Below are 71,222 nucleotides of genomic sequence, written 5' to 3'. Positions count from 1 at the left end.
TTTTTGCCAAGCTGGTCCTCACGAACAAGGCTTGTTCCTCATTCCTCTTCCCGTCAGGTAATAACTGTCTTGTTTAAACTGTCTCTAGGATTAGTCAAACAATCAGAGATCACAGCCAACAGCCACCCTGTTCTCTCATTACCGGGTGCCCGTAATTAATATTTATAAACCGAGAGGGTGCTTGTCTTTCTTTGCTGAGAAGGAATTCAGTATTTCCAGTCAGTGCAAACATACGGCCTCTTGTTCCCCATCACGGAGAAGGAGCTGGGCTACTTTAGCAAATGGCCTTGTAATTGTAGCTGATGGGAAAACTGAACCCCCTGGGGGTGGAGGTGCAAGGGACGGAGAAAGGGGAGACAGGCCAGGAGAGAGGGACAGAGACACAGAGAGTGCTAGAGTCACAGAGACAAGGAGACGGAGAAGGAAGAAAATGGAAAACATGAGCAAGAGAGAGAAGGACCTAATGAGCCCGGAGAGAAAAGAGATTCAGCCGGAGACCCGGGGGGAGAGGGGGTGAGACCCACACAGGAGGCGGGGACAGAGGCACGGGGACACAGAAAGCTTCAGAAGCAGAGGAGAGAAGAAAGCCAGAGAAGGAGAACAAGTGGGCAGAAGCCCATTGAGAGCAACAGGAAGACAGAACATCCAGAGAGAGACAGAGGGACGGCAGAGTGGCTGGCGGGGGGCGGAGGCGGCAGAGTCCTTGGGCTATTTGCCACTGAGTAGGCAGCACCTGGCATAGAGCCTGCACATAGTAGGCGCTCAGCCAGCTCATGGCCGGACCCCAGTTGCTCACCTAGCACCAGATCCTGGCATAATCTCCCCAACACAGGACGCTGACATCTAAGAGATGCCCACTCCACCCCCACCCTCAACCCCCAGCACATGGCAGGAGTCCCTGGCCTGGGGGTGGACCAGACATGGTGCTGAATGAGTCAGCAGGGGAGTAAATGAATCCCAGCCTCCGGACCTTTACCTGTGCTCTGCCCTGCCTGTGACTGGCAGGGGGCAGGGGAAGGAGAGCACTGGGCCTGGAGTCAGGAAATCTGGTTCCTGACTCAGCTGCTGATCACTGACTTGGGCAAGTCTATTTACTTCCTCATGCCTCGCTTTCCCCGTTAGATGCATCGTGACTCAGTTTCCCCATCTGCTGGATGAAGGTTGGTTCCAGGCAGTCTCTCAGGTTTCCTCCGGGCCCAAGGTTCCCTGACTTAGTCTCTCCCATCTCACAACCAGCTCAGATGGGCCCCTCATAGTCCCGGGTCCAGCCCAGCCACCCTCCCCAGGCTCACCTGAGCCATGGGGAGGGCTGTCCTGGCAAGGACGGATTCTTCTTCCCGGGGCTGCCTGCGGCTCTCTGATTTGCACATCAGAACCCAGGGCCTTGGTGCAGCAGCTGGAGAAGAGGCAGCGGCAGTAAAGAGGGGCTCTCAGGAGCCATGAACTTGACCCTGGGAAAGTGGATGCCGCATGGTTATTCATGAGGACTGAGGCAAGGCAGTAGCGTGTGTGAGGAGTGGGGAGAGGGCAGAACTGAGAAGCTGGGAGCTGCCATAGTTAAAAAAAGGCCAGAGACCTCGGAGGGAGATGTTTAAACCAGCTCCTGGAAGCCTCTTTATTTTATAGGCAGGGAAAAGTGCTCGGTAGCAAACCACTCCTAGACCTCAGGGGCTTACACCCCCAGTCATTTGTGTTCCTAGATCTGTGGGTCAGCGGATCTGGGCTGAACTTGGCTGGGGGTGGCTCTGTCTCACATGTCTGTCCTCCCCCGTCTCGAGACCAGTCTGCGAGCCTGGCACATCGTTGCCGGCACGGTGGCCGGGCTGTAGGAAGGGAAGCGGAGGCACACGAGGTCTCTTGAGACCTAAGCTTGGAGCTGGCAGACGCCCCCTCGCACCTTGCTCTACTGGCTGAAGCAAGTCACGTTGCCAAACTCAAATTAAGAGGTGGGGAAATACATCCCACCCACAGAGAGAGGGCACCGCAAAGTTCACGGCAAAGGGCACAAGTGCAGGAAGAAGCGAGGCGCTGAGGCGGGCGACGTAATCTACCAGAGCACCTGCTCGGTGCCAGGCACTGTGCTCAGAGCTAGGGACTCGCCGTGAACAGGACAGCAGAGGTGACTGTCCTCGCAGGCTTCCATAGACACGCGAACAAATGAACGAAGTCACACAGCATGAGATTGCAACAGAGGAAATCACAGAGGGGGTGTGATGGGGAGAAACCGAGGCACCACCCACGCTGGTGTGATGGGCTGGGACAGCCTCTCTGAGGAAGTGGTGTTTGGATAGAACCAAAGGGTAGGGGTAAAGAGATGGGAGAAGGGTATCTTGGACCAAGGACACAGCAGGTGTAGCCTCCAAATTCAGTATTCTCTCCAAGTGACGCTCCTGCCTCTTGGGCGAGGGAGCCCTGGGGATCCTGCGGGCGACCCCTTTCCTCCATCACCGTGGCCGCCACCCTGATCACCTCTGTCTGGATGACCAATATAGCCCCTCAGCTGGGCTCCCACCATCCCCCTCTCTCCTTCTGTTTGGTACACCCCCCATTTCAAGCACCCTTTGTAAACCGTGAACCTATGTCTTGACTTGCTCAAAGCACCGTAGGGCTTCTGAGAGCCAGGTTGCCATCCAAACCCTTGAGCCTCAGGTTTGTGGCTCTGTACAAACCATCCCAGCTCCCTCTGCAACTTTATCTCCTGCCCCAACCCCCTTGCTCCCTTGTCTCCTGCCAGGTAGAACTTACTTCTGAGAGCTTTCTTGTGCTCTCTGGCCTCTGTGACTTCTGCCTGTGTTGCCTCTCTTGCCCGTCCAACTAACTCTTGGTCCCCTTTGAGACCGAACTCAAATGTCAACCCCTCTGTCAGGTCTTCCCTGGTCCCCTCTTCTGGGGTCCTGCAGTGCCCTGTTCAACACCTATTCTGGCTCTTGCCAGTCGGGGTTGACGTTGTCTGGGGGACGTGCCAGCGGCAGCTTTAGGGCCCGGGGCTCCTGCCTCTGAGTTCAGTGCTCTGTCTCCCAAGCCAGTTGCCTCTGGGGTAAGGGAAGCCAGTATGGCTTTGGATGACCCCTTTGCTCCATCCCCGATACCATGATCTATGGCTGCAACCGAGCTGTGAGCTTCTCGAGGGCTGGGGCCGCATCTTAACCATCTCTGTGTCCCCGATGCCAGGCCAGGGACTGGCTGTCCCAGAGGAGGGCTCAGCCGATGTTTGGTGTGACCGTATAAGGCACTGGCGTGTTTGAGGTAGCACCGTGGGCTGCCCGGAGGAAACTCTTCAACATTTCTCCAGTTGCAGGAAAATCCACACTCTGCCCTCTATGCTCTATGTTCAGGTGGCAGGCAAGGACTTGGGATGCATAGCGGGGACAGAGGCCTACCAGGCCCCCAAACAGGCACTGGCTGAGGGAGATCTCTATTTGCCTTCAAGTCTAAGGCAGCAGGACTTGGGGCCATGGTCATGAGTCTCTACCAGCTTTTAGGGACAAAATTTGCAGTGAGTAGCCGAGTGCCTGGCACAGAGTGGGGTCCGTGAGTTGTTAAATGAACTGTACGAAGACCTACGAATGCTTCTGAGCACCTAGAGCTTGGTTCTCAGCCCTGACGTTAGAGCCACCTGGGGAGCTTCAAAAACAAACCAGAGCCTGGCTCCACCCCAGGCAACTAAGTCAGAATCTGGGTCTAGGGCTTAGGCATGCCATTTCTCAAAAAGTCCTCTATCAAGGTAGCCTTAGTGGCTCTAACAAACGTTTAAAATCTTTTTTTTTTAACGTTTATTTATTATTGAGAGAGAGACACACATACACAGAGCATGAGCAGGGGAGGGGCAGACACAGAATCCGAAGCAGGCTCCAGGCTCCGAGTGGTCAGCACAGAGCCCGACGCGGGGCTCGAACTCACAAACTGTGAGATCATGACCTGAGCCAAAGTCGGTCGCTCAACCAACTGAGCCACCCAGGCGCCCCAACAAACCTTTAAAATCTTAACGGCCTAATGTGGGAGAAGGATTTCTTGCTTCTGTAAAGTTCATCCTGCCTGGTGGTTATTACGTTCCACGCAGTCACTCAGGTCCCCATTGGTGGAGGCTCTGTCATTGTCAACTCACGGCTTCTAGGGTCACGTGGACTTCAACATCTAGTCATGGCTTCCAGGGTCACATGGACTTCAACATCTAGTCAGCAGGTGGAGGGCTGCCCGGGAGGATTTTTGTGCGCCAGCTATAGACGCGATGTACATGACTTCCACCCACGTTCCGTTGGCAACAGCTCAGTCAGTGGTCCCAGCTCTACGCAAGGGAAATTGGAAATCTCGTCCTTGGCAGGGAGGCCACTTCCTAGCCACACTAGGAGGGAATCATAAACTTGGTGGCCAGCTGGCCTCTCTGTCACAGCTTCCCGGATGATTCTAATGCGTGGCAGGGTTGAGAACCACTGGCCCAGAGCTTCACTGCATGATGCGAATGCTGTTCCAACTCTTCCCCGCCCAATCTCTAGTGCAATGGAGCTACAGATGAACTTCCTCCTGGGCGGCCATGCCTTTCACCATCACGGTGTTTCTCGGAGCCCAGACAGGATGGGCGGGAACCACAGAGAGTCTCAGGATGTAGCCCTCTTCCCCTGGGGAAGTACACACCAGGGAGTCGTGGCAGACAAGCCTGGAACAGATGGAGTCAGAGCCTGGGGAACCGTAATAAAGACCTGAGAGGCTTGGCCTCTATTCTGAAGCCATCAAAGCTTTGGAAACTTGCAAGTGACAGGAGGGTTAATATGGCGAAAGGGGGTGTGCAGAAGCCTGGAGGAGATGATGATGCTGGTCCATTGTGTTTGGATTAAACTTCCTGCACGGTCTTGCCTGGTCTGGGGTGTCCTCAGTGCCCAAGAGAAAAAGATGGCCCTGAATCCTGCCTCACCTCCAACGCCCCCTTCCGGGAGGCCTTCCTTCTACTCTTCCTGATTTGCCACCCTGAGACTATTCAGAGGAATATATTATAGACTCTGGAAGCAATTCTATAAAAGAAATGTCTAATATTTTCTGCCATGGGAGTGCTATTGTAAGAACTATTTATAGCCTCCCAAGGGGAGGTCTTTGTGGGTGAAACACTCTTTTGGTACGCAGGTCTGGTTGGTTTGAAAGGGAAAATCAGTATTTTATAGTTAAATTCGTTCACTCGTTCATCCCACAAATATTTATGGAGCCCAAGTCCTATGCCGGGCACTGGGACACAAGAGTGAGGAGGACAGGCATAGAGTTCCCTGCCCTCATGAACCTTGTGGCTTTTCTCTCCTTTGCTTAGGATCCAGATTGCGTCCATTTGCAGATGGGCCTACCTGTTTCTAAATGCTCTATTACTGAGTCCCATTTAGGTCTTTTCAAATTGGAGCAATACACTGGCATCCTTTGATAGAGACCTAATCGGAACACAGCACAAAGGTACCTTTACAGCATGTGGAATAAACAAAACAATTTTCTCTTGAGAAAGTGTTTGTAAGGTATTCAGGCTTAGAAAATTGTGCCTAAAGATGGTGAAAGTCACAGGAATAGTTTCTGTGCAGGCAATGGTTTGTTCATAATACGCCATTTCAGCCAGACTTAATAGCCTTAGCAGTTTTTTTTTTTAAATGTTTATTGTGTTTCTGATTATCAAAGTAATATGTACTCATTGTAAAACATTGAGAAATAACCAGCAGTAACATTTTGGTGTTTTTCCTTCCAGTTTTTCTTTTAATGGTTACATTAGAAAAAAGTCACTATCAAAACATTACATTATAAGCATTCCCTCATTTTATTAGCATTTATCATACGCATCTTTTAAAATGACTACGTAGCATTGGACTACATGATTCTATCATGATTTACTTACCTAATTCTCTATGTGAAGCATTTAGGTTGTTTCTTGTTTTTTGATATCGTAAGCGATGCTGTGTTCTGTGTCTTCACGCGTGAAATTCTGTCTGCTTCTCGGATAATTCCTTCAATATCTATCCCTTTAGAAATTAAGGCACCCAGTTAAAAAATGAGCAATTTAAAGACACGCATCAGGAATGAGATATGTAGATAGTTGTAAACACACAAGAAGCTGTTCAACATTGTTACTCATTATAGAAATGTACATGAAAACCACAATGAGATTCCACTCTACACCAAGTGGATAGAAGTACAAAGACACTGTCAAGTGTTGGCCAAGAGAGGAAGCAACTGGACCTCTCAGACGTTGCTGGTGCAGTTGAACGTGTTACAGACATTTTGGAAAGTGGTTTTTACTCAAGTTAAAGACACACTTACACTTTGACCCAGAAATTTCACTTCTAGGTACACACTCAAGAGGAATGAGTGTGTGTCCATAAAAAGGCATATACAAGAATATGCATGGCGGCTCTATTCCTCATAGCCCCAGACTGGAAATAATCTAAATAACCACTGATAGTTAAATGGATAAACAAATCATCCTACGTTCATACAGTGGATGATTATTCAGCCAGAAAAAGGAGCAAACTACTGGCACAGGCAACCACATGGATGGATTTCACAGGTATTATGTTGAATGAAAGAAAGCCAGAAAAATTCTTTGTATGGCCTCATTTATATGAACTTCAAGAACAGGCAAAATGAGTTCATGTTTATTTATTTTTTGTTTTTTTATTCTTTATTTTTGAGAGAGATGGAGAGTGCACATGTACGCTCATGAGTCAGGGAGGAGCTGAGGGAGAGAATCTTGTTTTTTTACGTTTATTTATTTTGAGAGAGAGAGAGAACAAGTGGGAGAGGAGCAGAGAGAGAGAGAGAGAAAGAGCACTGTCAGCACAGAGTCCAATGTGGGGCTCGAACTCATGAACTGTGAGATCATGACCTGAGCCGAAGTCAGATGCTTAACTGAGTGAGCCACCCAGGCACCCCAAGGAAGAGAATCTTAAGCAGGTTCCACTCTCAGTGCAGAGCCTGACACAGAGCTTGATCCCATGATCTTGGGATCAGGGCCTGAGTCGAAATCATGAGGCAGACTCTCAACCCACTGAGCTACCCAGGTGCCCCAGAGTTAATGTTTATTGAAACCAGAATGGCGATTACTTCTGGGGGGAGATACAAACTCAAACAGCGTATGATAGAAGCTTCCAGGGTGCTAGAAATGTCCCTTATCTTGATCTTGGTGGAGATTACATGAATGTAGAGAACAGGAAAAACAATATCAAGCAACACAATGAAACCAAATACACTTTATATGCTTTACTGTTGTGTGGGTTACCCTTCAATAAAAAAAAGAAAGAAATTAGGATGAAATTTCGATGATATTACTGCCAGGAGTTCAGAAATTCTGGAATCTAGCCTTCTCCATCATGGCTCCTCTGCCTTTGAAGATGCAAAGCAGCAATACACCAGGAACGACGGCAGAACTGGGATCAAGAGCCACTTTGTTCATAACCATATGAGCACCCAAAGTCCCAAATTCTGAACTCTAATGCAAGGCTGAGTTGGGGTGTCTGTTAATGAGGGTTCTCTAGAGAAATAGAACCAATAGGGTATGTATGCATGTAAGAAGAGATTTATTATAAGGATTTGGCTCACATAATTATGGAGGCTGAGAAGGTGCACAGTTTGCTGTCTACAGGCTGGAGACCCAGGAAAGCTGGTAGTGTGATTCAGTCCCAGTCCAAAGGCTGGATGACCGGGAGCACCACTCACGGAGAAGATCAATGTCCCAGCTCAAGCAGTCAGGCAGGAAAGGCTGAATTCTTCCTTCCTCCACTTTTTGTTCTATTCAGTCCCTCAGTGGGTTGGATGATGCCTACCCACACTGGGAGGACAAACCATTTGAACCGAGTCCATGATTCAAATGCTAATTTCATCCAGAAGCACCCCTAAATAGCGTTTAGCCAAACCTCTGGGCCCCCCATGATCAACCAAGTTAACACCTAAAATTGACCTTCACGGGGTATGTGGTTTAACCTCGAGGCTTGAGTGGGGCCAAGACACCCCCTTCCCCTTGGGTCTGGGTGTTGGGGCAATAGCCTCAAGTGTGCTCCTACCTCCAACTCACCGGGTAGGAGGCACCACCAGGAGCATACCACAGGGATGCTGGCTTCAGTGCCCCGCTGCTAATGGACGTGGACTGACAGATGCCTCATGCTCTGACCAATCCGATGCAACCTCCCCTTCTTTCTTGGGCATAAAGGGATTGGGCACAAAGGGGTGTCTGGCATAGGGGGAGGGGCTGAAGCATCGCTTCCCACTCCTGGTTCCAAGGAGATAAAGGGAATGAATATTCTGAAGGTTTTTGTCAAGTTGTCCTCCAGAAAGCTCGTCTCAATTTCCACCGTTACCAATAACACCCAGGAATGTGCATCTCACCACATCTTGCCAAGACCAAGTATTATTATTTTGTGAGGCAGGCGATGAAACCTCGAGGCGCTTGCCTTAAACATCACCTCTAGAAACCTAAGTTGCTCTGACTCTGATACCGGCTGGGTGAAAAGACACTAGTCACTCCTGCCACAGTGGGTTAGTTCTGGGATGGAGGGACGATTCCAAACCAGACCAGAACATGGACCCAAAGACACTATGGTGGGCGCTCTTGTTGGGTGGACTGACCGTTAAGCCCTCTCTCTGGGTACCATTCAGGTACACACAAACAACCAGAGGCAGGTGGCTAGAACTCAGTTGCACTGAGAGCAGGTGGACTTATTTCTTTCTATTTCAATGGCGCTCTGTGCCCATAGCAGCCCAAAAGATTGTTCCCTTGTGAACAATCAAGTGTCCATCAAGTGTCTTGATGATAAACCCCGAACACCAAAGAAATCTACCAAGAGTCCCGTGTTTTCCTCTGTACAGACCCAAACCGCATGAGCACCCCCTCCCCCACCAGAGGTTTTCTAATTTCACCCACAAAAATGGCCCTGTGGTTGTTGTAATTGGCATTCCTTTACTTCCTTCCTAGGCTTGTTGGCTCTCCACTTCTGTGGACTCACTGTTTCTGTCCTGCACCAGTTCCTCCCCAGAGGGTTTCCTGGTGCCTTTAGCCTCAAGAGCGTCCCTTCCTTTCTCCGGGTGGGGTGTGGTCTCAGCCGGCACGGGCCTCTTGGGTCCTGAGCCATTACGAGTGTGCTGGGTGTATTTTTGTTGGTGGTGGTAGCACTCGGCATTTTTGTCTACAAGTACTTTCCCGGGAAGCTGTGTCAGCCCCGCAATTAGCTCCCTCAATCAGGAAAGCGGCTCATCGTGAGATTAGACACATCTCAGTGGCTGATTGCCGGGAATTTGGGAGAGAGCTGGCGGGGGATAATCTCCCGCTTTCTCTCTTTCTCTGTGTCTTTTTTCCTGTTTCCATTTTAAATAACTGCTTGATTGTAAAGAGGGATGATTCACTACTCGAGATTTCTTCTGTAACTTAGTGGGGAGGTTAAGAGAAAGGAACTACCCCCTCCCCCCTCCTCCCAACCCCACTCCCAAGTCCCAGATCCCTTCTGTTCTATTTGCTCCCTTGGGAAGGCAGGAAGAGGGCAGAAGAGAATACAGCTCTGCCTGACCTTCCCCACACTCTCCCGGAAAACCAGAGAGCCTCCTTCACTCTGACCCTGGCTCTGGGAACCCACTTCCTCATTGCAAATCTCCTCCTACCCCCCACCCCACCCTGCCCCATCCCGCTCCAAGAACTTCCGTCTCTCACTGTCAAAAATACTTTCTGACTGCAAATCCTCTTCCTGAATTTTATTTTGTTTGGTCGTCAAGAGCAATTTATTCCCTGTCCTCTCTGATGCCTTCTTCTGCGGACACTGGCCAGCCTTCTCCTCCCTCCTCTCGTTCCTTCCTCCTTTCCTCCCTCCCTTCCCTTCCCTTTCTCTCCTTCCTTTCCTCCAACAAATATTTCTGGAGAACCTAGCATGTGTCATGCATTGTTCTAGGCACTGAACGGACCAGACACAGTCCTTGCCCTCATGGAGTTTACATTCAACTTGGGGAACCAGACGATAAAATAAATACGTGAATCCACTTATATTGTGACGGCAGGTAGTGATCAACAGAAAAAGGCAGAGCAAGAAGGTAAATAGCAACGAGGGACCTCCCTGAGGAGGTAACTCTTAGCAGAGAGCTGAATGAGGTGAGGGAAAGGGTCACATAGATATCCCCAGCTGAGAGAGCAAGGGCCAAGGCCCCGAGGCGGAGCATCCTGGTGCATTATGGCAAGAGCACCGAAAATGAAGAACAGAGATTTGGCAGTGAGGCCAGAGATGAACAAGGACCAGACCCTGCAGGGTCTAGTAAGTCACAAACAAGACTCCGTTTTTTTATTCTACATAGAATGAGAAGCTACCGACAGTTTTTGAGCAGAGGAGCATCGTGATCTGAGTTGGGTTTTGAAAGCCACATCTGGCTGCTCTCTGCTGATTAGATGGTAGAGGGGCAAGAGTGGAAGCAGGGAAATAACCCAAATAGCCCTTTTTCCTCTCAGCAAAATAACCCCCTCCCTCCAGCTGACAACCGGGAACAGATTCAGCTAGAAGCGTCACACGCAGCACTGTTGGTGAGGCAGAACCCAGAAGCCACCAAGGTGTAATCTGTCTTTTACAAAGAGAGGAGTTAAAAGGACGGAGGATAAAATTCAGCCCAGTGTTTTTTTGTTCATTTGTTTGTTTTTAGAAGCATCTACTGATAATTTTTTTCTCTTTCAGATGTTTTGTTGATCAAATTATATTCTTGACATTTTGGGGACCTTCTATGTTTTCCCAAATGCCGCTTAATGATGCCAGAGTGCAATTAAGACTAATTTGTTGGCAGAAATAATGGGCAGTTGTTAGGTTCTACGAAGGAACAGACCTAGGCGCTCTGATTATTATTATCCTTATTATTGAGGCCATTATTATTGCTCGAAGCATGTGTCAGGCTGAAAGAAGCAGGAGGGAAGATGAAAAACATCTGGGCAGGGAAAAGAAGGTGCCTCCGAGGAAGTCATACGTCCTCAGACTTGGAGTCACAGAGTGTGGATCTCACCAGCCCCACCTGCTCCTTTTGTGACCTTGCACGAGGGCCTTGACCCCAGCCAGCCTCAGTCTTCTCATCTGGGAGCTGGGGTATTAACATTACCTCTATCGTTGGATTGTTGAGGAGGAACCGTGATGAAATATTCAAGTTCGTGTCAGAGAGTTGGAGTATTGGATCACTCAGGATTAAGTTGGGTTGTGACAAACTCAAAATCACAGTGGCTTAGATGAACAGATATTTCTTTCTTTCACCTGCAAGTCTGATACAGGCAATGCAAGGCTGTTGCCAAGTCTGCTCCATCAAGCCCTCAGGGACCCAGGCTCTTTCTAGCTCCCTGGTCTAAAACAGTGGCCAAAGTTCCACCTGTCATATCTACTGTGCGGGAAGCAGGGTAAAGAAGACAGACAAAAGCGGGAGTCAAGAACACATGCCAGCTGCCTTTAAGGAAGGCTCCCAGAGCCACCACAGGAGCCTTCCACTTCCGTTGCATTAGCTGGAACTCAGTCACATGGCCCTATCAAGCTGCAAGGGATGCTGGGAGATGTAGTCTTTGCTCTGGGAAGACTTTTGTCTTGCCCAAAACTGGGGATTCTAAGATAATGTGGAAAAGAGAGATCAGATGTTAGGAGATAAGTGGATGTCTCCCCCACAGGTGGGAGGAATAAGAAGGAGAAGGTAGGGAGACACCCCCCCCCAAATGTCAGGTTTTATTTCTCCTTCTCCCTCTCTTCTCTCTCTCTTTAATGCTTATTTATTTTTGACAGAGAGAGAGAGAGAGAGAGAACGCAAGCAGGAGAGGGGCAGAGAGAGGGAGACACAAAATCCCAAGCAGGCTCCAGGCTCTGAGCTGTCAGCACAGAGCCCAATGCAGGGCTCGAACTCACAAACTGTGAGATCATGACCTGAGCTGAAGTCAGACGCTTCACTGACTGAGCCATCCAGGTGCCCCGCCTCCCTCTCTTCTCCATAGCCAACCACCAAGCCTGTTGGCTCTACATCCTACACTTCTCTAAATCCACCCTTTGCCCTCAGTCTCCGTGGAAAGAGCCCTAGGCCAGACTTCAACGTCATTCTCTCGGACCATTACAAAGGCTCCTCACTGCCCTTCATCCCACCTGTGGTCCCTCTTTACTAATGAGCTGTCTGTGACTGAGATCCGATGGGGTTCCCACCGCTTACAGGACAGGATCCAATCCCCTGAGCTCAGCCTTCAAGGCCCTTCAGGGTGGTCGTCTGTTTCTCATTGCTTCTACTCATATAACTTTCCTGGTAGCCGAGCAGAATATTCTGCTGGTAGCTGAATAAGCCACCTTTTCTGTCTTTGAAGCTTGCTTTTTGTCCTTTACCCCTTTCTCTCTTTCCTGCTCGGAAAGCTCCTATTCATGCTTTAAAACCCACCTCCCCTGCTTTACCATTGGAGAGAAGGGTGGCTGATTCCTCCAGGCTGTGTTTTCCGGACTCCTGGCGAGCTGTCTTTCGGCTGGCTTTAGAGGATTAGAAGCACTGGCAGGAGACTGGAGGGTAGCCCGGAGAAGCTCGGACGGTTTCTCACCTCTTCTCTGCCTGGGCTAACATCTCCGGCAGCAGCTACATCTCCTGCCGGACAGTGCGCCCCTCTGTGGTTCCGGATTCTGCTGGGCAGCTTTCCTGGGCGTCTGGCTCCCTGCAGGGCAACTCTGTTTCCAGTCTCTCGTAAAACCATCTCCTCTCACAGTCCTCCCATTCCTGGGGTGCTGGGGGCTTCCTGCTGTTACTAATTTTTGGATGACACTAATTTGACTTCTCACCTGTTCCATCACCTGTGTAACCAGTCTCCTGCTCTAAGTTCCAACTGTGTGAAATGCCTAGAATAGTTTGTTTTCTTTTTCCTTAAAAATTTTTTTTTTAAATGTTTATTTATTTTTGAGAGAGAGAGATAGAGCGCGAGCAGGGGAGGGGCAGAGAGAGAGGGAGACACGGAATCTGATGCAGGCTCCAGGCTCTGAGCTGTCAGCACGGAGCCTGACGCGGGGCTCGAACTCATGAACCATGAGATCATGACCTGAGCTGAAGTTGGACGCTTACCCGACTGAGCCACCCAGGCGCCCCCTCCCCAGTTTCTGTTTTCTGAACCAGACCCTAAATGAGCCAAGGGCCTGGCACAGCATCTGGCCTACAGGGTGTGTTCAATCAATAGCTGTTGAATGAACAAATGAATGGAGCTTCCCTACCCCACCTAACCATGAGCTTCCCCAGCTCCCATGTCATTGCTTTATTACAGCATGCTTGAACCTGTTTGTTGACTCATCTGTCTCCCCCATAAGACGTAGCTGGTAGTTGGGGATGTGGACACAAATATACAGGCGTTCTGACTCCTGAGAATGTTTCTTCTACTTTCTGTACCTGAGAGCTGGGAAGGAAAGGAGAGGGGAACGGAATGGAGAGAGGTGGAGGGTTCTCTACGGGTCTCTCTGCCTCTCTTATTTTAAACACAGGGCTTTGCTTCTGGGTTCAGGCGAGGATTTATGAGTGTGTTTAGGCAGTAACACGAGGGGACCTTTGGCGAGAAATGTTCCCTGTCACGCTCTGACAGCCTACGGAGGGAGGCAGCTGAAAACATCAGGAAGGAGATTTTTCTTGCACTGGTAGAGGTCCCAGCCCAACCTTGCCACCCTTTAAATGCCACCTGGAAACGCCTGGGGGAAGAGTGGGGGGCTCCTGCCTTTTGGGTGGCATTGTCAGAGAGGGAGCACTCTGATGAGTTTTCTCAAAGTTTAGTTTGGGCTTCACTGAAGACAGAGCAAGGCAGTGAGGTTTTTAAACTCCATTTGGAAGGATTTGGATCAGACATTAGGAGGAGCTGTCGTCTGATCCTTCGTGATGATGTGAAGCTAGACTCAAGTGCAGACCTCATTATTATCTCCTACCAGTCTCCCGGTTCTCTCCACTCTGGCCAAGCTGGCCTTCATTTTGTCCCTTGAATGTGCCTCAGGACCTTTGCACTCATTGTCTTCTCCACCACGTCTGTCCTTCCCCTTCATTCCTGGATGCTCTTCATTCAGATCTCAGTTCACATGTCGCCTCCTCAGGGAAGCATCCCCTGCCTGCTCCAGAGAAAGTAGCTGCACGCCATCAGTCACTCCCAAACCATTGCCTGGTTTTATTTCTTTATTCCATGGGTGACTTTTTGTAATTCTCGTATTTCTTTAGTTCCACACCTGTTCATTTTCCATCGAAACCTACTAGATTGCAGGCTTCACAAAGGCAGGAATCCTTTCTATTGTTTTTGCCATTCACACCCGACACCCAGGACAGCGCCTGACACATAGGCGCTCACTCACGATTCTTTGAATGAGTAAATCAGGTACAATGCCTCAAAACACTAGTGGCTCAGAAGTGACCCTGGGTGTGCTCAGCTGAGGTCAGTCTGGGAGGTCTTGCTGGGAAGGGGAGGACAAGCCTAGAAGTGGACTCTGGATGAGAGGCTGGGGCAAGAATTGAATGACATAATATCTGCAGTGCGCCTAGAACAGGGCCTGGCACATTATCGAGGGCTCAGCAAATGCTGGCCGCTGTTAGGTTCAGATGTGCTCCCTGTGGAGCCCCTCGTGAGTGCTGGGGGGCGGTGTCTGGGCTCTCTGGGCTGAAGATGTCTGCGTACCAGGCCTGGGCTCGAGGCGGCCTGAGCTGGCCATGGAGGCTGCTGGACCCGAGGCCAGGGGACGGCTTGCTCCCCCGGGGCCGGGAAAGACCACCTGCACTGCCAGCGAGCCTCCGGGGACCTCAGAGACAGGCAGAGAACACAGTTGCTAAGAGTGTGGATTCTGGAGCCAGACGCCTGGGTTTGAACCCAGCTCTACCGTTTACTAGCATGGCAGGTTACTTAACCTCCCTGTGCCTCAGTTTTCCTAGCGGTAGAGCTGGGACGATAGCAATACCTGCCCGGTAAGACCTTCTCGGCTCCGTGAGGATTTCAGAAGTACACACGGCAAGGACGTAGGCCCACCCACGTCTGGAATGAATTAAATGCTATAGGCGTTGGCTGCTAACACCGCCAAATCCAAACAACAATGTTGCTATTAGTTCTCTGGGTCTTATATAGGCTGTAATTGTGCCTCTCTGTGCTCCCCCTTCCAACCCCGAACCATTTGTTGAAGCACTGACCCAGTACCTTACAAGGGGACTGTATTTACTTATTTATTTATTTTTACTTAAAAAAAATTTTTTTTTTTTTTTTTACATTTATTTATTTTTGAGAAACAGTGAGACAAAGCGTGAGCAGGGGAGGGGCAGAGAGAGAGGGAGACACAGAATCGGGAGCAGCCTCCAGGCTCTGAGCAAGCGGTCAGCACAGAGCCCGACGCGGGGCTCGAACCCACAGACTGTGAGATCGTGACCAGAGCCGAAGTCGGAGGCTCAACCGTCTGAGCCACCCAGGTGCCCCAGAAGGGGACTATATTTAAACAGAAGACCTTTAAAGAGGTAACTAAGTAAAATGAGGCATTAGGGTGGGTCCTCATCCAACCTGACTGGCGTCCGTAGGAGATTATACATGTGGGCACACCAGGAATGCGCAGAGAGAAGGCCCGACTGGACACAGCGAGAAGAGGACCACGTGCCAGCCAAGGAGAGAGGCCTCAGGAGAAACCCAGCCGGCCTCCAGAATGGTGAGAAAACAAATGCATTTCTGTTGGTGAAGCCACCCCACTCCGCAGCCTGAGCAAACCAGTGCACTGGGTCAGGACAATCTGAGGCCCAGAGATCTGGCCGTGTCCTCACCCTCTGGGACATCCCCAGCTGGGGACGGCCTCCCCCTGCCTGGACATTCCTGATTCCATTCACAGCCCCTCCCTCCCCCGGGGTGACAGCCCTCCCTCTGCCCGAACCGTCATCACCAGTGGGGGTCTATCAGTTGGCCTGTCTGTGACCCATTCACCCGGTCAGAGCCGCGCTAAGGAGGCTGAGAGCCACTTTCTTCTTCTTCCTTTTTTTTTTTTTTAATTTAACGTTTATTTATTATTGAGAGACAGAGAGAGAGAGAGAGACAGAGCGTGAGCAGGGGAGGGGCAGAGAGAGAGGGAGACAGAATCCGAAGCAGGCTTCAGGCTCTGAGCTATCAGCACAGAGCCTGACGCGGGGCTCGAACTCACGAACCGCGAGATCGTGACCTGAGGCGAAGTCGGACCCTTAACCGACTGAGCCACCCAGGTGCCCCGAGAGCCACCTTGTTGACATCTGTCCCTGGTGGTAAGAAAGCAAGAAGGCAAGAAGCCCGCCTGCCTGAGCACCTCTGCAAACACAACCCCTCGCCCATCAGTCCGTGGGCCCGGGACAAGCTCAAGCTCGGCTCTTTCCAAGGGCAGTCTCCGTTTACTTCCTTTCTCTCACCCTCCGGACTACCACGTCTGCCTCGGCCCTTGGAATTTTATAGTCCCCCTTCTTCAGTCAGAGCCAATCCCAGAGAAGCAGGTGGGAACGGACCCACCTGATTGGCGCAAGAAGTGCCTGGAGGCGGGGCCAACTGGTTGACTGACCTGAAGGGCGGCCGCCGCGGCCAGAGCTGGGGCTGCAGGGAGAGGCCCGGAGCCTCTCTGCTCTGCGAGCAGCCGGTCAGCCGGGGGGCCTTGGCAGGGTCGGTAGCTCTGCTCAGCTGGTGAAGTGATGCTCTCCTCTGATTGAGCTAATTATGCTGATTGAATTTCCTCCTTCTCTCTTCAGTGCCTCCTTTGCCTCCTCCTCTCCCCTGTCTCTCCCCTCCCTTCTCTCCCTTTGGAGAGAAAGGGAAAGGTTTCCTTAATGTGACTGGTAATTGTTATGCACACAGTGTCAGATGTTAATGCGGGCCGTGATTGACAGCTAATCAGCCCATCAGCTGTACAAAAAGAGTGAATAACTCGGTAATTTGATTTCCCCTGATTCCCCTGCGTGGGATGGCAGGAAAGTCTAAATTAGCAATCAGGGAGCCCATGGCAGATCCTGGAGGGCGGTGGTGAGGATTTAGGGGCTGCGGGGGCAGCAGCAGCCTTGTGGGTCCTGACACCTAGGCTGAGAGAGCCTGTCCTGGCTGGCCTCCACGGGGCGTTGGAGGAGCTTGGTGAGCCGCAGGGACTAAGAGTGGAGAGACTGGGGCAGTGGGTCAAGTCCTCGTCCCCAGGGCTGCCCCTTCCTTGGTGGCAGCTGGGGAGAAGCCCCAGGCTGGCCTCCTGGAGAGGGAAGGGGTCTGGGCTGGAGGTGCTCTTATCCTGTTGTCTAGGAGACCACCCTGGAGGTGGTTGGGATGTGGCAGCCAGGCGCCTCCCACCGCCCCCCCCCCCAATTCTTTTAGAGATGGTTGCCAGGGTTTCCACCGTGTGACCCAAATTCTTCCAATTCGGGGAAATAGTTGTCCCTTCACTCAGCTTCGGGCAGATTCTGCTCAGGTAAAATGGAGCACAGCAGAAGCACATGCGGATTGTCTGGTCCCAAGTGAAGCCATCTCTGGCCTCCCTGGGGAGGCAATAGTAGCTAGACACAGCTGGCATCCACTGGGGGCCCACTGGGGCCAGGGGACCATGCCGAGTGTTTTGTCTGTGTCCATCGTGAGCAGGAAGGAAGATTGGGCACCTGGTTCCAAGTCCTACGTGAGAAAATGGTGGAGCTGGGATTCAAACCCAAGGCAGTACCGGCTTCTCGGCTGTGGTGACAGAGGCAGCATGGGGTGTGGTGTCCACTCTGGCCTGGCCTCAGGTGGCCTCTTACTCATTAGAAGGCCTCCCCACTCCCTGTGAGGTCCTAGCCCCAGAGACCTCTCCCCACCCCGCCCCTCCCTGGAGAACTACCTGGGAGTATCTATAGCCATATGTGAATATTTGTCCTTTTAGGGATGGGGAAACTGAGGCCCAAGGAAGACAGGGATGGGCCCGAGGGCACATAAAGGACCATTGACCCAGCTAGGGCTGAAACCTAGCTCTCCTGCCCCAGCCTAACAGTGTCCAGCCCCGACTACCCTCCAAACCCCCGTCTTACCTGCTTATCTCTTCTTGTCCTTCTAGCCTCAGCCATTCCCTTCCCAAATCCCCCTGCCCCCCAAACTGTGGGAGCCAGCAGGGAGCTGGGGGAGGGGCTGCCAGTCCGTAGGGCCTGGAGATGCCCAGGGAGGACTCTAGGTGGCAACAGCATGTTGCTGGGAGGGAGCCAGCCCTGAGCAGCTCCACTGGCTGCAGGAGAGTCAGCTGCTGGGGGTGGTGGGTGGGCAGTGGTTTTGGCCTCCTTGATGTTGAGAACATAGTAGCCTGAGGCTGTGGGGCCAGAAGGGCTGACTGTGCCTCATCAAACACTGCCTGGCCCACCTCCAGCCGTGAAGCCCTAATTCCTATGTTGCCTTCCCTGCATTCTTCTTGCGGGGGTTGGGACATTCCCTGACAGTGGTTTCCCTGGGCCACTCAGTCCCATTCTTGGGCTGTAGGAACTCATTCCAGTCCACACTTTGTGCATGCACACATTTGGCAAACCTGTGTGCACGTACAGCCACACGGATGTGTGTGAACATTTGTCCTTGCCTTGGGTGCTCGTAGACCAGTCTGTGCGAGTGTGTTCCCGTGCGCCATGTGCATAAGTGTACCGGACCCATGCTTATGCTGCGTGCAGCAGCCGGTGTGTGGGGATCAGGACCCCTCCATGGGCCCCAGAGGAGTTCTGGAAGCTGGGCCTTCTTAGACCAGCCGCTTGGATGCTGAGAGAGGGATGAGGAGTCCGGGAAGAGACAGGAGGCAAGAGCCACCATTTTTGTCCCCAAGGGTGCTTGGGAGGCTCAATTCATAGGGAAGCAACAGCCAGATGGGGCAGGAGTTGGTGTGAAAGCCATGGATCATGGCCTTTCTAGGGTCAAGGGTGGGGAAATGGCCTTGGGAGGGGCTGTGGTCAGACCTGAGTCAGAAAGAGGTGAAGTCCAGTAGGGGTGGGATTTGGAAGAAGCCACATCCCTGGGAACAGTTGTGATGCCTATTTTGTTCCAGCCTGTGTGCTGGCTAATGAGGGGTTATTACCCTCAGCGTGCAGATGATAAAGTGGACTCGGATGGGCACAAAAAGAAATTGCTCAAGGTCACACACCTATGAAGAAGAAAGCAGAGGTTCTGCTTTGTGCAGAAGTTCACCCTTGCTTCCCTGTAGGACCCAGCAGAGGCTGGAGGAGGCGGGGAGGGGAGCGGGAGGAGGGAGAGGAGGAGGAAGTGGGAGCGTCATCGGTAATCACAATCCCTCAGAAGCCAGAGCTCCCAGGAGGCACAGGAGGGCAGAGTAGAGTTGAACCCTCTGAGCCACTGACCTCAAATATTTAATTGTCTTGCAGCCAACAAGTGTTTACTGGGAAAGTGCTGTGTATAAGGTACCCTTTCAGTGAAACAAGCAGCTTGCAGCCTGCTCTTATGGAGCTTACTGTCTAGTGCTCGTGTGTGCGTGGGTATGTGTGCACACGCGTGTGCACGTGTGCACCTGTAGCACGTGTGTGTGCTGGGGGGAGGTGGGCGATGCTGGTCACAACTCCAGATGGAACGATCGTAGCTCACGTCGACCAAACTCTTAGAAACTCCTTTGATCCTCCCCACAGCCCTGTGGTGCTGCTCTGTTCTCCCCATTCTACAGATGAGAAAAGAGAGGCACTGTGAAGTCAAGCAACTTGCCCTAGGTCGGTCACACAGCTAAGACGTAATAGACCTAACTTCTGAACCTGGGCTGCTTAGCTTCAAGGTTAACACTTCTGCTCTTACGACAATACTTACTGGCAAGCTGTGATGTGTGCTGGGGAAACAGAATAGAGGCGGTGCTGAAGGAGTGTCTGCAGGGCCTTAGCGTGCACCGAGCCCTGGAGAACTTGCAAAGCTCTCACTGTTTATCATGTCATTTCGTCCCCACAGTGGCCCAGAAGGCTGGCCTAGGACCCCATTTACCAGATGGGGCCAGTGCAGCTCAGAAGAGGCAAGTCACCTGCCCGGTGTCACGCTCCCTGTGAGGTCCAGAGCTGACTGCCGACCTCCCACTTCCACCCTCGAGGGGCCCCCCTGGGCTGGCTTCTGGGCTGTTGAGGTTACTCAAGTCCTCTGCTCGCCCTCTCCTCTCCGGGGTCCCATGGGCAGCAGACCCTGCCGGCTGCCGACCCCAATGTCTCCTTAATGACATGTCTGTGGTCTGGCTGCTCTGGGCTGTGAGCTGTTCCCTGGGGCAGCCTGCCACACCTGAAGGGGAAGGCTGACGGGGCCTCAGCTGTGAGGCGTTTAGATTCTGCCCTTGAACTTGCCCCTCACTTCTTCCCCTCGATGCCACCTGCTGCCCCCACACTCTAAGCAAGGAGCTGGTGGGGTCCCAGACTCCTGCCCTGTGTCTCCTTGGGCTTTGTCTCTGGATTCCTGCTCAGCTCCTCCTTACAAGGAGGAGGTTGGTGGTTGGTGTTCTCACAAGGGCCAACTCCCCAGCAGCACTGGGCATTTCCGGGGTCATCTCACCCACTCCTGACCCATGCCGTCCCCTGACCCTCAGGCTCATGCTCTACCCTGGTGGCATTAAGGAAGACTCTGCTGACCCATGGACACTGTGTCATGGCATGTCACTGGTATCATGTCACCATTTTTCACATGAGGGAACTGACACTTGGAAAGCGTGAGTATGTTGCCCAAGGTAAGAAGTGGAGCTGATCTCCTGGGATCTAGAGTCCGTATCCTAGAGAGAGAAAGGTGTGCTGTCCCAGTGCCTCCTAGCTCATCTCCCCTGTCCCGGACGTTGGCTGAAAGCCCCAGCACAGGGCATCTATTTGGGTGGAGGGGCTTGTTGGTAAAGCTTATCTGAGAGACACTGGGGAGCTCTTGTCTCAAGTCCAAGCCTGGATGGCTAGTGTGGGGTGAAGTGAGGGAGCGAAAGGGGAGATATTTAGGATAAACTGAGTCAGAGACCAAACACATGAGGACCGGGCTGGGTCGGGACTATGAGCTAGAGGCCAAAGGGCAGAGACACCAAGGACTGTCCTGCACAGACAGTGGGGCCTGGAGACTGGTCAGTTTTGCTACAGAGCCCTCCCCAGTGGCAGAGCTAGAGGGGTGGCTGGGGATGGAACAGACATCTAAGGTGGCTCCTGCCCTTGTCTCATCTCCTGCCACTTTCACTTGGGAGTGGAAGGCAGGGAACAGAGATGTCCTGTGAATTGCCAGAGGCAGTGAGCCAGGAACAGGGGCCCAGGTGTCCTGGCTCCCTGCCCAGGGGCACCTGATAGCCCCAGAGGACCCTGCTTCTCCAGGGTCAGCCATAGTGGCCAGCCCAACCCAGGGCTGCAGGGACTATTATGTCTGGCCAAAGGGCCGTGCATGGTGGGGTGCTGGTCAGGAGGGCTGGACCTCTGCTGGAGGCAATGCCCCAATGTGCAGGCACACTCGCAGATACAGAGCTTCCCCCATCCCACTTATACACACCTCACAGACACGTGAGCACAGGTGTCATGTGAGCTTTCAGCACAGAGCCTGATGCAGGGCTCGAACTCATAAACTGTGAGATCATGACCTGAGCCAAGTTGGGATGCTTAACTGACTGAGCCACCCAGGCACCCCCAGACAGTCTTCTATACACACATAGCTGTCTCTCTCTCTCTCTCTCTCTCTCTCTCACACACACACACACACACACACTCCCAGGTGAGCAGGGAGCCAGGCACCTGGAGTTCTGTTCCTGTTTTGTCCTTGCACTGTGACCTTGAACAAGGTCACCCATTATTTTAAAGCCTTTCCTGGTGGTTCTCCCCATCTCAGGCCTCCCCCGGGACTGAACACCGCATCTTGCACAGGTCCCATCTCAGCACCCAAGGCTCCTTACACTGCTCGCCTGGTTACGAGCCTGCTGCCTCCACCAGACTGGAAAACCCTCCACCACTGCTGCCTAGCCCTGCCCATGGGTAGGTGCTTTGCTGGTGCCCATTGGTCCACACAGGTAACGGACTCATTTGGTTTTCCACAGGCCTTGACTCCTCCTCCCAGCCCTTGAACCCCTTGCTCCCCACGGAGGATCTTGTTAAAATGTAGATTCTGATTTTGCAGGTCTGGGCGCTGAGGTTCTCCATTTCTTACAAGCTCCTGGGCGATATGGTGTCGTGGACACACTCTGAGCTACACGACTCATTCCTCCGTGGAATCTAGCATGCTCTCTGCCACCTCCCACAAATGGACACAAGCCTTGGCATGATCACTGCTAAGGACAGGAATGTCACTATCCAGAGAGCAACATTCCTTTACCATACAGATCCTGGAACTCAAATTCTCCTTCCCCCACCAGGTTGAGTTCTATCTCCGGGCAGCCTTCAGGGATGACAAACAAAAGTCAAGGCCTTCTGGGTTTACTCTTCTGCTAGGCTTGGGACTATCTCCTTTGTACATTCTAAAGTTGGTAAGGTCTCCCTAATGTGTGATGAGAACTGCATACAACCCTCCAAGGAGGCCTGGCCAGATCAGGTGCAGGGAAGCAATCGCCTCCTTTAATCTGTAATTCATACTCCAATTGACTCATTCTGCTGGCCCGTATTTACCTTGTGGTCACCAAAGGACACCAGAGCTTTGGCCTCACACAAGTTCCTATGATAGGACTATCCTGGCGAGTGACGATTCTGTTACACAACAGTCTTGAGGAATGTGGTTTGTAGTCAATAAGTGGGGCCTCCTCCTTCCTCCCCTCTGACCATGTACTGACTCAGAGATCTGTGCAGTAGCCTTGGTGGCTGGCTACCGGTGTGTTCTCTCCAGCAGGTTTGGCATTTCCTCTGTATTTTTGTCCTGCCTATTTCCCTCCACCCCACCATGGTTCCAGAACCACAAACTCACTGCTTGCTTCTTTGTCTCTCTTGTATTTCTGGACTCAGCTATAGTAGGAGAAGGTTTAAATTAAGGAGCCTGATACAAATGTCAACCCATCTTTTCCCTAGGAGCCACATTAGCCCCCAGGCCTTGAAGACCTACTATGTGCCACACAGGGGTCAAGGCGCTACTTGGATGTATCATTGGCTTGACTCCAAAGTGCTACAGAAAAACAGGCAAGAGGGGGTGGTATGAATCACAACACTTCATCCATCCATCCAACCATCCATCTATCCATCCACTCATCCATCCATCCATCCAACCATCCATCCATCCACTCATCTGTCCATCCATCCCCCCACTCATCCATCCATTCATCCATCCACCCAACCATCCATCCATCCTTCCATCCATCCATCCATCCATCCATTCATCCATCCATCCATCCAACCATCCATCCACTCATCCATCCACTCATCCGTCTACCATCCATCCATCCATTCATCCATCCATCCATCCCCCCACTCATCCATCCATTCATCCATCCAACCATCCATCCATCCATCCAACCATCCACCCATCCATCCATCCATCTATCCATCCATCCACTTATCCATCCATTCATCTATTCATCCATCCATCCATCCATCCATCCATCTATACATCCACTCATCCATCCATCCATCCATCCATTCATCCATCCATCCATCCTCCCACTCATCCATCCATTCATCCATCCAACCATCCATCCACCCATCCATCCATCTATCCATCCATCCACTCATCCATCCATTCATCCATTCATCCATCCATCCATCCATCCATCCATCAACTCATCCATCCCTCCATCCATCCATCCATCCATCCATCCATCCAATAGGTATGTACTGAGCACCTACCCTGACCAGGCACTGCTGTGAGTTCTGGGGAAACAGGGGAGAATAAGGTAGAAGAAACTTCTGTATTCAGGAACTGATGACATTCAATTGGAGTGACTGATAAGATAACTACATAAAGATAGAAGGGAAGATGCCAAGGAGGGAGATGGGGAAAGGAAGCCATTTTAGTCAGAGACAGTGTGGCACAATGGGTAAGGACCCAGACTCTGAAGCTAGAATACCCTGTCACTGTGTGGCCTTTGCTGAGCTCCGTGCCTCAGTTTCCCCACCCTTAGGTTGTTACAAAGTACTTGGTGCAGTGCCTGGCACCCAGTGAGTGCTTCTTTGAAGGGGTGATATTTAAGGTTAAATAGGTGCCAGCATATACAGATCAGGAGAAAGTGGAACAGAGAGTGCAAAGGGCCCGAGGCAGGAAAAAGTTTGGCTTGTTTTGGGGAATTAAAAAAAGGCCCAAGTGGTTGGAGAGGGTGAGTGAAGGGAGAGGAGATCAGATTCAAGAGGGGCCAGTCAAGTAGTCTGGCTTGGAGGCCACTGTCACTGGTTGGATTGTAAACTAAGGCCCACGGGCCATCACTGAAGGGTTCTAAATAAAGATGCAGTCTGGTTTGCTTTTTCAGACTTGAGTGTGCTGTGGTGTGGGGCAAGTTTGCAGAGAGCCAGAAGGAGGGGGCAGCTGAGGGCTAGCGTGCCAACCCCAGGCAGGGCTCTGAGCCAAGCCCGGAAACCCAGCCGGGGACTTGTTCCAATAAGGATGGTGGGAGAAACGCCTCCCCACTGTTCCTGAATCTTCTTAATCCACTGGGGTCTTGAAGGGAGAAGCAAAGAGGCCCGGAGGGGAGCTTTTGAGGGATGTTAGTTTGCATCCTAATTGTGTGCTAAACAGGTCCGTGGGCAGGGCCAGCTGCAGAGCCTTAGCTGCCACCAAACTCCGGTGACTCAGGCCACAGAGCTTTAAAATATTTATTTCTGCGGCATTTGGAATTCTGTGCCTGCAAGGGAGCCCCCACTGGGAAGCAGGAAGCAGAAGTGAGTACCTGTTGGCAGCAGCAATCTGGAACCGACCAGGGCTGCGCAGGTCCTGCCTCCCAGGCGAGCGGGGAGCAGTGGAGGCCTGCGGGTGCTCCTCCTTGTGTTGGAGGCAGGTGCCTCGATCGCTCGCTCAGCTGGCGCGCCGTCCCAGGCATCCCGGGGAGGTCACGGCTCCCTCCATTACAAATTGATTTTCCCCTTTAATAGTCTGGGCCCCTGGTTTGCAGCCCACCTCACATTCCTTTTTGGATCCATTTTGAGGGGAAAAAAATATAATGTCAAGTCCTGGGTACATGAGTGTGGTAGTGGACGTGTTCTGGGAGTGCGTGTGTACAGCTGCATCGGGACACAAAGCTCTGACGACCCCCGGGGGCGCGCGCGGTGGGCGGGGGTGCAGTTAGCAGGGTGGTTTAGGTAGCGTTGGAGCTGTAGTAGTTCATTCCCACCACCTGCCAGCACTGCAGCCTTGGCCAAAGCACCACACGTCATTGCCCTTCATCTGAAAAATGGGGCTAGTACCCCTACCTCGCAAGGCTGTCCTAAGTCTTGGCTGAGGCTGCTTGCGCAAAGCACTTGGCCCGGTGCCTGGCTTGGCTGGTCCTGAGGTCTCCATAAATGGTGGGTGTTATTATTGGTGCATTCTGTAGGGTATGAGCGGGGCTCAGGGACGGGCCCCCGTATGACCCATGGGGAGGCTGACCACCGACTCTTGGACACCTGGATCCGGGGAAGGGCTCAGGCTGGGGAGGAGAATCAAGGAAGAGGGGGACAGGCAGCATCACTCTCTCCTCATAGGCGTGACTGCTGGGGGGATGGGGCGGTGGGGGAGCTTAAATGTTTGATGAGTCAGTTTCAGCTTTTTTATTTTGGAGAGTCTGCTGAGGCGGGAGCGGGCTGGATTACCATGAAGTGCTCCTAATTTGCACAGAGAGATAAGGAGCTCATCATAACTGAGAGAGGGGGACTGTTATTTCCAAGCAGCTGCGGCAGGCTGGTCCTAGGTGAGCCAGAATTTCTGGGCTGGGGGTGGGGGTGCCTGGGCTCACTCTGCCTCCATGGCCCCTGTACCAGGTGATCTCAGTCCTGGCCGGAGGTGGCAGGGGAGGGACAGGCACTCCTAGACAGAGGTGGTTGGGAGAAAGACATAGAGAAGCCTGAACTCATATTTCTGAAAATTGGACACGTTATTGAGTTTTATGAATGCCTGTCCTGCCCGAGGGAGGCATAGCTATAAACTCGAGGCTGGGCTGCCATGATCTATCCCCTCCCCCCGTCACTCCCCGTCTCCCCCCCCCCCCCCCCCCGACCCTGATGTCTGAGGCCTGGAGGATGATCCAGCTGCTTTTTTCACTAGGCTTGCTCAGCCTGCAGTCTGGGCTCCTGCTGCTGAAGGGACAGAAGGCGGATGTTGGGAAGAACTTCCTAAGGAAGCATCAAGAGGGGCCTGTGTGATCCTAGCCTCAGGTGGCCTTTACGGAGGGGCTCTGCCGAAAGTCCCCTTTCTGGGCCCTGAGCTCCAGTAGACCCTAGCTTTGGGAGGTTGACTGACCTGATAGGGAGGGACAAGTTGCTGAACTTTCTCAGGCTTGGATGGAGCTCAAGTGGGCAGCAGAGAGGTCTAGGGGACCTCATTCTGGTGGGACAAGCTCCTGGCATCTGAGCAAGGTGAGAGCGTCAGACATTGTCTTGAGGGCTTCTCATAGCAGCTTTCAAGAAGCAGGAATCATTACCCCCATTCTGCGTAGAGGGAAACTGAGGTGCAGAGGGGGCCATCTCGGGAGTGCTTAGTGCTGTCCCACAGGGCTGCGGGCTGGCTCCCAGGCTGCTGCCTGTGGCCACAGCTGCAGAACAGGAGGACTCTCAGGGCAGTCAGGGCCAGCTGCCCTCGGCTGCAGGAAAGACGGGGTCTTAGAGCCCAGAGATTGTGCAGTAGGTGGGCTCATGGAGGCCACCTCCCTGCCGGTCAGTCTTGCTGCGCTGTGGGTGCCGCAGCGAGAGCAGAGTGGACAGCGGCTGCAGAGTGGAAAGAGCACTGGATGGGAGCCTGGCCTCCGCCTGTTCCATAAACATTTATTGAGCACCGTGGTATTACCCCATTCCGTCCCACAACAGCTCTGTGACGTGGACACTGTGCATTTCATTGTGGACACTGTGCATTGCATTCAGCGCGTGCTGATCGGGGGCGGGGGGTGGGTTATAAGGGCGAGCATTTTTCTTTCTTCGCGGTCTATGCGCCAACGGTATGGTTTACACCAACGAATAGTTCTGCGCGATACAGAGCTCTGCCGATTTTGCAACTAAGGAAATAATCATGGTAAGCGTGTTAATGGGTAACACCTGTGAAGCGTTGAACAGTGCCAGGTACTAGATTACGAGCTTCGTTATTTTTGTCGCTGGTTCCGTTCTGCAGATGAGAAGACTGAGGCTGAAGAGGTGGCGCAGGGTCACACAGAGCAGGGATCGGAACCACATCCGGCTGACGCCAGCTCCCTGGGTTCTGGACCGCTTGGGATGTCAGTGAGTCCACCTGCTCTGGCGAGGCCTGTGCTGGGCTCCGGAGAAGAGCCGTGAGCAGGGCAGATGCGGTCCTGGCTCGCTCAGACCTTCAGCAATCTGGCGTGGGTGAGGTAGCCTTGGGGACTCAGGTGGCTTTGCGGGTCCCTGAGCGACTGCTGGCGAGGGTGGGGTCAGGAAGGGGGCGTGTCCAGCACTTCCGCCTTCAGTGTCCCCGCTGCTAGCGGGTTTTTTTGCCCCGTAAGTAATTGTGTGTAAGGCAATTTTGCCCTAAAAGGATGAGAAGATAACTGGTTGACGGTTTGATTTGACAGTTTGTTTTCATTTCTCCGCGGACCCAGTCCCCCCATGTTTATACCACAGAGATCTCAGCCCTCATGATCGTCTGGATTGTGGTGCAGAGTTTGAACTCACATCTGCCAGACAACTTTGGAACGTCTATCAAGGGACGTGCGACAATATCCCAAGAACAAACAATAGCGCAGAAGGCTTTCATGTTGCAATGCGAACCTCATTTGCAAACACGCATCCTAGTTTTTGGAAACGGGTTTTTCTCTTAGGAAGAAATTTTAGGGAGAATCGAAGGCGTGTGACGCTGCACAGAACGATGAACCCACGGGCAAAGAGACACGTGCAATACTCCGACCCAAAGACTCCGAAGACAAGTGTGAAGGTACAATCCTCCAAATAAAACCAGCTATTCGCACCGCATTGCTATGGATTTGTACGTATTTCATTTTATTTTTTATTTTTATTTTTTTTCGATCTGCACGTATTTTAAATGTATTCAAATACTTTGCGTTTTGCAATAGTTTTTTTTTTTACTTTGGTATTCACTTTTCATGTGTCCTCCTGTCCTTTTTAAGGAACACCCCTCTTATTTTTTTTTGTGGTGTTACCTGGGATGGCAAAATTGCCTTATGGCCCATTAGTTATGCGGTGAAAATATGGTAAAAATGAGTGCGACAAAGCTGCTTATGGCAAAGCTGTTTAGAGCCAGAAGGTGGGTGGAGTGGGCACAAGGGAATGCTCAGGAATGCTGCTTGGGGGTGCTGAGGGAAGCGTTAGGGGTGCTTTACAAAGGATGTGTCCATCGGCCCTCCCGCCTCCTTGCCACCGCCTCCCTCCCTCCCCTCCTTGCCACTGTCTCTTGTATACCCATCACCTCCTCCAGGCAGGGCACAAGGTTGGTGTGTACATCTAAGGTGGCACCAGAAGTCATGGATCCATGTACATCAACTGGCTCTCACCAAGAAGTGACAGAAGCCTCAAAACCCAATAAAGCCAAATCTCTGAGCAGGGGAGCCATGAACAGGTACATCAAGGGGCTGATGATAGAGCCTCAGGATGTGTGATGGGAAGGCCAATTAGCTTCTGGGGTATCCGGCCCCAGAGAAGAGGCAGGAGTGTGTGGTGGGCAAGAATGCAGACTTCAAGGTCAGATAAATTTTGGTTCTCATCTGGACTCCTCTACTTACTCCCTGGACGGCCCAGGCAAGCTTAGTGATTTCTCTGAGCCTTGGTTTCCTCTTCCATACAATGGGAATAATAATGTTATTAGTTGTCTATTGCTGCATAACAAATACCACTCCCCGCCCCCCCCCAATTTAGTAGCTGAAAACCATATATATTTATTGTCTTGTAGATTTGGGGGGTCAGGTATCCAGGAGTGGCTTAGCTGAGTCCTCTGCTCAGGGTCTGTTACAGTGAACGGGCTACAGTTTCTCGTCAATGTCATGGGCTGTAGTTTCATCCGAAGGCTGTGCTGGGGAAGGGCTCACTTCCTAACCCATGCGCAGGATGCTGGCAGCGTTCGATTCCTCCAGGGCTGTCAGACTGAGGGTCTCAGTTCCCCACTGGTGGTTGGCTGCAGGCTGCCCTTGGTTTCTTGCCACGTGGGCCTTTCCAGCTTGCTTCGTGACGAATTGCCAGAGAGAGAGAGAGAGGGCAAATGAAGTCACAGTCTTTTATAACCCAGTCCCAGAAGCACGAGGCAATCACCTTTGCCCTATTCTGTTATTACTCATGAGAAGCAACTCACCAGCCCACACTCAAGGTGAAGGGATTGTTACACAAGGTGTTATTATGTGACTACCAGGAGATGGGGATCATTGGGATCCATCTCAGAATACAATAATACCTATTTTAGGGGAACGTCATAAAGAGTAAATGAGAGTCTGCACGTATGTAATCAGCGTGGCACCTGGCACACAGGATCTGCTCAATACAGTGATTATTGTTATTTTGTTGTTATTCTCAAAGCCGTTCTGGGCTGAGGCTGAGATAGGACAGAGCCCAACAACCCACCCCATCTCCACGCAGTCAAATCCTGTGTATCCCTGGGCTCGCCCCAGTGCTCCAGGAAGCTTTCCCCCAGTCAGCTGTGAACTGTACTTCCTTGAATGTCCCCTCCTTGTTTGCAGGGAAGGGAGCACCCACCCCTGGCTGGGCTGACAGTCACGAACACCCCACTAGCATCGTCTATCTCATAGACCTTGGCGGTGGTGGGACTACAACGTTTGAGGTTTACAGATTTCTGAGATATAGCAGCGGAAGGGTTATATACACACACACACACACACACACACACACACGCATATATTTAATCTGGAAGTTACAAATTGTGAAGTTTGCATTGTTACAAAATAAATAGAACTGTGACTTCTGTTTCACAATTTCTGTAGTTCCTTTATGTCCTTTTGGCAGTGCTGGCGTGTTGCTGACAGATACGGGATTTTCTCTCCCTCTGGGAAATCGGAGGAGGGGGTCCTGTGACACCTTCCCACTCTGAGTGCTCTGCTCGTTAAAGATGAGGGAACCACCACTCAGGTGATTGGTCCAAGATCACAACACGGTGGAACCAGGATTTGGTTCTCTGGTTCTAAGCCCATGCATGGTCTTTAGGTTATATTCGTTCATCCATTTATTCAGGAAGCATTGTTTAGTCTCAGCGATGCGCCAGCCTCTGTGCCAGGTACTAGGAATAGAGTGATGAGTACGTTTTTGTGCCAGGTCTAAAATGCCCTGAATGTTCCCCTTCTCTCCTACTTCCATTGGATTATAGCTTTTCCAAACAGAGCCCTCACTTTCTCAACATCTCTCCTTCTCTGTGTCTACCACATGCTTTTGAATTTGAAGTGGGACTATATTTAAGGCGAGGTTCTATCAGCCATTGGTTTGGGTGGAAGTGTAGCAGGAAATGGCTTTAAGGTCCCAAGGGAGAAGGATCTGACCAGATATAGATTTGGATGAAAGGTGGTCAGAGGCCCCGGAGGAAAATGAGGAATGAGGTCTATAGATTAAAGCAACTGAGTAACTTTTAACAGCAGCCCCTTCTCTCTGCCTGGATAGCCCCAGACCTCTCCCCTCTCCCCTCTCTGCTCTCCCCTCCATGGCCCTTGAGGAGTTAAACCCAAGCCACTGCCTTCCTGCCCAGTGAGCCAGGTGATGGGATTGCAGTTAATGGCAATCTGAACAAGTTTGGTCAGGTTGAAATACATAAGGAGATTGAAACATGAAAATGCCCTCGAAATTTATACAATTGATATATTGTAGCTCAGCCAGCTGTTAACTCCATTGTGTGAAAGATGGCAGAAATAATTTGTAACCAGCCTCACATTTGTTTACTGAACCTTTGCAAAGGAGGGCACGGGAGAGTCAGCTGTGTCACCAGGAATATCCCCACCCTCCCAGCCCCCCATCAGGCCCCACCACAGCAGTCCCTCGGCCAGACGCGAATTGCTTCTCAGTGGGACGTTTGTGGGCTAGGCACTGGTCATGTGGTGGTGAACAGAAGGGACAGTCCCGCCCTCCTGAGCTTACTTACTGGCGGGAGAGAGATTGTAACAAAGGAATATACTAGTAACTACAGTCCGGTAGTTAGAAGTGCTCTGGAGAAAAGAAGGGTAATGGGATAGAAAGGGAAGGGAGTTGGTGAAGGGGGAGCTTAGGGGAGCTTCCAGACACTGGGGCCCTAAACAATTCTTGACATGTTACAAGTGCAAGCCTCACTTACGTCTCTGTTCTATAGCTTTCCCTTCCATTTACTAGCTGTGTATCTTTGGGAAAGTGACTTAAACTCTCTGAGCTTCCGATGCCTCATCTGTAAAGCGGGAATAATAAATATCTGTCACAGGATTATTTGAGACAAAATGTATTAAAGCTCATTGCTCCCTGTAAAGTGTTCTATGTGTGTGAATTGTTAAGATTGCAATTACGGTGCAAGATCATTCATACACTCATTTATTCTTTCCTTCACCAAATATTTATCGTGCGCCTTCTGTGCGCCTTAAGGGGCCCCCCCCACTCCTGATTTGCTATTCTGGCCCCAGCACAGAAAGACTTTGGCCTGGTTGAGCTTGGGCTGGAATATTTAAACAAGATTTTACCAAAGTCTTGGGAATGACAGCAGGGAAATAAACATGGCAGAGCTTGTAGGTTGTGTGTAAATGAGCATGTTCGTATGTCTGTGTCTGTGTGTACATGTGCATATTCATGTGGTATGGGGGAGGTGTTAGGGGACCATGCTTCGTTTCAGGGCACAAGGTGACTTTACCCCATTTGGGGTCTGTAATATTCCTAAACCTCTTACATCCCCTCACCCCACGACAGGGGGACAGCTCAGAGGTCGCCATTCCCATTTGGTGGATGAAACTGAGGCCTCATCAGATCTCCGGCTTGGAGAAACGAGCACCACACAGCCCCGAGCTCCTGCTCCAGCCTCTGCCCTATAACCCCCCCCCCCCCCCAGCATCCTGTATCACCCCCTGCCTCGACTTCTCGGGGCTCCCAAACGTACCAGGTTCTGTCTCCTCCCTTCTGGGGACGAAGGAGGGCCTAGCCTGGCGTGGCTCCCCATGGCCCCCAGAGTGCCTGCTGTTTTTGGCTTCAGTCCTGGGTGGGGGCAGGACCACGCTGCCTTTGCTCCCCTGGCAACTGGCTGGAGTCCTGAATGTACTAGGTCAAGGCTGCCTTTGGCCCATAATGTTCTGACCCTTCCATAGAGCTCTGGAGTGTTGCTTCCGCCCAGAGAAACCTGTCACACCACCTCTAACTCCCATGGGACCCCCAGGTTGACGTCTCCGTGTGGTTCTTTACAGAGGTTCGGTAGACAAATGTATGATTGGTGGCAAATTATTTCTGCCTCCGTGTGGCCCCTCTGGTTGTTCTCCTGTCCTATCTGCTGTGTGTCAATTGCTAACATCCTCTTTAGAGGAGTTCGACCTTGGTCCACTTTATTTTCCTCCTCAGCTAGCCCACCACCACCGGATGCCAACACATCAGGACAAACACTTCCATCCATTCACACGTGCTCTGTTCTCTGGAGCCATGGACGGTAAATGCCGTCCCTCCTACCTGCGACATCCTTTAGAGCAGTGGTTCTCAAACTTGGCTGTACATTAGGATCAGCTGAGGAGGGGTGCCTCTGTGCTGACAGCTCAGAGCCTGGAGCCTGCTTCGGGTTCTGTGCCCCCCTCTCTCTCTGCCTCTCCCCTGCTCGCGCTCTGTGTCTCTGTCTCTCAAAAGTAAATAAACATAAAAAATTTTAAAAAAATCAGCTGAGGAGATTTTAAAAAATACCAATGCCTGGATCCCCCTCTGACCAACTGAATCGGAATTTCTGGGGAGGAGATCTGGGCATTGGTGTTTTCTAATGGTTCCCCCATGTGATTCAAAGAAGCAGCCAGTGCTGAGAACCACTGCCTCTCCCCATCCTAATTTCTCAGGAGCTCCCTGCAGCCTTCATAGGATTTCATTTTCAGATCTCTCATTGTAGCCTTTGTCCACTTCATGTCACTAGTCAATGTCACTTGGGACACATGACTCCATCTGCTGAACTGGACTGTATAGGGCAAGACCAAAACCTCCTTTACTCATGGTGTTATATCTCTGTTAATATGACCCTAAACCAAATATGTTTTTTTTTCTGTCTACATCCCACTCCATGGCTTATTTAAGCTCACCCAGCTTCTTTGACGGCCCTTCTATTTTTCCATGCTGTGTCTACCAATATAAGAGTTCCTGTCCAAGTAGGGTGAAAAGTTAATTCCACAAATACATGCAATCAATTCCAGGAAAACATTCCAGGACTTGGTGCAACCTTCTGCAGGGTTCAGAGTGATTATTGGCTCTCCTTGTGTTTCAACAGGTCCCTCTGAGGTTAGCTTCATCCATCGCTTCTGATTTGGGATGCACATAACAGGTATCTAACTCCCATACATTCGATACCTGCTCTTAAGCTTAAATAACAGATTCCATTAAAAGAGCATTAGCATGGCAGTCCCGTAATTAATCTTCTCCGGAGAACTAATAGTTCACAAGGCACGCAGTGGAGCAAGGGCATCATACATCACCAAGCTCATTTATCCTAATTGATTTATCTAAGAATTGCTGGGGCAGCCAACCTTGTGCCCGATGACCCGTGGTGGGGGCCCCATGGGTGCCTGGAGTTGGGGGACAGGAGCAGTGTGCATGGAACTGGGGCTGGCAGGGGCTGGCTTCATCCTGATCACAAGGCAGCAAACAACATAATGGGCCAGCCTCAGAGGCAGGCTGGCCTGGGAAGCTTTTAGAGTCTCTCAGCAGCCCTTGTAGCTCACCCAGATTACACGCGGAGCTATTTCACATCATTAAACCCCCCAATTTTGTCCCTGAGTGCTGCACACTCTGTGCATCAGGCTGGGCTTCAAAGTGACTGCTTTGCCAAAGCAGGTGTAGCCACTGTGGCAAGCTGACCCCGGGGCACGGGGACACATTTGCTGGCTGTTTGTTTGCTCGCTGGCCTCCCAGCCCTGGAGCTGGGAATGATGTGCCCGGGACTTGTATCTGCCCAGCCTGCCTGTTTCAGATCCTGTTGCCATCGGTGCAGGGGGCTAGGGAGTGGGCAACACTGGGCTCCCAGACCCTACCAGACGTCCTCAGGCTGGACAGCAGAAGGTGGGCACTGGGAGTGATCCCTTAGTACAGAACAAGCCTGGACTGTGTATGATTCTGCATCTGTTTTCCCTAAAAAGCAGGAGCCGGGGCGCCGACCAAGCAGAGCAGAGCCTAAGGAAATGGACCCCTGTGCCAGGTGACACCCTCCCTGGCCTCCTGGCGCTCTTCTGCTTGGTGCTCTCTGCCAGTACTGACCCTTCCCTATGTTCATCTGCTTTTCTCTCATAGCCTTTTATCCGGAGCCCTTCTTGATGTCCAACCCATAGCGTGTGTTTGACTCCCCTTCTGAGTCAAACTGACTCCACTTGAATCCACTGCCTGGCTAGCATATGCATCCTGCTTCCCCTGCATCAAGGCTTCTCCCTCTACAGGCACAAGCTGGGAGGGCCCCTTCCCAGCCCCTGTATTTATGTGCCTTGGTTTACGTACCACCTTCTTCATTGATTTCCTGGTTGTGTCTCCCAGCTGGAATCAGAGTCCTGCCCTGATACTGGCCCCATCTGTCTGGAGCATGAATGCGCCCAATCCCCATCCAGGTTTCGCCACCTCTGTCCTCTCCTTGGGGCTGAATCCTGTTCCCTGTATCCCTGGCCAAGCTATCCTCTGACCCATGTACCATTTTTGTATCCTTCCCACTAGATATGACAGATCCTTGCATATTTGATCAAGGTCATCCCTCTTGGAACCTGAAAAGTCTGGATCCTGTTTTTGCCCTTTGCCCGCCTTTTCCTGCTATAGTCCTAACTTGCATGAAGGCTGCAGGGTGAGGGACATCTGCAGACTCAGTGGCTCATGCCTGTGTGACCTTGGGCAATTCCCTTTCTTTAAGCTTCAGTTTCTTTATCTGTGAGATGAGAAGGTTGGAAATAATGGTTTCCAGGGTTTCAAAGGTTTTACCTTTGAAATAAAATGGAAAACAAGAGATCCTGAAGACAAGGAGGGATTAATACAGTGGTCAAATCAAACTAGGTCTCCTCTCCCCTCTGCCTGGGGCTTCCACATCATGCAGAACTTGGCAGTGGATTTACAGAAGATTCTCAGCACAAGGGCCCTGGGCTCTCACCTTTGGAAAATGGTGCAATTTAATGGTAATGCAATTACAGATGTGCTGAGATTGAAACAGCCCATCTTATCTCAAACTCATCTTCCCCACCAAGTATCAGGGCAGGTGCTGATCCATAATGGCTGCTGAAATGAATTCACCAGGCAGCTGGGGGCTCCTAGAGAGATCTGTGTGCAGAGAAAGACAGGAAGGGAGGGGGAAGGGAGATAGAGAGAGGGAAGAAGGTAGCAGGGAATGAGTGAGAGAAAGAGAGAAGGAGATAAATGACACACGAAGAAATGGGGAGAGACAGAAGGAGAGATGGAGGGGGGTGGCAAGGAAAGAGAGACGCAGGCAAAGAGAGAGAAAGGGACAAAGCAGGGAGAGAAGGGGAATCTTGGAAGAGTGAGGGAGGGAAATAGAGAGGAAGGAAAAATAGGGAGAGAAGAAAAGAGAGAGAAAAAGAGAACGTGTAATGGAGAGAGACAAAGAGATGGAAAGACTGGGAGAGACGGTGAAAGAGACAGAAGAGGGAGGGCAGAAAGGGGGAAAAAGAGGGATTTCTGGCTTGGGGGCGGGTATATAGAGAGAGGTTTGGAGAAGAGAGGGAGGATGGAGGGAGAGAAAGAGAGATTGAGAGGGTCAAGAAGGAAGGAGAGGTAGAGAAAGCGGGAGGGGAGAGAAGGAAAGAGACATAGACAAGAAGGGGAAGGAGCCAGGTGAGGCTGGAGATGATAATGAGACAGAGAATTTCAGGGAGAGGAAGCTTGATTAAAGAGAACGGAGATGGGTCTGTATTTCTAGAACATTAAGCTTCTCAGACCCACCAGAGGCTCTGTGTCATCCTAAGCGAGAGTCCAAACAAAAAAGAAAAAGAAAGAAAAATCATGAAATGACTAGAAGGAATGAGCTCCTCAGGACGAAGGCAGCCACCAGAGAGAGCAAGCACAAGAGAAGGCACTTGAGTATTGGGCCCAGATTTAGAGAGAGGATTGGGAGCTCTGGAAAGAAGGAAAATGTAATGATCCAAGACCCTAGAATAGGCACAGCTCCCCAGACAATCAGCCAGTCAGTCCCTCTAGCCAGTATTCATTTTCCACTCGCTGGCAATTCTGGGACAGCTTGGGTTCAGCACCACGGACAGCTCCAAGCTTCCCTCTGAGGTTCAAGCTCCGCAGACCAGGGCGGCGGAGGACTGCAGCCCCCTCCCACCTTGGCCCCTGGCTTCTCCTGAAAATGGCTCTTTTGGGCAGTTGGGATGCAGGCCTGTGAGCTGCTGAATAGATCAATTATTTTTCAGAACATGGTTTTGATCTCGACGTTACTTCACTGGATCACTGAGTGGAAAGGGCTCGCAGAGAAAATGGCATTTTTTATAACCCTGGCAAAATGCTCCCGCGCTGATGAGATGAGCCACCCAGCGAGAGCGCGCGCGCACATATGATACATAACTAACCAGAAGCATAATCTTCTAAATTGAAAGCCATAATGTTTGCTGTTGGAGCTAAATATTAACAGGGCGTTGTCTCCCAATGACCCTCGGGAGGCAGCTGGCTTAGCGGGAGGCTGTCGTCATATTCAAGCAACTTGATTAAATTCCTTTCTGCCGTCAGAATTAAGAAATGAATAGTTTTATGAGAGTCATGCCACAAAGGACAGGGAAATGAAATGCTCAGGAAAGAGGGTGGGGCCGGGTGCCCGCCAGTACCTGCCTCATATTTCTGGAGGGAGCAGCCTCACTCTTCCTGGGGGCGGGCTAAGGGCTGCAGGCTGACTGCTGGGTGAGAGCTGCTCTCTCTTCCCCCCTGGCATCCCTGCTGACCCAGCCTTGCAGCTTCCTTTCCTGCTGTTCATCTGAGAGCGGAATGGATATAGGCGACCTTCCTCAGGAGGCTTTTCAATTATTCATATCAGGGGCAGGAAAATGTAGAGGCTGAAATCACGGCCTCTGGGGCTAGACTCCCCGGGTTCAAATCCCAGCTCTGCCACTCACTGGCTGTGTGACCTCAGACAAGTCATGTAACCTCTCTGTGTTGAGCTTTTTCAGCTATAAAATGAACTTATTGTACTACCCACCCTCCAGAGTTGTTGTAAGGATTTAATGAGTCCTAAGATGCTCGGATTAAGGCTGACTATGTAGTAAGTACTATATAAGCATTTATTATTGTTACAATTTGATTTAGATGGAACTGTATAAAATTGTTGCTTTGCAGATAAAATATCCAATATTGACAACTAAATATGAAGTTTGTACAAGATGTTTTTCTTCTGTGGCCACTCTTTTTGTGCCTCATGGCCCTGACACAGCCTCAGCAACATTGCAAAGGTTCTGTTACTTAAAGATATACTATCAGGGTGCCACTTTTTGTCCTCAGAAAAAGTGCTTTTTTATTAGAAAAATACCAGTTAACCTCAGGCTCAGAAAGTTTAATTTGTGTTTCCTTTGGAAGGCGGAATGCAGAGGGAATCACCATTTCTTGGCCACCTTACTAAGCATCCTGCCCTGAAGTAGGTGCCTTGCATATATTAAGTTTGTGGGCGCCTGGGTGGCTCAGTCGGCTGAGCGTCCGACTTTGGCTCAGGTCGTGATCTCACGACTTGTGGGTTCGAGCCCCGAGTCGGGCTCTGCACTGGCAGTACGGAACCTGCTTGGGATTCTCTCTCTTGCCCTCTCTCTGCCTCCCCGCCTCTACTGGTGCTTTTTCTCTCTCTCTCCCATCCAAGTACTAACCAGGCCCGACCCTGCTTAGCTTCCGAGATCAGACGAGATCGGGCGCATTCAGGGTGGTATGGCCGTAGACTCTCTCTCTCAAAATAAATAAGCAAAAAGAAAGAAAGAAAGAAAGTTTGTTTAATTGTCTCCATAATTCTGTGAAGTGGGCATTGGGACCTATTTTATAGATAAAGAAACTGAAGTTCAGGGAAGTTGAATGCTTGTTGAAAACCACATGGCCAGGGAAGCAGAACGAGAATTCAAATCCACTGCATTATTCTGGAGGAAGAGAGTGAGGTGGAATGCATATTTGATGAACCCTGTCTGGCCTTATCCATCTTTCTCTTTGGATTTCTCCTCCGACTTTCCTCCTAGAAGACGCTTTGTGGCTGTGTCTCCAACATGAGCCTCTTCCTTTTCCCTTTTGTAAAGTGATAAAAATATAAGGTCACATGAACAGCCCCACCGCCTGTCTGGGAAGCCCACTCTGCCCTCTAACAACCTGGTTTTAAGAAGAGCCATGTTTAGTTATTTACTTATTTATTTTTTTAAAAAAAGATTTTATTTGCTTAAAGTAATCTCTACACCCAACGTGGGGCTTGAACTCATGACCCCGAGATCAAGAGTTGCATACTCCTCCAACTGAGCCAACCAGGTGCCTCGGGAAGAGCCAGGTTTGAATGGGTGACTCAAAACTTCTGGGAGATCTGCTCCTGCAAATAAAATCCTTCCCATGGTAAACAGTCCAGAGGAAAGTGGGAGGGCGTGGGAATTAATGGAACCTGAATGAGTGGGCTGGTGAGAGGGGACTTGGAAAACAACCACCTGAAACAGCATTTGTATCAGAAAAGAAATAGTCATGGGGGAACGGGAGGTATTGCGTGAAATCCCTTTTTTTTCTTACTTTGAGAGTCCATCTTTTAGCCCCAGAGAGAAGCAGGCAGAGAGCATTCTGTTCTGACCGTGAATAGATCGGGTGAACCTGACCCGGGGAACATCTCTAGTGGTTCCTAGGATGGTGAGGGAGAAGGACAAGTGCCCTAGACAACCTTGGGGTGCAGGTAGAGCCGGTGGGAAGAGCTGGCTTCCAGTTTAGGAGGGACTGAGCCCCACGGGTAGCTCCTAGCAGGAGCTCAGCCTCGGAGAAGCACCCTAAGAAGTTATTGTAGGGGCAGTTGGGGACTTAGACATGGGAGGAGGAAGAGACAGGCAGTGGCATTCGTGCGCTCGCATCTATATTCAATGCTCGTCAAAACCCAGTAAGATTGGTATTGTCATCTCAATTTCACAGGGCAGCCATTCATAAATAATAATAGTGGTGGTGAGGTGGTCCTGGTGGCAGCAGAAGTAGCCGTTGGAGCACTTGCTCCGCACCCAAGATACTTCTGTAAGTGCTCGTAGACTTGAGCAGCCTTGACTGTAGGCTTGTGCCACCTTCCCCTCCCATACTGGAGAGCTGTCACTGGGAAGTGCTACCCAGCCAGGAACCATTTCTATTTCTAACCTTCTTACCTCTAGATGGGGTCCTAGCTTGGTCTCATTAATGGAATGTGAGGGGAGATCATGTGTGTTCTTTCTGGGCCCAGGTGGATGAGCGTCAGCTCTGCCTTCTCCACTTCTCTCTCCTGTCCATTGGCTGGATGCAGAGGGCTTCCTGCCTCTAGGAGAGGGCAAGGCCATTACCTAGAAGCAGCACGGGTCCCCAGATCGCCACGTGAAGGAAAGCCACCAACTAAACAGAAACAATCTTTTTTTTTTAAGTGTTTATTTATTTTTGAGAGAGAGAGAGAGAGCGCAAGCTGGGGAGGGGCAGAGAGAGAGGGAGACACAGAACCTGAAGCAGGCTCCAGGCTCTGAGCTGTCAGCATACAGCCCAACGTGGGGCTCGAACCCACAAACCGTGAGATCATGGCCTGAGCCAAGTCGGACACTTAACCGACTGAGCCACCCAGGTGCCCCATAAACAGAAACAATCTTATTCAATTATTATATAAATGAGAAATGCACTTCTATTATGATAAGCTGCTGAATCTCAGGACATATGTATTACAGTGGTTATCATTACTTTAACAAACAGATGTACATTGTCTCATTCAATCTTCACAGAAACTTACAGAGGGCGAGTATCAAGAACCCATCCTAAAGGCAAAGAAATCTAAACTCAGAGGTTAAGTGATTTGTTTGAGGTTCCATGATTACAAAGTGATTCAGCCTGAGTTCGAACCCAGATCCCCCTGACTCCAGGTTTATAGCACAGAGTTCCTTCACTGTGACCTTAAAGTGAGGGGCGGGCACAGAAAAGATGGTGGGGCTTCTGGAGGTGGAAATGGTAAGGAAGCCTGCCCTTGCCCTAGAATTAGAACCAGTCCTGAGTGTGGATTTCAGAACAACTTCAGGACTAATGAGTCAGAAAGAGAAACCTGCAGTGACCACATGCTGGGCTCAGGTGGGGGGCGGGGTGGGGGGGGAAGGAAGGCAGAGAAAAGAATAGCATACTGATGACCCTGAACCTGACCATCCTGCACTAGCTGAAGGGACCTCCATGAGGCTAAAGCGAGGACTTGAGTCCAAGAGCATGGGTATGACCTTTCCCCTTCAGGATCCTTCCTCTAGGACATGGAAATGAGACAAGAACAACAATCCTAATAATGATAATAGTAGAGGCAGTGATAGCAGAATTTGGTGCTGGCATTTCTATATGTGTTCCAAGTGCTTCACATGCATAAATTCAATCCTGAAAGCAGCCTTATGAGGTAGGTGCTAAAACCACACCCATTTACAGAGGGGGAAACTGAAACACAGCTTGTCATACAGCCCTTAAGAGAAGGCGCCGGGATGTGAACCCAGGCCCTTCCTCTGCAATCCGTGCTCCTCACCTCCCAGGAAGGGGGTGGCTGGTGACTGGTTCCCAACTGGGCCAGTCCTGTTGGAGACAGGAATCCAGGTCTGGCCTCAGGCAGAGCCACCTTGGAAGACCAATGACAGGCAGTGGAGTGCCATGTGCCTGGGCCTGGATAAAGCTGACCTTGGTGGCTGTGTAGATTGGCCGATGAGCCTTCCAAGCTCTGGCTTCGTTTTCTTGAGCGCTCAGTCTCGGAAAACTTGCCTGAATTCATGTGCGGTCTCCATAGGGGCAAAGTCTGTTACTTTTTCTCCACAACAGGAATGTGGGTGGGCCTTATTAATTCCTCACCTGGGAATTATCCACTTTGTGGCAAAACCCCAGCTTCCAGGATGACTTAGCCCAGCTCCTCACCCGCCTCTGGAGTGCCTCACTCATCACCGTTGCTCGGGGAATGCAAAATCACTTTAATATCGGCTAGAGACAAGCGTAATTAGGAAGGTAAATCTGCTGAAAAAAAAATCATATTATGCAAATGTGATTAGCAATGACTTTCGGGTTCTTTGTTATCTGAGGGTTTCTCTTCCTTGGCACAAATGTGGAGAGTCGGCTGCTGCATTCACTGGGACGACTCTTACCCGGTGCCCAGGAAATGGGAGCCTACAGCCTTGGGGCATTGGAAGGGGGTTCCTCTGCCAATCCCCCTTGGGGAGTCTGGGCGTCCCCAGTCAGAGCCAATTCCTGTGGAGGAGCCCCAGGGAGCAGACCCTCACTGGCCATAAGTCTCCCCGGGAGGGAAGGAGGCTCTTTGCTTCAGGCTAGAGCTGACCTTACAATAGAATGAGCTGGAGGTGTGGTCCTGGGATGGCTGGTTCCCACAGTGGGACCACCAAGGTTTGAGGGTGTGACCTTGGCTCTCTGCCTGTGTGCACCATGGGGAGGCGGTCAGAGCCTGGAGTGGCTTCATGCCTGCTTGGGCCTCATGAATTACTTTACAGCAGAGATGTTTCTTCCCAGGATTAGAACACACAATGGATTCTGCCAGATTCGGGTCTTCTCTGGACACGGCTGCACATGTCACACACTCTGGCTTTCGGGGTTTCTTTTATGAGATAGAAAGGTGATAATAAAGGTGAGAATGTTAAAAAAAAAAAAAGAGGCACCTGCTTAGTGAGTACTTATTAAATACCAGGTACTGTGCCCACCTCATTTTATTTTTCTAACACTTACATGAGGTGGGCACTGTTATTAGTATTTCTCTATTTAGATTAAGAAACAGTATGAGATGATGGGTGTTAACCGAACTTAACAGTGGTCGTCATGTAACAATAAATGTAAGTCACATCCTTATGCTGCATATTTCATACACTATTATATATTAGTTACATCCCAGTAAAACTGGGAGGAAATCACTAAAAAAAAAAAAAAAAAGAGGAAGCAAGCATAGAATGGTTAAGCGGTTTTCTCTGGGTCACCTCTGTCAGTAGCAGAGGCAGGATCTGAACTCAGGTTTAGCTTGATTCTGAGGTCTACACTGCCGGCCATGAAGCCGCTCTTCCCTGTGGGGCGTCACGCCAATGAGTCAGGGTCAGAAACCTTCCGAAACTCCCATCCTGTCTCGAGCATGCACATCCCTGACCGTGCCCAGATGACCCCAGTGAGACTTCCAGAAGTTTCTGGAAGCTGGCAGTCCCTGCTCTACCCTGGGAGGGTGGCCCTGACTCTCTACTCCTGGGACTCCTATACACTGATCACAGCCCACCCCTTAAGGCTGTTGGGACACTTGGGTCTGGAGGAGATTAGGGGTCCTTTTGGGTCCCCTCGTAAGTCGCCCTCCAGTGCAACCCTGCTCTAGATTTCTGGGAGCCCATCATCTCTTTATGTACCCTCATTTCTCTCCTGTCCTTTTGGAGGCCCGGGGCCCCCCACTGTGACTCCCTCCCCCACTTCTGAAGGGACCTCGAAGCCTCAGGAAGTTCTTGCCCCAGGTGTGCTGCCTCTGGCGGGGTGTGGAGAAGCCAGTGCCACCTGGTGTGCCGAAAACAGCCGCCCCAGCCCTGCCCAGGGCCCCCGGGTCTGTGCAGCCTGCCCCAGTCCTCTCTGGCCAGCAAGCCAGGCACACATAGGCCCTTCTCAGACCTTCATTTCCAACAACCACTGGGTCATCCTTCTCCGTGGGGCGTCATCAGTCTGCTCAGACCTGACGTGTCCAGAGTCGGCCTCCTCTTGCCCACAGACCTAGTCTCTGTCAGTGCTCCAAATCCAGGAATGGCATCCGCGACCCCTTTCTGTCCCTCACTCCCACATCGAATGGATGCCAAATCTCTCGGATGCATGCTCTTTCCTCCCCTTTCCATCCACACTGCCTTGGATTAGCTCGCCACCTCTCTCTTGCATTCTTGCAAAGTCTCCCCCCTCCCCCGGCCCCCCCGAGGTCAACACATCTGGCGTCAGTGTTATTCCGGTTCACTCCGGCACTGTGGCCACAATACCGTTCTAACGCAAACTGTCGATGGCTGTCCATTGCCTACGAGTGACAGCAAAATCCTTGGACAACATCCGAAGCCTAACATGGCCTGGCCTCCACCTCTCCAGCCCACGTCCCCACTGCTCCTCACAGGACACTCCAGACCAATCCGCTTTTCCTTATAACACGCCCCTATGTCTGCGATGCCTTCCCTTCTTCCCCCAGGGACAATGCAAGACTGTGCCCCACGCTGCCCTGTGAACTCTGTCGGCTCCCGGACCGGTGTGGATCCTTCTCCCCACATTGTCCAGCACTCTGTCTGCTGCCCTTTTACAGCCCGGATTACACTGCAGTTATTGGTTTAGATACCTGTCTCCCAATTGGCCAACAGCCCCCGGAGGGCAGGCACGCAGGCTTATTTATTGCCGAGTCCCCAGCCCGGCAGATGGCCCGGCACATAGTAGGTGCTCAATTAGTGCTGGTTGAATCGAATTTCCTCAGAACTCCTGGAATTGATTCAATTTGGAAACAACATTGTATCCATAGAATTGATTCTGGCCTCCCCTGAAGGCATATGATTCTACAATTCACCTCCCCATCGGCTGGTTTTTTTTTTTTTTTTTTTTTCAGAAAACAAAACTCCCATTTCTGGGCAGAACTGAGCGCATAGACTGTGTGGGAGTTGCTTTTCGCAGCGAAAGGTATGTGGCTTTGAAGACACCCCATCGTGTCACGGAGCTGAAAGACTGGGGGCTCTGCTATATTACTTTCCACAATTGAGCCAGAGGCTAAAAGTAGCCTTCCTTCCTCCTGGCTGGCAAACAGGGGGAATAAATTACCCAGGCACTAAAAGTTGCATTAGGCAAATAAACATTTCGACAAGAATTATACGTGACATTCAAGAGAAAGCAAATAAACCCTAAGTTATGGGGACCTGACAAAGCTCTAGGAAAATTAAGTAACTAAAAATTGTTAGAAGCTTTTAAACCTTCCCTGCTTCTGCCCCCACTGCAGGGGCTCAGAGCGATACCACGTGTCCCCTGTCGTGTGTCTCCAGAGGAATCCCCAGGTGCCCGGGACCTCAGATCTGGAGGAACTTCAGAGGGCCTCTGGACCAGTGTTTGTAAAACACTGTTCCATGGAACCCTAGTGCTGCAGAGGTACCACAGGGTCTGCGGGGAGGGGCAGCCTAGAAGGCAAGGCCCCTCCACCCCCTCCATCTAGGGAAGTTTCTCTTCAGCTGGCATTATATTAATGAAGGATTCCAGGGATCTCTCTCCTGTGTGATTTGAAAACCACTGCATGTATGAGCAAACATACACCTGCTAGAGAAATTTCTATTAGAACACTTCAGCAAATAATTGTTCAGCCTCTTTTGAACACCTCCGATGACAGGGAACTCATTCCAAGATTTTCAGACAGATCCAGGTTTCTCTACCTTCCTTTGCACTGATTCCCATCCCAGGACTCTGGTGCCAGGGGCTTGAGCTCGAATCCAGACTGCCCCTTCCTCACTATGGAACACCAGGCAGCTTCCGAAGTTCTCTGTGTCTCAGTTCCCCCCATCTGTAAAAACGAGGTAACGTGCAGGGGCGCCTGGGTGGCTCAGTCAGTGAATCATCTGACTCTTGATCTCGGCTCAGGTCATGATCTCACAGTTCATGAGTCTGAGCCTCACGTGGGGCTCTGCTTGGAATTCTCTGTCTCTATCGGTCTCTCTCAAAATAAATAAAAAATAAACTTAAAAAAAAAGGAGATAACGTGTATTAGTTTCCTGTGACGGCTGTAACCAATCACCACCAACTCTGAGGCTTAAAACAACACACATCATACAATTTTGGAGGTCAGAAGTTCAAAATGGTCTTTCGGAGTTAAATGAAGGGGTCTCGGGCCACGTGCCTGCTGGAGGCTCCAGGGAGAACCCTTGCCTTTCCAGAGGCCACGTTTATTCCTTGGCTCATGACCCTTTCCTCCAACTTCACGGCACATCACTCCAGTCAGTATCACCTTCTGTCACCACATCCCCTTCTCTGTCTCAGGCCCTCCCGCCTCCCTCTCTTATGAGGCCCAGCCAGATAAGCCTCGCCGACTCAGGATCCTTAATTTAATCACACTTGCAAAGTCTCCTTTGCCATACGCACGGTTCCAGGGGTTAGAATGTGGACATCACCGGGGGCTGTTGTTCTGTCCATCACATAACCATAGCGCCCACCTCAGAGGCTTGTGGTAAAGGTTCAGTGAGGAAGCGCCCCTCGCGAGCGCTTTGCACAGAGCCCGGCACGCAGACGGAGCTCAGCAGGCCTAAGTCAAATATCCATCCCGTGTGTGACTCACCTCCTCCCCCAAGCCCTCCTCCAGCTCAAGGACAGGATGTACCAGACCTTGGTGTTCAGATGATGGGGCTCTTGTAGGGCCTGCCCAGGAGTTTGGACTGAGGCCTGTGGCTGTAGGAAGCCTTGGGGGTTGTTTAAGCAGGGGAGGGCCATGGCAGATACCCTGTTTAGGAGGGCCTTGCTGACCGCAGCGTGGCTTGCAGGAGACAAAGCAGGTGCCGGGAGAATGGGTTGGAAGCTGCATCTTAGTCCGAGTGACATGAGCAGGACTGGACCCGGGCTGGGGAGCAGTGGCCAGATTGAAGGACCATTTCGGAGGTGGAGGTGGGAGGACTTGATTGGTGGGGGCACGCAGGAGGCAGGGAAGAATCCAGGAGGACTCCCGGCTTCTGGCTTTGGCTGCCGGGGACATGTGAGCATCGGTGACTGAAGATGGGGAGGGGACTCGAGGGGGCGGGGCTGGTGAGCTCAGCTCGGAGCCCCGCTGGATTGGAAATGCCAGCGGGGCACCCCGGACAGGGGGTCCGAGAGGGAGCTGGATAGATGAGTCTGCGGTGCGGGGGAGAGCACGGAGCCAGAGATGGCTTCTGAGAGCCCGAGGTGGTACCCGAGGGCCTGCTGGGGGGCCAGAGCCCCGCAGAGTGGGAGGCGGAGGGATGGGGGTATACACCGGGACGCTACAGCGTTCACGGGACTAAAGAAGGGTGGTCAAGGACAGAGGAGCCATAGCCGTGGTGGGGGAGGCCTGAGAATGCAGCCCCTCCCCCCACCCCATTCATCCTCACGCAGCTGCACCTGCCAGAGGGCTCTTACCTGCCGCTGCGCACCTGGGACCACACTCGGGGGGACACTAGCTATGCATCCCTCCCGATTGCCGGGAACTTGCCGGTTTCATCAGCAACGTCACCCTGTCTTCTTTCATCTGTGCAGCCAACCTGCTTTGGAGGGATTTTTCCTTTTAATTTTAAAGATGAAGATGTTGAGGCTCCACGAGGCCCAGAGACTTGCTTTGAGGCCCGTAGCTAGTGGGGGTCTGAGCCAGGGCTTGAACCCGTGTCTCCTGACTGCTGTGGGATCCAAAGCTTTCACGCAGACTCCGTGCCCGGAGGGGGCAAGACTCAGGGGGCCCAGGGTGTGTTGGGAGCCTGCAGACTTACAGGGACGGCGCGGGGTAGAACTTCAGATCTAAGACCTTTTTTCTTTCTTCTCAGAGGGAAGGAAGGTCCCACGCTCCCCAGTCTCAGGCATTTCATCAAAGTCCCACTCACTGGGAGCTGACAGTGAAAACTGTCTTGGGAAGCTCAAGGTAGGATCTTAAGGCAAGGGTCCTAGGCAGGGTTGGCCTCCAGACTCCCAGGATGGCATAGTGATTGGCTCCTAATATGTGCCCGGCTCTGTTCTGAGTGCTTCACATAGAGTAACTCACCGACTCCTTGCAACAGCCCCATAAAGCGGGCACTGCTGCGGTCCCCATTTCACGTGAGGGCCCAGGTGTACCAGTCGCCGGGCCACCTCTGCTCTTCCCTATGATGTCAGGGATAGAGAGAGAGGTAGGAGGCAGGACCTCCCCAGCCTAGCTTTGCCTTCTCTTTGTTGGATGCATCTTGGACTTTCATTCTCATGAGGCAATGAGGTGGGGGCTGTCACAGGAGGGTGGGCCAGAGTTGGCCTGAGATGGTCTTCCCTTCAGCAGGGATCAGGGCTCTGGGACATCTTCTGACCCTAGGCAGTGCCCCCGCCCCGCCCCACAACCTCTCTGAGCTTTAATTTCCTTATGCATCAAACAAGACTAATAGCTCCTTCCCCGGGGGCGCCTGGGTGGATCAGTTAAGTATCTGACTCTTGATTTTGGCTCAGGTCGTGATCCCACGGTACCAGAGTTCGAGACCCACATCGAGCTCTGTGCTGACAGCATGGAGCCTGCTTGGGATTCTCTCTCTCCTTCTCCCTCTGTTTCTCCCCAGCTTGCGTGCACTCTCTCTGTCTCCCTCCCTCCCTCTCTCTCTCTCTCTTTCAAAACAAAATAGCTCCTTCCTCCCAGGGTGGTGGTTTGCCTCCAAATTCTCCTTCTCCTTTATCACCATCATCCCAGGAGCAGGTACCGTTTGCTGCAGGCCAGGACCTGTTTCTGGTGCTTCTCTCATCATTGGCCCTTTCTCCCTTCCAGCAGCCCTGAAAAGTGGGTATTAGGATCCCTCCAAAGGAGGAGGACACTGGGGCCCAGAAAGGCAAAGTAACTTTCCTGAGGCCACCCAGCCTGTAAGTCACAGTCAGGCCTGGATGCGAGCCAGGGCTCGGCCACACTGTATCTGGGTAGCTGGCCTGGCACGCAGCAGGCGCTCCGCACACATGGGTTTCCTTTTTCTTCTGCTCAATGTTCCGTTGGCAAAGGATTTTGCCGTCTCGGGGGGGGGGGGGGGGGGGGAAAAGTCCTCCCTGCCAAAGGCCAAAAGCTTTCCACTGGGAGTTCAAGATGCTGGTAGGCCTGAAGATGGGGCAAGGGGCGCCTGGTCCCCCCACTCTCCTGCAGCCCCCCTGAGCATCCACACCCCAGGGGCCTGCCTTCCCCACCATCATCCTTGTCAGCTACCCCCCACCCCCCACCCCCGGCGAACTTGGAGCCCCTCTGCAGCAGGGAATCTAAATTTAGACCCTGTGCTCTGTTAACTCTGTGAATAATGCTAATTAGCATAACAATTCCTCCTGCAATTAAGTCGGGGAGGGGGGTAGGGGGTGGTGCTTGGTCCTAGAGGAAATTACAGGGGGAGCCCTCTCTTATTGCTAGTTTTGGGAGGCCTCACTCAAGGTGTCTCCTTGGCGTGGCTCTCTTCTTGGCTGGCTGCATCCAGAAAATGCCTCTTTGGGGTGGAGGGAGGGAGTGTCTGTCTCTAACCTCATTGTGATGTGTTATTGGTGCATGTATTAAAGTGCAGCTCGGAGCCCTGCGTGGCAATGAATTAGGTTTTGTAAGCAAGCTGTCACCTGCTCCGAAAGGTGTGAAAAAATTATGAACCGCATTGTCCTGGAAACCACAAAACAGCACTTCCTCCCTGAAGTAAACACAGAAGTTTGGGATATGAAGTTGAAGTGAAGTTATATTTGGAATTTAAATGTATTTGTTTAGGGAGACTTGCCAATTCTCTTGACCCAGCAACGCCAAGCTGCCTACATGCGGGTCAGGATAACGCTCCAGTCCAGAAGCCACCAGCTGAACCCGGAGACTCCACCTGCTGCTTCTGTCCTTCCTTTGGGGATGTCGGGAAGTCTGACACCCCCGCTGGCTGGGACAAGGTGGGGCAGATGAAGAAGGGTCAGCCCATCAGGCATTTACAGATAGCTCTGAAGCTCCTTTCCCTGGTTCTCTTGAATACTTTCAGGGCACTTTTTTTTTAAGACTCTACCTCCGGGCACCTGGGGGGCTCCGTCGGTTAAGCCTGGGACTTCGGCTCAGGTCGTGATCCCGTGGTTCATGGGTTCGAGCCCTGCGTCGGGCTCTGTGCTGATGGCTCAGAGCCTGGAGCCTGCTTGGGATTCTGCGTCTCCCTCTCTCTCTGCCCCTCCCCCACTGGTGCTCTGTCTGTCTTTCAAAAATAAACATAAAAAAAAAAAAAGACTCTACCTCATTCTCATCTCCCTCTTCTGGGCATTCTTTCTGAGTAGCATAGAACAGAGAAGCACTCTCCCCTCCATTGCTCTGGTCACTATACCTCTATTGATGCAGCCTAACTGAGGCCACGCATTTGTAAGCAGCCATATGACTCTCTTGGCTCATGTGGAGCTGGTGCACAGCTAAAACTGCACTGAAAGAATTCATTCATTCACACATTCCCTATCTGCGCTAGGCATTTTGCCACTCCCTGGGGAGGTGAGGGAGAGATGCATCAGACCTAGTCCCAGCCTAGGTGGAAGGCACGACTCCCTGGGGAGAGAGAGAACGGGAATGGGATCCAATGAGAGGCACGAGGAAGGAGGCATGTGCGAAGGGGACATCTGGTGCCATGAAGGGTGGGTAGGACTTTGACAGCTCGTGTTCACAAGAACTTGTGCCGGTTCAAGTGCCTCCATATTTTGTGCCTGAGACTCTGGTACCTGAGAGTAGGGGCAGGATGTTAAATTGATCTCAAATAAAGGGCTGTCTTGGTGCTAGACCATCCGTGGCGAGCCTGGGATGTGCCATTCAAATAAATGAGCTTCCTGTCTTGTGTAGGGTCATTCAGAGTCGACCCAGCTCAAAATGTCCTATGTGTGCCACTCAGGAACATTACAAAGAGGAGAGGGCCAGTCCGAGCATCTTTAGCAAGTTCTTTCGGCGGCTCAATTGCCCCCGCCTGCCCCCCCCCATGGTCTCCTACCTGTTCCGTCACCAGGGGTTACCGAAGCCCCCCTTTTACCCGCTGCTGCCCTGACCACTCTCTCCTGCCAAGTGCTTACCTGGCCGTCCCTTAGTGCCCTAGGGCTCCTCAATGCTGTGTGTCCAGTGTTTTCTTCTTTTTTAAGCCCTCTGCTAAGTGCCTGGAGACCCAAAGCCCCTGGAGGCAGGTATCGTTCAGCTTGTTAACTGAAGCTTTAGAAGTTTCAAGTCTCAAGTTGCAACCCAGGATTCCTTGTTGGGAAGTGGGAGATCTAGGATCTGGTACCACGTCCCATCCGTGCTTCCCTTTCCCTCGGGGCAGGGCCCTTGGATGGAGACCCAAGTTCCGTACTCAGTTCAATGGCTTTAATTTCTGGGTGCCAAGTCGGGGCTCGCGTCCTGACAGGTGGCTGATAGGTGGCCTGACCCAGGCTCTCCCTTACAGGACCTGCCAAGAGGCCTGGCACTTGACCCACTGTTTGGTCAACACTTGGTCCGACCTGTATCTTGCCACATGGGCTAATATGGGGACAAATGGAAGCTGAAGTCCAGCCCGTCCCAGAGCCTTGAGCCGTCGGATCATCCCTACTCCCCTGAACCAGAGCCAGGGCGCAGGCAGGCAGATGGGCCATCAGTGAGAGGCAAGACCACATCCTTCCTTGTGAAGATGAGGCCCACTGAGGTCTACTGGGCAGATGAGATGATGCTTGGTACACACACACACACACACACACACACACACACACACGAGAGCTGGCACCTTCTGCATCACCGTGCGGAGCTAGCTGCTGGCTCTTGGTGATGATGGATGCCTCTCCGTGTGTCGCTCAGCTCTGTTCCCTCCTTATTCTGCACGCAGGGCTCACTGAGTAAATGGCTCCACCCGGCTGCCTGGCAGGGGTGGTAGATGGAGGGACTGGGGGAGGGAAGGAGGAGTGGAGCCATTTGTCTGGGGCACCGGGAGGGGGGCTGGCCACTTACGGCGGTGATGGATGGTGACTCTGCTCTCTGCCATCTGTTGGGGCTGGCAGGCTGCTTTAGCACAGTACTGCACACCTGGCCGGGGCGTCCCTGTGGAGCTGGGCCCGCCTTTGCTGGGGCCTGGGGACCGGGCTTCTGATGCCCTGGGGCAGGAGGCTGGCAGGCAGGAGCTGGGCGGTGCTCCCTGGGCCCCAGCGTGGGGAAGATGGCACATATTCTGAGAAGCGGGCCTGGTGGGCCAGTCCCGTCCCCTCCCCCACTCACCTGCTTTCTTTGCCATTGGCCTGAGCCTCTGTGAAGAGAAGGGGGGTTGTGGCTGGGCGCTCATGGGCCAGGCAGAGCCCATCAGAACTTAGCTGTCTCCTTTCCTTGGTAAGGACTGTGTGCAAAGCTCCCAGTGCAGTATTTGGCACATGTGTGCTGAATGGAAACAAAGCGGGTGGGACTGGGATCCCCCTTCCCGTCCAGCCCCTGGGGGTGTGCGGGCCTAACGATGCTGTCAAGGTCAGATGGCTACTTGGGCGGAAGACTGGAGGGAGGTGTCTTGGCCCTGCGAGCCACACCCTTTCCGTGCTGTGTCCACCCTCTAGGATTCCAGAATGTTCACGTCGTAAGGATCCCGGGAGGCCGGCTGCTCAAAATCGTCTCATCTTTGCGCTGGGGGTGGGTGTAGTGGTGAGCATGGCTGCCTTCCAGAAATCATCGAATCTACAGGTGGGAAGCGGAGGCACAGAGAAGGAACGGCCAGCTTCGTGGCCTGCAGCACCCTGTTTTTCCCGCTCGAACCCTCCCTCTCTCCCTAGCTGGCCTCACCCTGGGGCCCAGAACTAGACCATGGGTGCCTGGCCCTGTCTTGGTGCTTGGGCTTCCGTCGTTACCCCTCCTCAGGCCTCTGCTGCTCCCCCCAAACCTTCACCCACAGGGCTCACCCCCTTCTCTGCTGCGTCACACTGTGCGGACCTCACCGTCCACATTGGAGTCCAAAACCCACGTCCTCCTCCAAGACAGGATGGCAGTGTTGGGGAGTTAGCGCACCGCCCGGCTCAGGCCTCCTCCGGGGAGCCCACGCTGGGGCCTGGGGAGTCGGCTGCTCCGGGCTGCGCAAGGATGAGCTGACCCTCAACCTCGGCTCTGGGTTAAGTGGAGCCAAAGAGAAACAAAAAGCGGGCCGTTTTCACCACACCCGAACCGGCAGGGGCAAACCCATAGTTGGTCCAGGCATATGAGCGGATTCCTTTTAAAGTGGAGTTAGGGGGCGCCTGGGCTCAGTCGGTTAAGCATCCGACTTCGGCTCAGGTCGTGATCTCACAGTTTGTGGGTTCGAGCCCCGCGTCCGGCTCTGTGCTGACAGCTCAGAGCCTGGAGCCTGCTTCCCATTCTGTGTCTCCCTGTCTCTCTGCCCCTCCCCTACCCATGCTCCATCTCTCTCTCTCTCCTTCAAAAATAAATAAACATAAAGACATCTTTAAATAACAAAATTAAAGCAGAGTTAGGGATGCTTCGGATGGAAGAGACAGCGTGAGTGAAGGCGTGGTAGCAAGAAAGTCAACTGAAACCCTAACAAATTTTGTTTGGTTGAAATAGAAATTGCAAAGGGGCATCACCTTTTGTCCCTGCCTTCGGGGAACTGCTTCACTGTGGAGAGGGGAGAAATAGTCCAAGGGAGAGAACAAAATCCTCATCCTTCAGAGGGAATTAAGAAGAGTGAGGATGATATAGCTGCAATCTGGAAGGGCTTCTTGGAGGAAGTGGCATTTTGACTTCCAGGTCGTGCTGGATCCTCCTTTCCTGTAGGACCCGGAGACAGGAGACAAAAAACACACTCAGAGACCTGGGATAACAACTAGATGGTCTCACCCACCTTCGCTCTGGGCTCTGACAAAAGAAGAGAAACCCTACTGGCCCCCCTGCCCCCGGTGTGCCCTCTGGTGGGAGGCACACTCCTCCAGATCACAGTCTCAGGACAACCTTGGGAGAGGCATCGTTGTTTGCCCTGCAGCCAAAGAAAGGGACGCTCAGAAAGGTGAAGTGATTTGCCCAAGGTCACAGAGCCGGGAGGCAGCGGAGTGGGGACCGAACAGCCAGGTCTCTGACAAAGCCAGTGTGGCAGCGGAGTGGGGACCAAACAGCCAGGTCTCTGACAAAGCCAGTGTGTGCTTTTCCAGCACCATTAACACCCTGCGGGAGACTCGGCTCCTGGCAGGTTAAGTGCAGCTGCCGGCAAGAGGTTGGTTCAGCGGGTGGCATTGGCCGCTGGAGGTGAGTGCTGAAATGCCAAGCCTGCTTCTAGACGTGACAGCTGCACTTTGTTCACAGGCAGCTGTGGGCTGCAGCGTTCCTACGAGCCGGGGGAAGACTGGCTCCCTGGAAAAAAAAAAAAAAAAAGCCGGAGCATAATTTGGCTCCTCTTAATTGATTTGCAAATGCACTGAAGAATTGTGGTAATTCCTTTAAATTTTCCTCTCATTCAAATTTGGGAGGTAAACATAATGAGCAAGCAAAGTCAGCACGGTATAACGGAGGAAGAAAAAGGTCTAGCATTTTATTTTATTTTTACCCTGGGCATAAGGAAAGCAAATTTGCTACGAATACCTCATTATTTGAATTTCAAATCTTTCTTTCGAGTGGAGCACAAAAGGAAACTTAAAAAAAAACATATTAACACACACTCACACATACATACCCTGAGCCGTTTCTCCCCTTGAATATGTGGCTCAGAATGTCCTAGTTTAGGTTATAATAGCAGAATTGCAAGAATCAATCGGCACCAGATAGATGTGTTTACTCAGAAGTGCTTAGAAAGGAGAGCAGTCAAAAGAACATTAATGTCTTAAAACATTGAAATTATCTTTACCCAAGAACATTAGCTATAAGCATTAATATTTGGGAATTCTCTTTTGCTTGTAAATCGTCTACATTCACAGGAGCCCAGGGGTCAGGGTGTAGAGCAAAGTGGGGAGGTGGTTATTTGAATGACGGCACAGCAAGCTGGAACGAGCCCAAGCACCGGGTTCCTTCGTTCATTCACTCACTTATTCATACGCAGTTATTAAGCAGATTAAAACCATGGGCTTTGCAGTCGATGCGGGTGGAAAGCCCTGCCCGGCCACTTTATTAACCATGCCACTTGACTGAATTATTTAACTACCGTGACCTCAGTTTCTACACCCGTGAAATGGGTTTCATGATAGTGTAAGGGCTTTTAACATGCTCAGCACAGGACCAGTATAAAGCAAGTCCTCAGTAAATGGTAGTGAGTTCATCGCCTTTCCCACCGAAAGTTCTATGTATCAGGCGCTGCTAAGTGGGGACCGCCACGGTACCTCTTCTCCTGGAGCTTAGTGTCTAGAGAGAGAGAAGGGGGCAATTACTGTTGCGTTGCTCAAAGGACTGGGTTGAGATGCTGGCTGAAGCTAGCTCTTAGCTGTGGGACCTGAGGAAGTCACTTAACCCCTCGGGTCCTCATCTGTGAAATGGGGAGGAAGCTTTACCTGCTACTTAAGGAGGTGTGAAAACCAAGGAGATACAGCTCAAGGAATTTTGCAAACAAGACTTCTGCTGAAGCAGAGTGAGATACTAGCTTGGGAAAGTTGTGTGTGGCGTGTTTAACCCTTCTGAGCCCAGGACCCGAGTGGAATCAGGAAAGAACACCAAAGAGTTCTCTTCTTTCTGGGTCGGGTTTTCCAGGACCCTCTGGGTATAATTGACTGACTTTGTGTGCCCCATCATACTAGGCGTTTGTGATCCTGAGGACAATGGGGGTTGGTGGAGGCTTTTAAGCAGGAGAATGACTGCCTCGGACTGGGTTTAGGAAGACAATTCAGGCTGTGGATAGAGGGTGGGTTGGAGGAGTGAGCCTGGAGACAGAGGGCTGGGAGAGGGGTCACAGGGACTCCCACCCTGACCAGCTTCGTTCAGGCTCTTCCGGGCCCTCCCCTTGACTGGCCTTGACCGTTGATTTGCGGTCTTTCATCTCTGAGCCTAGTTTTCCCCAAGAATCCTGCCAAGCCACTCTAGCAAGAATCCCCCCACCTTCCATACCTAAGCGAATTCCTCTTAGTAATTTTCCACCCCCCCTGATGGTCTCACCCTGCCCTTTGGCTATAAATCCCCAATTGCTCCTGCCGTATTTGGAGTTGAGCTTAGCCCTCTACTGGAATAAAATTCGTCTTGCCTTTTTGGCAAGTGTCCGGAACAGCTTTCCTTTGACACGGGGCAGCGCCCAACCAAGCACAAGACGGTGGGGACCAGAAGGACTGCGGGACAGGGCACGCTTTGGAGGTAGAACAGTAAGACTGGTGGCAGGGCAAGGACAGGAGGGTGTCGGGGACCCACTGCAGGCTTCCCGGTGGAGGAACGGAGATGTGGAATCCGGAAGGGAGGGTAGCTTGTGACATGGGAATGCCACATTTGGTTTTGGGTCCTTGGGCTTGGCCCGGTTTGCCTTTGGTGCGGCCCCTTTGGCGTCTTGCTTCCAGATGCTTCCTTTGTGCTTCTCCACCCCATTCCCAAGACGAACACTGGGTTCCATCTGGGCCCGCTGCCTCTTCACATTTTCTCCTTTTTATCAAAACTCATTCCCTGAAGAATCTGCTCTCCTGGTGTCAGGTGCCTAATTTAAACCACAAATCTGGGCTAACTCGCTCGGCTGAGGTATTTGCATTTAACGGGGACAGTTAGGAGGCAATTCCTTTACCCCAAAGACAATGGAGTGAGGTTTCAAGGACGCAGACGAAGGGTGGAGGAAAGATTTGGAAAACGGTGCCAAGCTCTTGGGCTTTGAAATCAGGCACAGTTGAGTTGAAATCCAGGCTCAAAGGAGTTCTTTCTCTTGGGTTGGGTGCTTCCGTAGGGGCACTGTGCCTCCTTCGAGGAGCTCACCTATCATACCTGGGCGTGTCCCTCACTTTCCTGGGCCTCAGTTTTCTCCTTTGGAAGGCACACATACCTTCCCCATTCCAGTAAGCGTCCCCTCATTCCCCCCTTCGTGGGTGGCCACTCGCTCACTCCACCCCTTTCTTTCCCTTGACCTTTGTGCGTGCTGGTGTGTGGTCTGAATCCCCAGTGCAGCAGAATTCCAGCTGGAAAGCTTGTTGTTTCTAAAGATGGGTGGGGAGGCCCACTCTTGTGGCACCGTAAGCCAGGAGCAGCGGAAGCCAGGCCTCGCAGAAGGCGGCCCTATAATTAATCCCCCAGCCCTCGCCACCATTGTCTCTTCCCTATTGAGATGGGCCAATTAACAGTTCTGCAGCCACTTATTAGCGAAGACAAAGGCAGCATTGATTCCAATTTGTCCTGCGTTTGGCTGTCTCTGAAGTTAAAGATTGCATTGGGGTATCAGTGCTGGGGAAGAAACGCAGGGGCAATGTAGTAAGAGTGCCTAAAATTAGTTGAAATAATTTTAGCTCTATTGTGCACGGCTAAACTAAATATAAACAGAAGAGACAAGAAAAATCTTTGTGATGTTAATTACCATAAGCATGAAGTACCCCAAAATGAGGCGCACAATTTGTTTGGTGACACTCTGATAATTAAATCATTTTCTCCCATTGAGGCTCCTTGAGGTCTTTGCAGAGCCTGGCTCTTCCTGAGTGGTTTTCTCTGGCCCTGAGCGATGCTCACAATTCTGTATTCCCCCCCCCCCCACCCCCGTGTCTGAGTCCACAGTTTTTCTCCCGTCCAGAGGGGACCAAGCAGGAACAAAGGCACAGGGCATGGCAGACTTTGGTGAGGGTGAGAAGGCTGCTTGAGGAGGAGAAGAGGGTGGACGAAGCGGGTAGTTGCAGGAGAAGCACCAGAGACACCCGTGACGGCAATGCATTTGTCGAGCACTTACTATGCCACCTACCACCGGGCCACATGTGTTACCCACCTTATCTCACTTAATCCTCACCTCCAGCCCGCCCCGAGATGACTGTCCCCTCCTTGTACAAGCCACTGGGAGCCGGCCTGGGAAGAGCTTAGATGCTAGGCTGAGAAGCTAGGCTTTATTCTGCAGTTGCTGTGGATGTATGTCCAGGAAGAGGCACTGACCATGGGCTGCCCGCCTGGTCTAGTTGCGGAGAAGGGTGGACAGATCCCCACAAGGGATCGACAGATCCATGGTGGGGGTCGGTGGGCTGGTCTGGCTGTCTGCTTAGTCCTGCTCTTGGCTCTGGGGGTATCTTTTGTGCCAGGTACTTGCTCCTGGTGTCCACGGCCCCAATGATGGCACCGATACAGTTGGAAGAAGGCGATCATGCCCTTACATACGTGTCACCCACTGTGGAGTCCCTTATGTGATCTCTGCTTGCAGAACGGGCCTTATGGTCCCATTAATACTGAGAAGGTTCGACCCTTAGAGACATCATGCGACTTGGCTAGTAAGGCATGGTCCTGGGCTCTCACCCGGCCCGAAAGCAGACGTGGCTCACCCTTCCAACGCCGTCTTTTTTCCTTATTCCATCCTAAAACTCACCCATCCTGTATCCTTGGAGGGATGACACAGTTTGGAAGAAAGAGGTGTTAGAGGATTCTCCCCAGTTTCTCGATGTCCCATTGGGATGTGGGGTCTGGAACCAAAAGGTGCATGGTCCGGAGGTGGCCTGCCTGGGACCAAGCCAGGGGAGGGGTCAGCGACTGCCTCTCAGGGGCACCGCGCCTCATCCAGCTACCGCCTCCTCTGCTTTGGTCTCTCGCGTCAAAACTTCTTGAAAGGGTTTGTGTAATTGCACGCTCCGATCCCTCACCTCCCATGCTCTGCTTCCTCATCTCCAGTCAGGCTCTGGCCCCATCACTCCATGGTAATCGCTTTCTTTAGGCTCATTAATGACCTCATGGCCATCTCTCTCCCCCCATGTCTCCCCTCCTCTGGGGGGCCTCTGCTGCCGTGTTCCCTCTCTGCTCTGGCTTCACTCTCGCCCACCTTTCCTCCTGATGCCCAGACCCCTCCTTTCGGGCTGGATCTTTCTCTCCTCCAGAACTCCGTTCCTTGCCTCACTCCTTCACTCACTAGTTCTAGCTCCAGATGCTGGTTCTCTTCTCCTGCCCTCCTCTCACAGTGGGTTTCTTTTTCTTTTTTTAAATTTTTATTTGAGAGAGAGAGTAGGGAAGAGGGGCAGAGGGAGAGAATTTTTTAAATGTTTTTATTATTTTTGAGAGAGAGAGAGAGAGAGAGAGAGAGCACGAGCAGGGGAGGGGCGCAGAGAGAGGGAGACAGAGAATCCGAAGCAGGCTCCAGGCTCTGGGCTGTCAGCACAGAGCCCGACACGGGACTGGAACCCATGAACTGCGAGATCACACCCTCAGTCGAAGTCCGATGCCTTACCCTCTGAGCCACCCGGGTGCCCCGAGCGAGAGAGAATCTTAAGCAGACTCCACACTCAGTGCAGAATCCAACGTGGGGCTTGATTCCACGACTCTGGGATCATGACCTGAGCTTAAATCAAGAGTCGGTCACTCAACCGACTGAGCCATCCAGGCACCCCTTCGTTTTCTTTTTTTCAAACCACGATTCACAGTAGGCGATTCATTTTATGTTCCATCCCATTAACTACTCCTGTATACCACTGAAACCAGTGTTACAAAACCAGGTAATAATCCTTACGAAGTGCAATGCACACTGGTATTCTTATTCTGTTCTGTTCTATTTTATTTCATTTGAAAAACACTGATCTTGACCCACTAAACCAATTTTGCAACCCGCCACTAGGTTTTAGCCCGTCGTTTGAAAAATACAGTTCTAATCTATTAAAGTAGTCGCACCGGAGGGCCTTTGCACTTGCTGTTCCCGCCACCGAGAATGTCCTTTCTCTGAGTCTCATAGCTGTCTCCTTCTTTCCTTTTTAAAATTTATTTATTTGTTTTGAGAGAGAGAAAAGCACAAGTGGGGATGGGCAGAGAGAGACAGAAGAGACAGAGAGAATCCCAAGCAGTCTCCTCACTGTCAGCATGGAGACCCATGCGGGGCTCAAACTCACAAACCATGAGACCATGAGCTGAGCCGAAGTCAGATGCCTAACTGACTGAGCCACCCAGATGCCCCTCCTTCTTTCCTTTTGAGTTTCAGTTCAACCACCTTCCTCCAAAAGTCCTGCCCTGACTATCCCATCCGTAGTAGCTAACGACATTACCTCGTCTTTCTCTCTCTCATTATCTGCTCATCTTCACTATTGGAAATTATTATTTTTTCAGACATTTATGATTTTTTTTAATTTTTAAAAAATTAAAAAAAATGTTTAATGTTTATTTTTGAGAGAGAGAGAGAAGAGACAGAGCGTGAGCAGGGGAGGGGCAGAGAGAGAGGGAGACACAGAATCCAAAGCAGTGGAATCCAAAGCTGAACTGTCAGCACAGAGCCCGACGCGGGGCTCGAACTCACGAACCGTGAGATCATGACCCGAGCCGAAGTGGGACGCTTAACCGACTGAGCCACCCAGGGGCCCCATATACATTTCTTATCTACGCCCCTGCCCTAGAGGAGAGAACGTGTCTGGTTTGTTCACTGCTATGGCCTCAGCGCCTAGAATAGACCTGCAAACAGTGGGCGCTCAACAAATGCTTGTCCATTGAGTGATGAACTCCAGCTATATTTGGGCAGCTGCCAGCCACACTAACTCGCCCAGGAGTTGTGCCAAGTCACCGACTCATCTGTAAGGGACGCCCAGGTCCTTTGCGATCGCCTGCAAAAATACTTACAACGTAGAATGATAGAAAATGAGCTAAGAGACCAGTTCAAAGGTAAAACGAGGGAAATGAACAATAGAACCAGTGTGTGTCAGGCTGGCTTTGGCTAAAAGTAGTAAACGATGAGCCCGTTTATCTTACATCCCTGGAAGTCCAGCGAGGGTGACCCAGGGACCCACATTCCTTCTGTCTCTGTCCTGGTATCATTTGTGTGTGTGTGTGTGTGCGCGCACACACACACACACACATACACACACACACACGCACGGTTTATCCTCAGGCTGGGAGCACTTCTAGGGATCATATCCAGACATCGTGATGCCCTAATGAAGAAGGAAGACCACCTCTTCTTAGGAGACTAGAAACTTTTTCCAGATCCCCCCCTGCCGCCAAGCAGACTTTCACTCACTACTTCTTTGACCAACCACACGGCCTGGGATGACTACTGGGGCATTGGCTATAATGCTCCTGATACCTTGAGTGAGGCAGGTGACATACGTATCATAAAATACCCAGAAATATGTATCATGTGATCCTGTACAGCTGCTAGACGTGGGCGGTGAATTTAGCTCTGAGTTTCCCAGCAGCCAAGGCAAAAAGGGGAAGCGAAACTGTTTAAAATTGTACAGTTCCCTTAAGTTCTAAGTAAACCAGGTTGCTTAGGAGAGCTCCAACTTTTTCTGATCCTGAAATCCGAAAGCTTCCGTTCCTGGTCTTCATAAGTAACACATTGTGGTGAGTCATTTCCAGGCCAGACGCCAATGCCTCACGGCCATGCTTTTGATAAAGAAGGGGCGGCAGAGAGCTCGAGGTTGTATTCTCTGGCAAGGACCTACGTGCAGATTTTCTCAGATTTCATATGTTTTGACAGTTGGCAGAAAAGATGGGGCATGTTTTCACTAAACGTTGAGGAGCCCGTGACCAGAACATGTACCTGAACGGATGTCACAGACGTGGGTGTTGTTATATCCAGCCTCCCCTGTGCTTGTGAAATTGATATTTGCAACCCATATTTAGGGCTTTACACCTAATAGGGTGGCCATGTCCCAGCATCCCATTTTTACTTGGTGTCCTTTTGGCTCTTAAATGTGACCCATTTTGCAGATAAATGATACGGCCTTTCTACACCCATCCCAGCTGGAGTCTATCTGGTTAGCCATCCAACCCAGAGGAGCCTCTGAATCTTGAGTCTGTTACCAAATACGTTTGCTCCTCCGCCTGCCAATCTGATCATACGTGGGTGTCATCTCTGTCTTAACTGAAGGCCCACAGGCAAGACGACGAATAAGGAGGTACAGAGCTATCGCATGCTGATGTATGTGTGTGTGTGTGTGTGTGTGTGATGGCATGGCACCCACATTTGAACATCTGTGCCAGTCCTGTCTCTTTAGATGTCAGATGTAAGTCTCTCCCTTTTTGCTGGGGCAGCAAACTCCAAACGTGACCCTTAACAGACCCTGCCTCCTGTTTTCACGCCCCTCCCATGGAGTCTGGGCTGGCCTGTGATGCAAGTTACAGAAAGAACGCAGACAGGGGGCACTGCGCCGCGTCCTGGCCTCAGCCTCAGGAAGCCTTCACGGTTCCTCTTTCGTGCCTTTTGGGGTCTGAGCTGGCAACCGTGCTGGAGACACCACGTGGAGAAGGGCCCGTGCCTTCCAGCCGCTCTCTTCAAGACACCCTGCAAGTTCCAGCCCAGCCAAGTCCCTGGATGACTGCGTCCCCCGCTGACATCACATGAGCAGAACCACCCCACTGAGCCCAGCCAAGTCTCAGAATCAACCCTCCGTGAAATGCGTGCTGCCTTGAGTGCCCCAGTTTTGGGGGGATCTGTGGCCCGCAGCGGGAGAATCGTGACACTTGGGTAGCGGGTCCTCTCTCTATCGCTAGTCCCACACAGGAAAGGGCTGCTGACCTGGGGGGTGGGTGGTGAGGGGCTGGGGGCAGCCAAGAGGCCAAAAGCCTCTGCTCCCTCCCTCCTCCCCTTCTGTCCTGCTTTGGATTCGGTTTTTCTTTTCTCCTCTGGCCTGGGTGTGGGGAGCCTGGGCTCAGGCCTGCCTCGGTCTGAGGGTACGGTTGGTGCTGCTGTCTCGCCTGGCAGGGCCCTTGGAGCAGGGTTATGGGCCCGCTGTGGCATCCCATCAGCATGCCACCGGGCAGACAGGCATCTGCTTAAGTGGGTAATTTCATCAAGGGGGAGCGGCGGTCTGCTCTGTGCCTGGAATCCTAATGGGGGCGGCCACGCAGAGGACACGTTTAAACTCAGGAGCACCGTAGCTGGACCCCGGCTGCCGCCTACGCGTGGTCCCCACCCAGAGATTCGGCCCCATTTGACGACTGTAATCAGAAAGAAGCAAGAAATCCAGAGAGAAAGGAAGGAGATTTGGCGGGGGGGTCTACGAACACAAAGGCCCAAGAACCTCCTGGAAACACTCACCTTAAGAGAAGAGAGGAAGACAGTACAGTCAGTTCAAGGTAATAAACCATCTGGGAGGGGAGATCTGAGCCAGGTGGGGGGGGGTCCCTTGGAGGGGTCCCCAGCGCAGCCCCTGGGCCCGGCTTGAGTTCTGGGGCAGGGAGGCTGCCATCAGAGAGACCCTCTATTTCTCTGCTGTCTTAGGCGGCGAGTACCAGAAGCCCACGGAGGCTGTCTTAAGCAGAAAAGGAACCATGTTGAGAGACGCGGGGTGTCTCCTGGAAGGCTGAGTGTCAGGAGCTCTCCCAGTTCTCATTTCTCTTCCCTTCTCATCTCTCTGCACGTGCGTGACCTCCCTCTGCTTCCTCCCGCCCAGAGTGTAAGGGGACCCCTCCCCGACCCCGGGTTCATCCGCAGCCACCAGCGGGAACTGACCTTGGTCCAAATTCCTGAGAGAGAGAGAGCTCTGACTGGTTCTGTGGGCTCAGGTGTCTCCCCGGAACCCCGTGAGCTAGGGCTGGGGGGGCGCAGCCTGGCATTATTCCAAACACGGCTTCAGGGCCCGCCTGTGTGCCCGAAGAAGCACTTCTGGTTCTTGGGCTCCCCACTGTGCCCACAGTCGCTGTGACACACTGAGCATTCAGGGCATGGGCCGCGTGGGCCGACCGTCCGGGCTGCAGTGGACAGGCTGGCATCATCGCGTCCAGGCGAGGCGCCTGGCGACTCAAACTGAAGGAGACCGTCGCCCCGAGAGCTGAAGGAGCAAGCAGCAACTTAAATGCTGCACCCCTCATTTGCCTGCCTGGAGTCCCGGCCTCCTCGGTGAGGGGAGTCTGCACCCCCCTGCCCCCGCCGTGAGCAGCACAGGTACCCCTGGACACTGGCACCCTCCAAGCGGACAGCAGATGCCTGCAGAGGAACGCATTGCCCTGGGAGGGCGGAGGGGGCGCCCTTGTCGTGTGTGGGCCTGGCAGTACGGGAGCATCCTTGCAACGGGTCATAAAGTAGCAGAGACACGCAGTGGCCTGAGAGTCCGCGACATGCTCCTGGGAGGTCCCAGAGGCTTGTGGGAGGCGGGAGCGGGGCGGAGGTGGGGCCCCCCTTATGTGGGTGAAGGGACAAGCCAGAAACATACCAGCATCTCGCTGCTACCATGGGCTTGCTCTTCCCTCGGGGGCTGGGGTGGCTTGCAAAACAGGCCAGGGTCAGGGTCACCATCCTGGGCCCAGTATCATCTGCTCATGACAACGGTCCTGGGCACAGACAGGCATTATCGTCTTGCCTGCATATATGAGCAGGACGAGGCTCCGAGGGGCCATGCTACTTACTGGCCAGTTCACGTCACCGCCATTTGAGACTGGAGGAGTCTGCAGGGAGCCCTGTGGCCACCTGCCCTGTGCACGCAGGGCACCTGAGGGCCGGGAAGTTGAAGCGTGTGCTCACCGTCACACAGTATCAAGCAATGGAATAAACCCCACTGAATCTTTTTCTTAAACCTCCAGCGCTTACCCATCTTGCATAGTCCAACTGAAGCTTGACTAGGACACCCTGCGTTTCTAAACTGAGGACAAATACCCCCAACCTGGTGTGTTGAGAGTTAGCCCCACACCCTTGTGAACTATTTCCGTGGGCACACCAGTCTTCTCTGCCTGAATCCCCTCCTTTGCCCACCCTACCACCTGCCCAGGGTGTCTCTTTGATCTTAGCTGATGTGGGGCAGCTCATCGAGGACTTGTCACAGATCCTACTCAGCTAGAAGATTCCAATCCTGTTCCTGGTCGCTCCCAGGGGCTCCCCTCACCTTGAGGGAGAGCAGAAGGACACAGTCCAGCCAGGCAGGAGCACGAAGGACACCCCCTCCCAAAGCCTGACAGTCTTTGCCCAAGTCCCAGGTTCCCTGCCAGGCAGCTACTGCGTCTTTGAAGCTTGAGCCTGTGTTATTGCTCTTTAAAAAAATGATGAATTTTAAAGCAATAAAATCTGTACATTAAACAGTCCGCCCTGGCTGCAGCAGCAATGTCTCCGACAACCTGCCAGCTCACTTTTGAGTCGGCTTTGCAGGGGGGTGGGGGTGGGGGCTCCATTACCTCCAAGTTCTGCAGAACTTCACCTCTAAAACACATTTGCAAGGGATATGCTGCGGTTTGAAGGGGATGCAAAGCACTACTCTTCTAAATAACCCTCGGGTCAAAGAGGAAATCACAATGGAAATAGGAAAATATTTTGAATTGAACAGAAATGAAAACAGGAACAAATCAAAACTCGCAGGAATGCAGTTAAAAGAGTACTCTTACCTGGGGTAAGAATTCAGGGACCCTGTGAACTTGGTTGGGAAAAAAAAATTTACACATTTATTTTAAATAACCTGGAGCTGAAACTTAGCATCTCCTTCAATCAGGAGTGTAGGCAGAGGACCACAATGGTATCAGAGGTATGCGTGGTGTCACCAATGGATATCACAGAAAATGAATCACCGCCCATCAGTTTAAGGATTTAGTGGATTCATTTTCTCTGCCTTGGTCTCACAATGTGCACCCAGGCTTGCCTAGATACAGGGGCACAAATGCAAGAGTTTACGCTTTTTCTCGCTTTATGAGCTATCTGTCAGCATGTGCGCTGAAGAAAGATGCCTTGAGTTTTGCCAAAGAGGGGGCCTGGGCAAGACTTTTAGGTTACCACACACAGAAACTTCCAGAGGTGGACCTTGCAAAGAGGGCAGTTAGGTTCGTAGAGCAGCCTGAAAAGGTCTCAGATGTACTATCAGCCTCATTTACTTTTTAAAAAACCTGTTAATTTTGAATAGACTTCGATTCACAGGAAGTTACAAAGATAGTAGGGAAAGGTCTCATGGACCCTTAGCCCACGGGTTACGTCTTAAGTAAATATATCAAAATATATCAAAGTCAGGATATTGACATCGATAGGAAGTGTGTCTTCGGTTCTATGCAATTTTTGTCACATGTGTAGCTTTGTGTAACCACCACCACAATCAAGATACAGAACTGTTCCGTCACCGCAAAGATCTCCCTCGTGCTAGCCTTCAGTGGTCACGCCCTACTGTGAACATCTCTACCCTCGACAACCACCGATCCATTGTCCATCTTGATAATTTGGTCACCTCAAGAATATTATGTAAATGGAATGCGTATTGGGGCGCCTGGGTGGCTCAGTCGGTGAAGTGTCCGACTTTGGCTCAGGTCATGATCTCGTGGTCCGTGAGTTCGAGCCCCGCATCCGGCTCTGTGCTGACAGCTCAGAGCCTGGAGCCTGTTTCGGATTCTGTGTCTCCCTCTCTCTCTGCCCCTCCCCCATTCACGATCTGTCTCTCTCAAAAATAAATAAACATTAAAAAAAAATAAATGGAATGTGTAGGAGACTTTTGAGATTGGCTTTTGCACTTAGGTAACGTCCTCGAGATCCATTCAAGTTGCTGCGCGTTATCAGTCATCTGCGTGGTAGTTTACGGTATGTGTGTCCCACAGCGTGCGTAACCGTTCGACGATTGTAGGACATTTTGGTTGTTTCCAGTTGGGGGCTGTGAACAATTGCATACACGTGTTTCATTTCTTTGGGATACGTGCCTGTGAGTACAAACGCTGGATTGTACGGGTGTATGTTAAGTTTCTAAAGAAACTTCCAAATTACTTTCCACATTGCTGTAACATCTTAACATTCCCACCAGCCACGTCTAAGAAATCTGCATCTTTGCATTTGATATTGTCACCTTTTAAAGTTGTCACTGTTGTAATAGGTATGTAGTGGCATTTTGTCGTGATTTTAATCTGCTCCCCCCATGGCTAGTGATGTGGACGCTCACGTACTTATTTATCACCTTATGTTTTCTTTGAGGAAATGTCTCCTTGTGCCTTTTGCCCAGTTTCTAATTGGATTGCTTCTATACTGCTAAATTTTAAGAAATTACGGTAGAATACACATAACATAAAATGTCTCATTTTAACCATTTTTTAAATGTTTATTTATTTATTTTGAGAGAGACTTAGAGAGAGAGAGAGAGAGAGAGCAGGGGAGGGGGCAGAGAAAGAGAGGAAGAGACAGAGAATCCCAAGTGGGCTCTATGCTGCCAGTGCAGAGCCCAATGAGGGGCTCGATCCCACGAATTATGTGAGCGCGACCTGAGCTGAAATCAAGAGTTGGGCTCTTAACCGACTGAGCCACCCAGGTACCCCTCATTTTAACCCTTTCTAAGTGGACGGTTCCATAGTGTGACGTATATTTACATTATTGTAGAGCCAATCTCCACAACTTTTTCATCTTGCAAGACTGAAACTCTATGTCCGTTAAACAACTCCCATCTCTCCCCTCCTCTGTCCTTGGCAGCCAGCATCCTACTTTCTGTCTCTATTAATTAGACTGTCCTAGATAACTTACGTGGAATGGAATGGAATGGAATGGAATCAGATGGTATTTGCCTTTTTGTGACTGGCTTATTTTATTTAGCATAATGTCCTCAAGGTTCATCCATGTTGAATTTCTTTCCTTTTTATGGCTGAATAATATTCCATTCTATGAACACACATTTTTCTTATCTATTCATTCATTAATGATCACTTGGATTCCTTTGACCTGTTGGCTATTGTAAATAATGCTGTAATGAGCAGGGATTTACAAAAATCTCTTTGAGACACTGCTTTTAATTCTTTGGATATATATCCAGAAATGGAATTACTGGATCATATGACAATTCTATTTTTAATGTTTTTTTTTAATTTTTAATATTTTTATTCATTTTTTGAGAGGTGGAGAGAGACAGGGTGTGAGCAGGGGAGGGACAGAGAGTGAGAGGGAGACACTGAATCCGAAGCAGACTCCAGGCTCCAAGCTATCAGCACAGAGCCCGATGTGGGGTTTGAACCCACAAACCGCAAGATCATGACCTGAGCCAAAGTCAGACGCTCAACTGACTGAGCCACCCCCAATTTGAAATGCTTTTGAGTCAGCGTTATACTGTTTTCCACAGTGGAAAACACCATTTTACATCCCCACCAACAGTGCACAAGGGTTTCGATTTTTCCACATCGTTGCCAACACTTGTTATTTTGTTTATTTTTCATTTTATTTATTTATTTATTTATTTTTTAATGTAGTAGCCATTCTAATGGGTGGTAGGTAATATACTGTTGAATTTAAGAGTTCTTTATCCTAGATATTCGCTCTTTCTCAGATATGTGGTTTGCAAATATTTTCTCCCCATCTGTAGCTTATTGTTTTTATCCTTTTAGCATGATTCTTTTCAGAGCAAATTTTATAATCTCAATGAAGTCGAATTTATTGATTTTTTTTCTTTTATGGATTGACCCTTTGATGTTCTTCACCAAGCCCTAAGTCTAGAATATTTTCTCCTTGAAGTTTTTATAGCTTTATGTTTTAGATTTCAGTCTATGATACATGAGAGTTATTTTTTATATAAGGTGTTCACTTTTGGTCAAGGTTAATTTTTTTTTTTCTCCTGTGGATATTCAATTGCTCTGACATCATTTGTTAAAGACTATTGTATTCATTTCTTTAGCCTGTTAATATGGCAAATTACATTGACTGATTTTCAAATAGTGAATGAGTTTTGCATTCCTGGAATAAACTCCACTTGACTGTAGTACATAATTCCTTTTATATATTTCTGCACATATTTTGCAGCTTTTTTGTCTGGTGCCTGTGCATTTAGGATTCTTATGTTTCCTTGGTGGACTGATTCTTTTATCATTATATAATGTCTATATTTTTCTGGTAATTTTCTTTGTTGTGAGTGCACTTTATCCAATAATAATGTAGCCATTCCTGCTTTCTTTTGATTAATGTTTGCCTGCTGTGTCTTTTTCCATTCTTTCACTTTCAACCTGTCATATTGCGATTTTTGAAGTGAATTTCCTGTTGCCATCATATAGTTGGGTCATTTAAAAAAATTCATTCTGCCAAATCTCCATCTTTTATTTAAGGTATTTAGATAATTTACATTTAATGTAATTATCACTATGTTAAAGATTAAGTCTACTTTTTCGTTTGTTTTCTCTTGTTTTTTTTTGTTTTGTTTTTAATCTCCTTGCTTTATTTTTCTTGCCTTTCTGTGGATTACATGATTACATGTGGATTACATATTAAAGAATTCATTTTGAATTTTCTGTGATATTTGGAGTGAATCTCTTAGTATAGACATTTTTAAGTATTTGCTGTAGGCATTATACTATATATACATACCCTCATCACAGTTTGCTCGTGTCAACATTTGTCAGTTTGAGTAATGTATAAGAAACCTATTTCCTTTTGTATCCCTTCACTTTCCCCATTTATCATGTAATTGTCTTAAATACTTCCTCTGCATATACTGTGAGAGCCATGTCAGTGTGATAATTTTTGCTTCACTATCAAACATAATTTAGAAAACTCAAGAGAAGTTTATCTTTTTTGCCCATATTTTTATTCTTCCCATTGTTCTTTCTTCTTTCCTGGTGTTCTAAGTTGCCTAATTTTATCATCTCCTTTCTGTATTCCCTTATTGTCCTATCTTCTTAAATTCCCTTAGCCATTATTTTAGGGTACATCTGTTGTCTACAAATTCTCTTGGTTTTCTTTCACCTCATAATATCTTGATTTTTTTCATTTCTGAAGGATATTTTTGCTCGATATAGGTTTTCGTTTGACAGCTCTTTTCAGCACTTGAAAAATGTGCCACTTCCTTCTGGCATCCATGGTTTCTGATGAGAAATTACTGCCATTCACAGTAGAGTATTGTTTTTCTCTGCTTTCAAGATTCTTTTTTTTTTTTTTGTCTTTACAGAAATTTGTCTATAGTGTATCTTGGTGTGGACTTCTTTGGGTTTATCCTATTTGGGGTTGCAGCTTCTTAAATTCATTGGTTTGTGTCTTTTGCCACATTCCAGAAATTTTCAGCCATTATTTGTTTGAATATTTTTTCAGCCCACCTTCTTTTTCCTCTCCTTCTTGAACTCTGATAACATGAAAGTTAGGCCTTACATTAAAGCTCCACAGTCTCCTGAGTTTCTGGTCATTTGTTTTTCACTTTTCTCTATTGTTCAGATCTCTTTATTTCTATTCTGCAAGCTCACCGGCTTTCCTCTGCCCTCTCCATTTCACTATGGAGCCAATCCATTGAATTTAACATGTGTAATTACTATATGTTTCAGTGCTAAAATCTCCATTTAGGTCTTCTTTATATGTTCTATTTCTTTGTAGAGATTCTTTTATATGTATATATAAAATTTGTTTCAAATGTGATTGTAATTTTTTGGTAAATCATTTTTATGATGGCTGCTATCAAATTCTTGTCACATAATCTTAACATCTGTATCATCTCAGTGTTGGCATGTGTTGATTATCTTTATCATTCCAGTTGAGGTTTTCCTGGTTCTTGGTATGATCAGCGAAATTGGGGCATTTGGGGTATAATGTTATGAGACTCTGTATATAGACATCACTCAGCTATTCTGTATATTCTTTCCCTCAGCTATTTTAGCAGGACCCATCAGACATAGCTTGGGGGTGGAAAGGGGGAATGTTGTAACTGTCAGGTGGGGGATGGAAGTCCAGTTTTCCCATTCAACCATGGTGGGGGAAGGCTACTTGTTATCACAGTGTGGGGACGGGGATGCAGTCTTCTACTGATGCCACTCTGTCTGGAAAAGGCAGAAGTGCCTGTTTTTGCTCTCCACATGGTCTCCTTTAACATGATGGGGATGGTGGTGGTGCTGGTGGTAGAGAGGCCTCATTAACTCTGGGTGATGGTGAAAAGTCTCCACTCCTCACTAGGCCTCCTCTGATACTTCAGCAGGAAGGGGGGGCAGGGGACTGTTAAAAAATGTCTATTTATTTTGAGAGGGAGTGGGGTGGGGGGCAGAGAGTGAGGGGGAGAGAGAATCCCAAGCAGGCTCTGTGCTATCAGCGCCGAGCTCAACCTGGGGCTCGATCTCATGAACCATGAGGACATGACCTGAGCAGAAGCCAAGAGTCGTAGGCCAGATCAACTGAGCCGCCCAGCCTCCAGGCACCCTAAGGGAGGGGACTTTGACACAGCTGTGTGTGGGTAGAAGTCCAGGCTGCCCATGTTATCTCTACTGACACAGCAGAGAGAAGCCTCATTATTACTCGGTGGGTGTGAAGGTCCCAGTTCTCCATTTGGTCTTTTTTGACACCACCTGGAGGGGGATGGGAGAGGGTTGAGCACCTCATTTTAGCCTGATGATGGAGTCTGGACTCCCCCATTTAGTCTTTGATGGTAGGGGTGGGGATGGGGCCAAAGATTTTCTTAGATGTTTAGCTGGAGAAATGCACTTATTATCTAGAAGTTTTCTGCTTGCTAAGATGCCCTTTTCTTGGTCCTTTGTCTACAGAAAGCAGACTTGACTCAAGGATTTTCTTTTGTCTGCACCCATTGACATTTCCAGGTTGCTGGCTTCTCCAGCACTCAATGGAGTATATAAGGCAATAAATAAATAAATAAAAAGATCCAGGGAGCTCACTTGACTCATTCCTTGGTTTCTGAAGTCCCTAGCCAGTCTGTCTTCTTTTCGCTACCTTTCAGAGCCTTATGTTTGTTTTTAATATAATGTCCATGGTTTTAGCTATACTTAGCAGGAAGAATAGGGAAAAGTACATCTACACTATCTTTCTAGAAGCAGAAGTCCAGTCTCACTTACTAAGAAAATTACCTAAGAAAGAAAAAAAAAAAAAAACAGATCAAGCTTTTTTTTTTGCAAATGTTGGGCAATTTGATTATTTTGTTCTAAGGCTATGTCAGCAAATTCAAGAGCCAGTCTGCCTGAAGTTCGAGGTGTCCCCATAATTAAGACCAGGACTTGGCACGGTTATGAATAGTGTCCCTCCACAGTTTGGCCTTAACGATTTTGATGGAGTGTGTTCAACCTTGAACAAGGAAACTTTGCTAAATAAGCTGCTTTTGCGAGTCACTTTATCATTAAGATGAACAACAAATTCATTCTGCTCGTCAACGTTTTCACACTGGGTTTTGATGTCTCGGAAACACTGGCCAGCCGCTCTCCTTGCCAAACCGGTGCGCATTCATGAGGCAGAGCAAACTCTTCAAGGCGCTTTCCACAAGATGAGTCTTCAAACCAGCCCTTGTTACAGAATTAACCCATTTTACTCCCCCACTGAGAACACTGAGGCAGTGGAGAGGCAGATCCTTTGAGGTGAAGCGTTTGGACAACTGAGGCAATGCTTCCGGCTCATTCGGAGGGTGCCTGAGCCCGCCCCTGTGGCTCTGGCAGTTGTGCCTGTCAGAATTGTACCTCCATC

The 71,222-nt window shown here is 50.8% G+C and overlaps 1 long non-coding RNA gene across 1 annotated transcript; it reads left to right on the top strand.

Annotated features, from left to right (window-relative positions):
* The first annotated feature begins 25,121 nt into the window (after positions 1–25,121).
* On the top strand, positions 25,122–31,363 carry LOC113599420 (uncharacterized). Its single transcript, XR_008290761.1, has 3 exons — positions 25,122–26,346; positions 27,092–27,868; positions 28,370–31,363. It is a non-coding gene; the product is annotated as an uncharacterized LOC113599420 (long non-coding RNA).
* The last annotated feature ends 39,859 nt before the right edge of the window (positions 31,364–71,222 follow it).

Source organism: Acinonyx jubatus, chromosome C1 (assembly GCF_027475565.1).
Source record: "Acinonyx jubatus isolate Ajub_Pintada_27869175 chromosome C1, VMU_Ajub_asm_v1.0, whole genome shotgun sequence".
NCBI lineage: Eukaryota > Metazoa > Chordata > Mammalia > Carnivora > Felidae > Acinonyx > Acinonyx jubatus.
This window is presented reverse-complemented; position numbering and strand designations above follow the sequence as displayed.